Source organism: Myotis yumanensis, unplaced genomic scaffold, assembly GCF_028538775.1.
Source record: "Myotis yumanensis isolate MYYU_CA2020_CCGP unplaced genomic scaffold, mMyoYum1.0.hap1 SCAF_19, whole genome shotgun sequence".
Taxonomy (NCBI): Eukaryota; Metazoa; Chordata; class Mammalia; order Chiroptera; family Vespertilionidae; genus Myotis; species Myotis yumanensis.
Genome location: NW_027223770.1, coordinates 21,229,913 through 21,289,638, shown reverse-complemented (window position 1 = coordinate 21,289,638; position 59,726 = coordinate 21,229,913). Strand labels below are relative to the sequence as shown.

The following is a 59,726-nucleotide window of genomic DNA, read 5'->3' as shown; positions in this document are numbered from 1 at the left end:
TCCACGGATGTACTCCCGAGACTCCTAAGGAGCAAAGGAAAGTTTCACTCAAAGTTTATCCCTGCCGCAGCAGGCTCTGGGCTAAGGGTGAGGCCCGTTATCAGGGCTCAGCCTGGCACAGCAGCCTCAGGCCTCGCTCGCACAGGGCTCCAGGCCGGTTAGGAAATGAGACAAGGACCCGCTGTCCCTCTTGAAACTGGGGCTCCCCTGAGCCCACCCCACTCCTCTGACAAGCCAGCCACTTCCTGGGTGATTTGGGCTGGGTCCTGGGCCTGAGCCCCACTGCCGTGCCCTGGAAACACCCTGCACGTATTGTGTCACCGAAGGTCTCACTCCACTCCCTATGTAACACGTGTCTGAGAAAGACAAGAACGTACCCCCCACAAGCCAAGTAAACATGCTGGACACACAAGCACACATCTCAGTGCAAAAAGAAAGCAGCATTAAGCTCCCTGCCAGAAACTTCCCTGCAACTGGCACTCACCTCTGTAGTGGGTAAGACTTCCAAAGTGTCCCCTTTCCGTTAGTGCTGCAGTTTTCAAAAATATTCTTATTGATCTCAGAGAGGAAGGGAGAGGGAGATAGAAACGTCAGTGATGAGAGAGGATCATTGATCGGCTGCCTCCTGCACACCCCCTACGGGGGATCGAGCCCGCCACCTAGGCACGTGCCCTTGACCGTGCCCTTGACCGGAATCGAACCTGGGACCCTTCAGTCCCCAGGCTGATGCTCTATCCACTGAGCCAAACCAGGTAGGAAAGCGTCAGTCAACACCAGAGGAGAGGAATGTGACCATATCTAACACACCCGCATGGACATGAACCCCTTACACGACCATCCAAATCTTTCCATCTATCCCACACAGAGAAGGGCCCAAAATACAAAAAGACTCCTTCACCAAGCCATTGACTGCAGTGGTAGGAAACTTAGAACATACTTGTAAACTCAAATGTCTATAAAATCATAATTAAAACCAGACCATGGTAATAAGTGATGTTAGTAATTGTGCACAATTGTGTTTTTTTCCATGCGTGAAGCAAACGAAGTCAGTTCACAGATATTATAAATAAACAGCCAATTCAACAGTGAGTTGGGAAGAAAGGATATTTTGTGCATTTTAATATGTTTTTTATTTTTATTTTTTAAAATATATTTTATTGATTTTTTACAGAGAGGAAGGGAGAGGGATAGAGAGTTAGAAACATCGATGAGAGAGAAACATTGATCAGCTGCCTCCTGCAAACTCCCCACTGGGGACGTGCCCAAAACCAAGATACATGCCCTTGACCGGAATCGAACCTGGGACCCTTCAGTCCGCAGGCCGACGCTCTATCCACTGAGCCAAACCAGTTAGGGCTTAATATGTTTTTTAAATGCCCTTGACCAGAATTGAACTAGGACCCTTCAGTCCCAGGGCCAATGCTCTATCCACTGAGCCAACCCTGGTAGGGCTGCATTTTAACATTAAGGAACCCCCACAGGAAGAAAGAATTGATTACATGATGGGGAGCAGCAAAAACCTAATAGAGGCTCCTGAAGTCTAGGGAGAATGACTTATTGATCTTTCAAAACCCAAGTTATTTTGTTCCTTTTGTGTGGAGAATAAAAAAAAAAAATTACTAAACTGCCAACAAAAGGCCAGCAGTGCTCTGTGCTCACCTGAGACAGAGGTGGGGGCTGGGAGAAGAGAAAGGCAGATATGTGGGCAGGAGACTGAAGCTCAATGACCCCATTAAAGCTGTACCAACCTCCTGAAGCCTCTTAATAACTGAACGTGAGAAACCCTGGGAATCTGAGCACAGCCCCTAGAACAGGGGTGGGCAACCCCTGGCACGCGTGCCAAACATGGCACGCCAGTAACTTTTGCTGGCACGCGAAACCCTCTCTTATAATCTTCCATTTATAATTTTTTTCTTAATATCAACTTTTTTATTTTTCAGATAAATTCAGTGTAGGTGCATCTTAGATAAATAAATAATTTTACATCACAAGTTATCTTAAAGACCATAGACATGGATTGATGAGAGAGGGGAAGAGCAATTTCTATGCCTCTGCCTTAACTCTCCCTGCCTTCCTAGATCCGACCAGTGTTTTGGTTTCATCCACATACGCTTGTGAATCTTTGTTCTCAGCGATGAATTTTGTTAAGTCTCGTAATAGGAGTAGCCTGACGGATGAAAGTAGTAGCTCGTGCATATCTCTGAAGGTCACGAAATATAAACCTGATGTAAAATCTCTGTCATCAGTGATGCAGCAGCAAAAGTCCCGCTGATAATATCAAACGGAGTCATAAAGTTTCCTGTCGGACTATCAGTGTACATGTATACATTAAAAAATAAATGTATTTTTCATCATCATATACTGTGTTTTTGTCACTCGAATGAATTTTATTATTTCTTCAAGGTTCTTCACATACGTACACCTTAAGAGATATCAAGTAGGCATAACATGTTCTCAAAAAATTAGGGTTGGCACGCAGAAGAATTTTGAGTCAGAGATTTTGCTGGTTTTGGCACGCACTCACAAAAAGGTTGCCCACCCCTGCCCTAGAACACAGGGAGGAGTCAATGAACACTACCTCCTGTTCATAAACGTTATGGCATCAGACGTCAGACCCCGGGACTCCCTAGCCCGCTCGCGGCAGTTCTTGATTGTCACGTGCAGAATAAAATCTAGAGTCCTGTGGGGGCCGAAACGGGCCTGCATGACCTCCCCTCCCACTACCTTTACGACCTCGTGTCCTACCACTGCCCCACTTGCTGCACAGGGGCCACCCTCCCCTCTTGCTGTCCTCACACACCCACGGGTGACTGTGGAGGACCAGCACTTACTGCTCCTCCCACCGAGTCCTGGGGCTCCCTCCACACTTCCTCAGGGCTCTGCTCAGATGCCATCTCTTCAAGGAGGACTCTGTGAGGACCTGTGCTCCTGAGCCGCCATCCTGCTCTCCCTTCATTTCCATCCGAGTGTAAGGAATCACCTGGGCTGTGGTTGGCCACCAGCATTGCTGTAATCAGTTGTCTATCTTACGCACAAAGACGTACATAAGATGAAGTGGGGAAGAGAAGACATCCCATAACAGAGGGAGAGAAAAGGGAAGGGCCATTGAGTTATCACTGACACTGACAGGTTTTGTGCCGACCCTCAGATATCTATGAAGGAGACCGCTGCAGCGGAGGCCTCCTGAACCCCAGGCCAGCCCTTCTCCAGCACAGACCCTGAGGGCTCACTGTTCCCACTCTTATAGCTTCTGTCCGCCGTCCCGATCTGGGCAAGGGGAGACCTTGGAATCTCCCAACCACAAGGGTTTGATTTCCTAAAAGGATCATCACGGTCACTCCCAAATCACAATCTTACAGACAGGCGGTCAGTGTGCCCGGACCATCTTTCACCGAACACCCAGCAGTGCCCGAGGAAGAGTGGTCTTTACAAGCACTGCCCTGAGGGGTCCTACCTGGGTGCCCCGCTGACCCCACTCAGTGAGAGCCCCAAGGAGAACAGGAGGTTCCGGGGTAAGAGGAGAGCAGCAGGACTCCTGTTTGCTTTCCGCCCGTGTTAAAGGATCATCATGTGTTGCCCTAGCTGGTTTGGCTCAGTGGATAGAGCATCAGCCTGTGGACTGAACGGTCCCAGGTTCGATTCCGGTCAAGGGCATGTACCTTGGTTGCGGGCACATCCCCAGTAGGAGGTGTGCAGGAAGCAGCTGATCAATGTTTCTCTCTCATCGATGTTTCTAACTCTCTATCCCTCTCCCTTCCTCTCTGTAAAAAAATCAATAAAATATATATTTTTTTAAAAATCATCACTTGTTAATTTGATAAAGACCATCCAGAACACTACACTTATTATTCTCTAAAGATTCTTTTCTCATCCACTTATTATTCTCTAAAGATTCTTTTCTCATCCTTTCCCACAGACCACGGTTGAGAAAAGCTTTGGAAGAACTGCATTCTCTGGGGTGCAGTTTTCCATTAAAGTGTAGACACTCATTTCTATAGTCGTTTCCTGTTGGGTGACCATCTGCACATTCTTTCCTTCGGCAAGTGACGCTGCAACAATATTTTCCCGCTTAAAGCGCCCAGTTGAGAAACACCTCGTGTGGACTCAGTGGGACCTAATGAGTTTCTCCCGAAATAATCAGCAGCAGCGATGAGCTAATTAAGCTTCGACTTCCTTCATTCTTCATCATAAAGAACCAGGATGATTTTTTAAGAACAGTTTCAACACCAGAGCTTCCTCTCAGCTGATGCCCAAGTTAATGTACTTGAAGCAACATGACTTGAAGGCAGTGACATTTGTTGCGATTTTATTTTATTTTTAGAATATATTTTATTGATTTTTTACAGAGAGGAAGGGAGAAGAGAGGAATAGAGAGCTAGAAACATCGATCAGCTGCTTCCTGCACACTCCCTACTGGGGATGTGCCCGCAACGAAGGTACATGTCCTCAACTGGAATGGAACCTGGGACTCTTCAGTCCGCAGGCTGGCGCTCTATCCACTGAGCCAAACCGGTCAGGGCATGTTGCGATTTTAAACATGCCTCGGAGTGACAAGGCAGTGACAGTGTACCTCAGAAGACCGCCTCGGTCCATGACGTCACCAAACTGCCACCCCAGTTCACTTCACTCCTATTTGCCCAGTTTGGGTTCATCCTCTAAAGTCCTCTTGTTGATTCTCAGATTTTCTTAAATCCAAACCCTCAGCAAAACAGGACACACACAGACCCAAACATCTGCAGGCGACATGCAGGGGCATAAAAGTTCTAAGTGAACAGAGCACCAGATGGGCCAGAATTCCTGCCTCTGAACCTCTGTGTGACCTGCTCCTTCCCCCCTGAAGTTCTGTTTCCATGTTCATAAGCAATGAGTTCCGCCCTGGCTGGTTTGGCTCAGCGGACTGAGCATCAGCCTGTGGACCCAAGGGTCCCGAGTTCGATTCCGGTCAAGGGCACATGTCCGGGTTGCGGAGGTATGCAGGAGGCAGCTTATCAATGATTGTCTCTCATCATTGATGTTTCTATCTTTCCCTCTCCCCCTCCCTTTCTCTTTGAAATCAATAAAAAAAAACATTAAAAGGAATGAGTTCCTAACTCATAAAGGTTTCACCACCTGTTACAAATACTCCCCAGAATGTAAACATGAAGGAGGGAGCTACAGGAATCAGACTTGCCTGTGTAAGGACGCAGCTCAGCATCTCCGAGAGGAACACGGGCAGCAGCTCAGGTGACCACACACAAGGCAGGAGGCCTTCACCTGCAACGTGTCCTGGCCCGAGAGGCAGCTCCGCACAGTAACCTACCAGGAAACACAACACAGCATGAGACAACCAGAGGGCGATTTCAGAGAAAGCAACCCTCTCCTTGTCGAGTCTCTCCTCGGCGAGTTCTATGTTACATAAATGTTGTTATGGACCCTGAGCATATGTAATGTCATTGCTCATTACTCACACGCACAGCAGGAACAGGTTTAGTGACCTTGAAACATCCCAGGACATCCAGGAGAGACATCGAGATGTGATGCTGGCAAAGTACAGGTAGCTCATGCCATAGAGGCCCCCAGGACAGTCCCTGGCAGCCCCAGAGTCCCCTGCTTCATAGATGAGCTCTGGCATCATGTGAATGAGGCCAACCACAGCCCAATAATTGCACCCTGAGCACCATCCCCTGCAAAAGAAAAAAATAAAAGCACAGTTTTAGAAATTGGGAGAAATTTATTCCGTTAAAGTCATAGCTGTCACTGCCACACTATCAAAGTGGGTGGGTTTCTAAGACCTGTCTGTCAAGAGAGGGAGGGTGTGTGAAGGGTCTGCTCCCTACGGGCCTGACGTCACTTCACTGTTGATTTCCAGTTCCAGGACACTACGAGGTTCCCCGACCCAGGCTGACCATTTCCGTTATTATTATTAATTATTATTATTATTTGTATCTATATTTCTAAATATGTTACTTAATTTTGTGGGGTAAACAGAGCTGAACTTTGGTCATTTGGACTCTCCCATTAAGTTTCTGAAAAAATATGAAAGCAGCTAGTGTCTCTGAGAAGTCAATAGACGTGGACATGTGTGCCCTGTATTTCCTGCTCAAGATATTCCCTTTAAGGACAACAATAGGGCAGAGAGATCAACACGGGCTTCCAATGGAGGGAGACCGGAGTCTGAATCCCTGTGACCTCGTTACGAATATCAAGTACCATGTGCGAGGGTCAGACATATGCAACTCACCACACATGTTCCGTGGCTAGAAATCATAACAATAGGGACTGCTCAAGAACAATGAAAAATTAAATGCACATGGTCCACAGTAATCCTTGTACTATGCATTAATCACAATGTAATGAGCATATTTGGAATACTTGTGTGCTAGGTCTTCTTCAAAGCACTTCACTGCCGAAACCGGTTTGGCTCAGTGGATAGAGCGTCGGCCTGCAGACTGAAAGGTCCCAGGTTTGATTCCGGTCAAGGGCATGTACTTGGGTTGTGGGCACATCCCCGGTGGGAGATGTGCAGGAGGCGGCTGATCGATGTTTCTCTCTCATCAATGTTTCTAACTCTCTATCTCTCTCCCTTCCTCGCTGTAAAAAATCAATAAAATATATTTTAAAAAAAAAAAGCACTTCACTTATTTTATGTGATTTAACCTTAAAGTCCTATATAATAAAAGCCTAATATGCTAAGTGCCTAACCATTCGTTCGACCTTTTGACCAGTTGCTATGATGCGCACTGACCACCAGGGGGAAGATGCTCCCACTGGTAGGTTAGCTTGCAGCTGATTGGGACTGGGCCAGATGGGCCATACACGCCCTGGAGCACTCCCGTGGGCCCTCCCTGGCCCCGATCGTACACAGATGAGTCCCTCGGCCTGGCCTGCGCCTTCTCACAATCCAGTACCCCTCAGGGGATGTCGGAGAGCCGATTTTGGCCCGATCCCCACAGGCCAGGCCAAGGGACCCCACCAGTGCACGAATTTGTGCACTGGGCCTCTAGTAACCTCATAAAACAGGTACACATTTCATCCTCATTTTATAGATCGTCAAGAAATAAGCTTATGGTCACAATGCGATTAAGTCACAGAACCAGGATTGGATCCCGGCAGCCTGACCCAAACCCTGTGTTCTTCAGCATCGTCCATGTGTAAACATCACAAATACAGACACCCCACCAGTGCCCACTATATCTCTGCCCACTTCAGACAGGAGCAGGAACTGAGGCTGACCGTGACTAGAATTGGGATGGACTGCTTGTTCTTTGAGTAAACAAGGATGCGGCGGCTCTTCCAGGAAAATCAACATTGACATCGTCCTCACTCGGGCAGGGAAACGCTTGCTAATCCGCACTGACCTCCTCAATGCCTCCTCACAAAAAGGTGGGGTGGGGAGAAGCACCCGCAAGTTGACCAGAGACGACGTTTCTGTCTTGCCTTTAGGATGATGACGGCCTCCTCGGTGGAGAGATAGTTCGGAGGAGGATGAATTGCCTGTGAGGAAAACATAACCCTGTAAGTATATGTATTTTAAATTAGACTCCATTTTAGGGTAGTTATTCCATTCATTTCCGGGGCCACTCATTGGTTTCCCCAAACAAAATCCACCGTTTTGGCCTTACCTGTGCCAATGCTTAATGACTACCAGTCATTAAGTTAAGAAAATACCCATAAATCAACTCCTTTGTCTATCATCTACCAGAACATGTTATCTATGTGATAAAATATAACTTTTTAAAGATAATTCCAGTGTAAGCGGTTTAACTGTTATTTGATGCAATATACATTAAATATGAATTAGAAATCAGTGTCACACTCTTTGTTTTAATTTGTATCACACAGAAAGCCTTACATTACTGTACTTTGCCAGTTACTATTCTTACTATTAAAACAGCCTTGTACTAGAATGCTGAGGGGATGCGCAGACAATACTGATTTGCACATATGGTTACGGCGGGTTCTGGCAGGTAGACATAGAAAAAACACTTGAAGGGTGAGAATGGAAACAGCCAGGCATTATTTTAAGATATCTTTAAGGGAGACCCCTTTTTTCTTAAAGCTAAAAATGTATATAATGCAGTAGATCATTTTCTGTTTATATAAAGTTTTGTTTCTCTCACCTGTGGACGTTACCTACTTTTCTCTATATGTGTCTAACCCTCTATTTACTGGATTATCTGTCCCCATCATTTCATGAGCCTATTTCTCCACCTACCATTGCTTGTTTAAAACACGGGCTATTGGTTGGTAATTAAGTAAAAACAAACACTACATTCTCACAATTCACCTCTGTTGAGGTGAATAAGTTGAATGATAAGATTAGAAAGTATCTCTGTTAAAGAAGAATTTTTGACAACATGGAAGGTAGAAAAGGAAATGTGTGTTCCATGTCACCAACTGACACCTACACACACATTCTAATGACATGAATGGGTAACTATCACAGAAATGGAAGCAACATGCCCCAATTATCCTGAAAACAACAAACATTTCAGCATTAAAGGGAGATCAGACGGCTCAAAATCAATGTTAATTTCCCTCTATTGTTGCGAAATGCTTACCTACACATCTCTGCAGTTCTGGGTTCAATGTGGATTTCTGTAATTAATAATTTTAATAAGTTTTTGGCAAAATACAATTATACGTTTCATATTTTCCCCATGAGTATTTTTCTAAGAGCTGAGGGTGCCAAACATCGCAGGACACTAGATATGTACAACTCTACATGACAACTGTAAAGAAAGGAATGAACATGCTGAGAAGGCATGGAGAGAAGTGTCGCCTCGCCCGTTAGAAGGGACAGCATTCCCTGGGCCCCCATGGACATACCTCCGCGACACGAGGCGAGGTTCCCCATCCCAAGATTTGTGGCCACACAACTAGCACCTTCTCCTGCTAAACCCTCAGCACAGAGACTGGCAGTCAGGACCGGGCACCAGCTGGATGTCACCCAGGACCATTGTGACAGAGCGTCCCAGGGCCTCCAGCGTGATGTCACAGTGCACCTGTGGGCACGGCCACTGCGGTTCAGAGCCAGAGTTTCACGTTCTGAAGGCCAGAGGCACCCATCCTTCCTCGCTGTCTTTGAGGACAAAATGGATTAAAAAAATGACCTGCCCCCCAAAATCATGAGAATTTCAAGTTGAGACAAATAAAGCAGACACCTTCATTCTCCCATGCGAGTCTCAGACACTTCTTTTTCTCAAGGTATCTAAAGATTCCACTCCCAGCAGCCACTGGGGCAAAGCCCCCCCCCCCCCCCAACTTCGTCTTCGTCTGATAACAGTAGTTTCACAAAGACCAACGACTTTTAATCTTTTCATCTCAAAGAACGGCCAGTTCTGTCTCCTGTTTCCTGTCGCCCAAACTGATTTCCCAAGACTCCAGAGGCCTCCCTGACCCTGTGCTGCCCATCTCAGGCTGTCACTCTGTTGTGTAAGAAGGACCCCACTCTCCCCTGTGGCTGCCTAAACCACTCACATGGTGAACAGGCCCTTGTTGAGGGCTTGCTATATGCCAGGCGGGTTTTCAGGTGCCAGAATAATTACAGGTGGGAGATAAAAAGCCCAATTACGTTTAATGGACTTTGAAAATTATTTGACCAGTGTGTTACTTTACTTGCAACATTTTAAGTGACCTTCAAGCTTGCATCTCATTTCAAGGGGCACAGCAAACCAGCCCTGGTCTGTGGCTGACTCCCAGGGTCCTCTCTAGGACCCCATGGGAACCAAATGCTCTCCTTTCTCCCTACGTTGAGAGTTCTGCTCTCCAACAGAGATCTGAAGCCCAAGTAGCTTTCCTCCTATTTTAATGAACTGATGAATTAATTTAGCAAACATTTATTGAGGAGCCAGTGAGTCACTTAGCTAAGGGTTATGGAGAATAAAAAATGAATCAGATGGAGGTATTTATGTCATTAACTAGAAAACACATTCACAAGAAAATTATAGTTAAAACATAAAGTGAGTTCAATGAGAGAGGGTAATTTGATCTGGGAATATCAAGGTGAGCCTGAAGGGGAAGATAACATAGGAACTGAGTTTAATTGACTGATAGGATTTGAAAATTTGGGAATGAAGGTGGAATTAGAGGGAAAATCGAGGAGAGGTTAAAGTATCGAAAAGCAAGAATATAAGAAATAGCAAGAATATAAGAAAAATGGCATTCATTTTTTTATTAACCAAAGAACTTATATGCACCTATGCCTTGCCCATGGACACAGGCAATACGTTGGTGAAGGCCTAGGGTGGGGCAGGACCTGGGTGGAGGGGGGTCAATGGGGAAAAAGAGGGGGGACAACTATGATACTCTCAACAATAAAGATAAAAATTCAGGCCCCGGTACTGAACCTCTGCAGGGAAAAGCGAGATGGGGTTAGTACTAGAACATATCTGCACACACAGCGCCGGTTCTCAGGGCATTTGCCATCTGTGAGGTGGATAAGACAAGTACCAAGATAATTCTAGAACCTTATTCTCACGCAGAAAAGAGCAACAGAACATTTAAGTTCTACATCAGACACCAACCCATTATTGTTTGTTGTTGTTGATCTTTTATTTTTATTAACTGTATTGAGGTTGACCTTGGTTAATAAGATTATATAGGTTTGAAGTGTACAAATCTATGATACATAATCATATATTGGATTGGGTGCCCAATCTTCAAAATCAAATTATCTTCCATGACCATATATTCGGCCCCCTTTACACTTGACTGATATCTCGTACCTCACTTTGTTCTTGCTTGTTTTATATTATTGTGTGTATGCTGTTTGGCCTCTCTGGGTGTCATTGCTTCGTCATATATAAAAATCTCTTTAACGTTATTTAAGGTCTCATTCATCTCTATTTTCTTATTCTAAAAGAAAATAAGAATTTATGTCTTTATTCTGATTTTTTTTATTCTATCAGTGTGTTATCAAAACGATTGCTCTTCCATTGATTAGACTGTGTGTGTGTGTTCCTTTGTGTGTGTTTAAGGATTAAATATTTCTTGGTGTCCCCCAAATAACGAAGAATGTAAAAGCACTTCTAAATTTTGGATTTCAAATTTGGGGACATGTAACGTGAGATATAAATCTCCACAGAGTGCCCTGACGGAAAGGACCAGCAAGATTCGGATTCACTTAAGACCTGAGAGCTGTCCGTAGTTGGTGAATTGAGCTGCCTCTCGAAATTGACTGCGTCTCAAATTGCTTACCCTGTTCCTGCCGCTCAGTCTAACGGCCTTATTCTAATTCTGCTGGACAAAGCCAGCTCTGTGCGCCGAAGAATGGGAGACGGATTCCACAGACGCTCCTCTGAGAGTGAGAAGATCCCACACCCAGAATATGGAGCCACTGAAGCCGTGACATGAACAACTCCGTGTTCTCGCTGCCAGGAGTATTTACTTTCATCACAACCGACGAGTGACATTTTTATCACTGGTCCTCATAAGAAAGGTAATGTTATAGGATCTCTCTCCTTGCCGTGATTTAGGAAAAATAAAACTGATGTGGATGAAATTGCTCATAAGTGTGTGTGTGTGTGTGTGTGTGTGTGTGTGTACAGGAGGCCGAATGTCAGTATGTGTGTGTGTATGCATGCCCACATACATGTGTGTGACAGTCACCCTTAATTTTCCCTTGGAATAATAGTTGCAGAGAGAACCCCAAACCATAAACACTTTAACAAGCCTTCTTGCACTTCCTAAGCCAATTCCCAGCCTTATTAATCCACTTTGCCCCATTACACAACTCACAAGTGGCGACCGAGTGTTACAGGGCAACAGAAGCCAGAGTCATAATGAGCATGAGAAGCATCTCTTAGAAATGAGTGCCTTTGAGATTAATTAACGAAAAAGTTTTCTTCTCAATGATTTCCTTGGAGGAATCTTATAGGTTGATGTAAGTGGCAAGAAAAGTTATGTAGCCCTGGTCGGTGTGGCTCAGTGAGTTGGAGCATCATCCCATACACATGGTCAGGGCATATACCTGGGTTGTGGGTTCGATCCTCAGTGAGGGTGGATGTGTGAGGAGGGTGGATGTGTCAGGCAACTAATTGATGTTTCTCTCTCTCTCTCTCTCTCTCTCTCTCAAAACAATTAATTTTTTTAAGTTATGTAAACGCATTATTTTTTTAAGTTATGTATCTGGAGCTTTCTAATGTCTACTTTGAGAAGCAAGGTGTTCATAGGAAAGCACATAGAAAGTGCATGCTGTTACCAGTAGCACAGACCATGCATTGCACGTGAGAGGCGTCAGAGCAGACCTGGGCGTGGCAGTGTGTTAGTGAGAACACACAGGACAACCGTAACACCACCAACTGGGTGTCTTGAACCACAGGCATCTATTTTCTCACAGTTCTGGAGGCCATAAGGCTGAGGTCAAGGTGTCGGAAAGGTTGGTTTGCGCTAAAGGGACAAGGGAAGGACCTGTTTCAGCCTCTTGGCTTGTACGTGGCCACCTCTTGCTACCTCCTCATATGGCTGTTCCCCGGCAGGCGTGTCTCTGGCATCACTTCGTGTGCCCAGATTTCGTCTGCTTTAAGGACACTGGTCACATTGGATTAGGGCTCATCCTAAGAGCCTCCAGTAATATAGTTGCCTCCATCAAGACCCAATTTCCAAACACAGTCACATTCTGAGGCCTTGGGGGGGAGGGCTTAACATATAAATTGTGGGGATGCTGTTCAGCCCATAACAGAGAGTAAGACACACTCAGGACTAAATGCTAGCGAGAGCACGCATGACAGCTATGATTTTGAGCAAGTTATCCAAGCTCTCACTCACATTTTTCTAAACTTCGAAATAAGGAAACAATAGTAAGCATTTACCTCACAGGGTTATCATGACAATCAAATGAGGTAGGAAGGCAAAGGACCTAGCACGGTGATTAACACGTGGCAAATGCTCTGTGAAATCTCAGCAAATCACAACATAATTGTAGATTTTTGTACCATTTCCTGATAGTAGTGTTAGTGTGTCCTTTTTCACCTACCGTTATCTATACTAATACTAGGTGAATCGGTTAATAATGTGGATTTTTTTCAATAGATGGAGTTACACATATGTTGACATATATGCGATTTGATATGTATGCTATTTTGTTGTATTGACAACAAGCTTCAAAACTTCATATGTCAAATTTTCTGAAGGTGTTAACATCATAGATATTTTTATGCTTAAAAATGTCGAATTTCATGCCAAAAAAAAGAGCATTTGTGGGAAATTTTAATTCCTTACTTTATTTTGAAGAAAAGTACTGCTGAAAGTTTTCGGATACTTCGGGAAGCTTATGGTGAACATGTTCCATCTCAAGATACTTGTGAACGCTGGTTTAAATGCTTTAAAAGTGATGGTTTCGATGTGAAAGACAAAGAACGTCCAGGTCAACTGAAAAAGTTTGAAGACCAACAATGACAAGCATTATTGGATGAAGAGGCATGTCAAACTCAAAAACAACTTGCAGAAAGATTAAACGTTGCTCAGCAAACAATTTCCGATTGTTTACAAGCAATGGGAAAGATTTTAAAGGAAGGGAAATGGGTGTCACATCAACTGAACGAAAGACAAATGGAAAACCGAAAAGTCATCAGTAAAGTGTTGCTTCAATGGCACAAAAGAAAGTCTTTTTTTGCATCGAATTGGGACTGGCGATGAGAGGTGGATTTATTTTGAGAATCCCAAACGCACAAAATCATGGGTTGATCCAGGTAAACCATCAACATCAACTGCAAGGCCAAATCGCTTGGGAAAGAAGACAATGCTCTCTGCGTTTGGTGGGATGAGGAAGGTGTGGTGTATTATGAGCTTCTAAAACCAGGTGAAACCCAACAAATAATCAATTTAAATCATGCTTTGATTGTAAAATGACCAGAATGGGCCAGAAGACACGGCAAAGTAATTTTGCTTCATGATGACGCACCATCACACACTTCAAAACCAGTTAAAGACACATTAAAAGATCTTGCCTGGGAAGTATTAACCCACCCACTGTATTCACCAGACCTTGCTCCTTTAGATGACTACTTGTTCCGATCAATGGCACACGCACTTTCTGAGCAGCACTTCAAAACGTTCGAAGAAGTGAAAAACTGAGTCTCTGAATGGTCTGCCTCACAACAAGAAAAGTTCTAATGGGAGGGTATCCACAAGTTACCTGAAAGGTGGGGTAAATGCGTAGCTAGCGATGGACATGACTTTGAAAAAAGCACTTTTGATGTTTCTCTTGAAATCATCATGTTTTCTTTGATTAAAAAAATCCCAATTTTTAACTGTTTAATAGTTAATCCGAATACCAGTTAAAAATGCTGCAGTGAACATAGGGGTGCATTTAACTTTGTGAAGAAATGTTTTCAGATAGATACTCAGAAGAGGGGTTGCTGAGTCATTCTTTGGCTTTGAATAATTATTTTTTGGGGAACGGCCAAGTCCATATTCTCGAACAAAAAATTGCAAACCAAGCAACTAAAAACATTAATGCTGACTAGTGTGTCCATTCATTTCAATTAATTTGATTTAGAACAAATCAGCAGTGTGCCAGGGAGCGCAAGGAATAAACAGAAATGGCGTCTACGGTGAACACTCCTTTGAAAACTCCCCATTCACACTCCCTCAATGCCGTGTGGGGGGCCTTTATCTCAGCTACACTCCCTGTGTCCAGGCCACAGATTTCCACTTGAGATGCCCACATCACACTTTCTCTCTCTGGGGGCTGTAGGTAAAACAAAATGCAGAGGTGACATTCAGAACAGGCATTGGTTATGTAACAAACACAGGGAGGGGCAGAAAGACAGGGATCAGAGACTACAAGGGTATGTTGCAGAAGGCGTTGGAGTGAACAGGGAAGCCTTTTAAGGAACCTAGACTCCGCCCGGGGTCAGGTGTCCTATGCAGATGCACTCTGAGACCAAGTTTGAATCCAGTGTCTCAGGAAATGCTGCCACTCTAGCCCACTCTGCTCAGAACATACTCTGAATGTCGGCTTCAATATGTTTGTATGTCTCTGTCACCTCCCAACCCAGGCTTGGGCCTTGAGCCCCTGTCTATGTTAAGGCCTGTGGATTAAACATGCTGCTAGATGATCTACCTGGTTGGGGATTATGCCTATTGATTTTTCTCCCCCGAAATTTTTCTGATATTGTCCCTTTATGTCCACAACAAAGAAAAGTTTCCTTCCACCATTAAACCCCACGGAGGCGTCCAAACCCAAGGCTACGCCTGACAATCGGGGCTCCTACTTAGGCGGAAAGGGAGCGCAGACACTACCTAAAGACAGGAATGCTCCCCACATCTCTCAGAAAACCCCAAATGAGCAGAGAAGTCAATTTGCTTAAGGAGACAGAGATAGAGTCATTTTGTGCAAGGCATATCTCCAATTCAGGGACACACTGCCACGCGGAAGGAAGAATTCTGGAAACAGGTCCAATTAATTTAAAAAATACATTTTTATTGATTTCAGAGAGGAAGGGAGAAGGAGAGAGAGATAGAAACATCAATGATGAGAGAGATTCATTGATTGGTTGTCCCTGCACGCCCCCCACTGGGGTCCAGCCCATAACCCAGGCATGTGCCCTTGACCAGAATTGAAAATGGGACCCTTTAGTACGCAGGCTGACACTCTGTCCACTGAGCCAAACTGACGAGAACCAGGTCAAATTAATTTTATTTTTCTTACAAGAATGTTCACTCACAGATGGCACATAGTTGAGATACTCACTCAAGGAATTATGTCTCATTCCCACAACCCTAACAAACAAAAGATTGAGATGTTTCTCCCTATAAAACATTTCTCCCACTAAAAGCCATTCTTTATGGGTATGTGTCTGGGGGGTGACAGAATAAACAAAAGCCTTCAACCCTCAACACCTCTTTTGTGAGGTCCCTCCACAGCCCAGATGAATATACTCCATATTTCCTGCCATATTTCACATCTTTATCATGGGATGTCAGCTGCACATTTGTGTCTTTCCTCTGGCAGACTATGACTCACTCTGGTAGGATCACCTCTTCTTCATCTTTGCATCCCCCACCCATAGCACAAAGTTTTTCACCAAATGACCTCTGTCTGAGTGAAAATGAAAAGGAATTGGATCGCATCTTTTATTCTTAAAAAACTGTTCTATTTGGACCATCTGAGCAGCTCCCACCAGGAAATTAAGGAATGGGAAGAGATCTCCAAGTGGACTTAGGCTCCAGCAGGCACCCACGACATGTGAAATAAGTGGAGATGCATTGCCACCTCCTTCTTCAATCTCTTGTTTCTTGAGAAACAAGGAGAATCAGGCTGAGAAGGCTGGAGGCATGTAGGCCAAAGGGCAGGAGGGAGTCTGTCTCCCCTGCAGGAGCATGTGCTGGCTCACCACACTGGCTGGAGGCACAGACACAGCAGTGCTGGTAGGCGTGGCAGGCTCCTGGGTTGCTCTCTGATTCTGAGAAGGACAGACAAACCCCTGTCCCTTCCTTTCCCATCATCCTCTTCTCAGTTTCCTTCCCTCTGGACTTCACTATAAGAATAAACTGCAATAGTTTATTCCACATGCCTCAAGTGTGCTAGGATTCTCAATGAATTCCAGTCATAAACACAATAGCGCACTGCATTGAAACAGCCCATTATTGTTCTTCTTAGCGTATTTCAGCCGAGAGAGAGAGAGAGAGAGAGAGAGAGAGAGAGAGGGAGAGAGAGAGAGAGACATGTGAAGGAATGGGGAACAATGTCACACCTTTTCACTGAAACTGAAACCAAAGACACAAACAATGACAGCTTGAACCCAGAATGGCCCCCTGGTTGTACTGAGAAACGCAAAGCCAAGTCCAGATTTTCTAACGTGGCATCAGATCACAGCCACCATCCCATGGATTTCCCCACCTGCCCTTCCCACATTCTCATTGCCATGCTGCACCTCTACATGTAAATAAACTTGATACAGCCAGGGCCTGCTTCCAGGTCAAAACCCAACAGATAGAGTTTCTGGGTGACAGCAGTGCACCAGTACCTTTGTGTCACTCAGAAGAAACTTGCCTCAGGTCCCTGCTACAAGTCATTCTCTTTCCACAACTCCATATTTTTTCCCAACAATATGTAGACCAATAAAAGGAGGGTTTATTCAGTTCAGGCATTTGAGGAGACAATAATGCAGCCAAGATGTCAGGGTGAGGAGGACAAAGAAGAGGACAAAAGGGTGCAGGTGGACAAAGAAAATAAAGATTGAGAAGCAGAAGGTGCAGGTTATTCTGCCTCCTGTGGCAGGCTCCTTTCCACCAAGCTCATCAGCAATATGATGTCCTCAAGATAGCACAGGCCCCAGACTCAGAAAACCAGCCCTTGGAGCTTCATTCTGCCATCACTCCTTACATATGCTTCACGGTCAACCCACTTGAACTCTTTGTTTTTTTGTTTTGTTTTGTTTTGTTTTTGTGTTTTTAAAAAAGATATATTTTATTGATTTTTAACAGAGAAGAAGTGAGAAGGATAGAGAGGTAGAAACCATCTATAAGAGAGAAACATCAGATCAGCTGCCTCCTGCACACTCCCTACTGGGTATGTGCCCGCAACCAAGGTACATGCCCTTGACTGGAATTGAACCTGGGACCGTTGAGTACACAGGCCGGCACTCTATCCACTGGGCCAAACCAGTTAGGGCCCACTGGAACTCTTTGAATCCTAGTCCACACGTTGGAAAATGGAGGCAAATCCTAATATCTGGACTCTCCTATTTAAAAAGATATTTGTGAGAAGCATGTAAAAATAGTTTATAAGTTGCAAGTACACTTCACTTGTTGGCTAGTGTTCTTTCACTACAAGTGCTCAGGTAGAAAGCCCAGTTGATGCAAGACTTTCCTCAGAGATGATTTTACCTCCTTGTTCCTGAGGCTGTAGATCAAGGGGTTCAGCATGGGGGTGACCAGGTTATTCAGGACTTGAACCATTGCATCCAGCCACGGGCTTGGCGTTGGCCTTAAGTAGATGAGGACCACTGGCATGTAGAAAAGTAGGATGGCAGTGAGGTGGGCACTGCAGGTGGAGAAGGCATGGCGTTGGCCCTCAGCGGAGCGGATCTGCAGGATGGAGTAGACAATGCGGCTATAGGAGGCGAGGATGAGAAGAAAGCAGCTGAGGGGCATGAGGCCCACACTGATGAACCCCACCATCTCCAGGGCTGCGGTGTCCGCACAAGCCAGCTTCAGCATCACGGGGATGTCACAGAAGAAGTAGTCCACCTCATTGGGGCCACAGTAGGGCAACTGGAAGGTGAGAGTGGTTAGAAAAGTGGCCTGAACACAGCCAAAAAACGAGGTCCCCGAGGCCAGGATGGCACACACCCTGGGGCTCATGATCACCTGGTAGCGTAGAGGGTGACAGATGGCCACAAAGCGGTCATAGGCCATCACCGTGTACAGGAAGCACTCGGTGCAGCCCAGGAAATGGTAAAAGAAGAGCTGGGACACGCAGCCTGCATAGGAGATGGCTCGGCTGTACCCCGAGAGGTAGAAGAGCATCTTGGGGGAGCTCACAGAAGGGAAAAATATGTCGCACACCGACAGCTCACACAAGAAGAAATACATGGGAGTGTGCAGTCGAGCGGAGGAGGCAATGGCCAGCAGGATGAGCAGGTTTCCCACAAGAGTGAAGACGTAGAAGGTCAAGAACAGGACAAAGAGCACCGTCTCCAGATCCTGTGTGTGTGGGATGCCCAGCAGGATGAACTCGGTCACCACTGAGGCATTCCTCATGGCTGGGCTCAGGTCAGGCCTTGGAAAGGGATTTGAGACACCAATGTGTGAACACCAATAGCATATTATCAAGCTGTTTGCTGAGGAGAGCGTTGGCTGTGTTTTTAACAAGCAGAACCCAGCCCCCTTAGGAATGGCAACGTCTCTATAAAACTTTGAGTTAGTAAGAGATGCTTAGGTTAGAGCCACAGTCTATTCAACCCCTGGAAGGAATGTGTATGTGGAGGCAGGTGGCTGTCTTGGATGACAAGGCCAGGAGTTAAAGTATATTCAGAACATTCTCCTGTGAAGTGGGAAACCTTTTTACAGTTCTTTAATTCATGGATTTACTCACTTTAGGCATATTTCTATTTGGAACTGTCACAACATCTCTGAGCAACAAACTTGTACTCTTTAATACCTGCTGAAAAATATCAGGAAAAGAAATGGCATTAGAAATCAGAACACTTCATTTAAACCCTGGTTTTGTCACTTATTAGCTGTACTCCTTTAAATAATTCATACAATATTTTTAGAGACATAGTTCTATTACCTATAAAATAAAAATCATAATGATCATAAAACAACAAAAATACCCTAGCACAATAATAAAGTTTTAAAATGTCTGTGAAAATATTTGGCAAAAAAAACCCAAACATTTCCTTTCTTTTATCTTAAAAGTTATTCCTTTACGTGCTTTTCTTTAATGTTGGTAGTGTATAATTATTTGCAAATAGGTGCCTTATTAAACAACACTATTGAATAGTCTTAGATCATATCATTTCCAGATTATATCCTCCCGGAACTGGGAGATTTAATATTTGCAAATCTATCAGGAGATGCTGCTCTGGTTTTTCTGGTCCTTTTAACATTTTCTAAGAGCATTTGAAGCAAATTTGAAATGCTACGTAAAAGAAATAGTAGCAGCAAGGAAGGCACTGAATTCTTGATCCTGTGATGAAGAAAGAAATACTGGGACCCATAGGCAGAAGGTCAAAGAATAGCTCTACTGAGGAAGATTCAGCAAGTCAAGAGCAGGACATAGGGTCTGGCAGCACGGAGATCTTCTCCTCTGACAACACATACTAATACCAATACTGACACTGATACCAATACCAATACCAAAACTAATACTAATACTAATACTAATACTAATACTAATACTAATACTAATGCTACATAGGTGCATGCATTGATATGTATGTCATTTAATGACTATTTACTATGTACCAAGGACTGGGCTTAAAACTTTAAAAATATGACACGTTTTAAAAATAAACCTGTGAGAAGAAACTATTACTACTATTGCCATCTACCAATCAGGAAGCAAAACTTACAAAAAGTAAGCAAGTTGCCTACATTGACAAAGCAAGCCCATGGCACAGCTAAGAGAAATCTTTTTCATGCTATTGTCCACGCCCTTCACCACCAGGAACACTGTCTTTTTAAGGACAGCCTGTCCCATCGTTAGGCAAGGATACCCTTCTAGTTGGGTTGGCATCGTCATTTCATACTAAGGTAGGAGAGGGATCCCATTTGACTTCTTCCTGGTCATTTTGAGGCTTGACATTAGAGCACATCCAGTTAACATCTAATTTAGTTTTTAAGATCACACAACGGGCTTATGTCTTACCTTTGACACTATACCTGAATATCAAACCCAATGTGGGAACTTGGAAGTTAAAGAGACACATTCACCATGCGGATTCCAATCATAACCGGTGGCAGGTGCCACTTCAACACATATCTAAATAGAATGGCCACGCCAAAATGAGTAACTCACCTATTGCCGTAAAACTGAGCAAAAGCCAAGATGGCAAAGAGAGAAACAGTGGCATTATGGAGGGGAAATGCTGCTGACCACGGCCTTCTTGCTACTAATTCTAGCCACATGAGCACTACCTCTGAGCCGTGCAAATTTCTCTTCAATGTGGAGCATCTGTCCCAGGTCAGCAAAGGCTGTCCGAGGCCTATGATCAGACATGTGGACACTGGATGATGCTATAAGAAGGCCATTCTAGGAAAAAGAAGTCGGCAAGGACCATGAAGGACCCTGTGTGTGGAGCTGGAGCTCATAGTCATGTAAGAGCTGCAGTGTGGACACTCTCACCATCTACCTGAGAGCACAGTCAAGTTTTCCATAGTGTGGTCATGAGACCTGACAGTTACGGCTTCTCGGCAGAGCACAGAGTGCTCCAGCTAACGGCGTGTCAGGTCTCCTACTTATAAAGAATCGAGTCTCCTAGCGCTTGCACCATCAAGACCTGCACATACTCTCCCTGGATTGCTTCCTTGGAAGTTTTTTCAGACCCCACTTAAGCCCTATTTTGGACTCACTGATGGCTCTGAGGGAGCAATTAGTTTGTGAAACTAGTGCATCATCTAGTTATAAGATAACAGTAATGAGATCATCAGAAAGGGTGCAGTCAAGTGGGCAATATCTCTCTCTCTCCAAGATAGTTTGCATGGGAGGAGGAGCTCCAATGCTAACCTTTGATCACCTGTAGTGCTACCCCCTTTTTTGTGTGTTTTCTTTCAAACCTTCAAGTCTTTGCCTGTGATGTCATGTGTCTCATCGGTCTGGGAATTATGTATATATCCAGGTGACGCTACACTTACCTCTCCTAAGTATCACTATTCAAGACAGAAATCTAATTAGTGAATAGCTACTCATCATGCGTCAACTATTATGTGTGCTTTAAGGCATTTTTAAAGAGAAATAGTCACATACTAGGCACATCCATAGGCGAAGGGGGGTGTAAATTATCTCAAAAGGAAAATTATGGACAAAATAGCCCATATTCAGTTATTTATTCTCAGCACTTATCATGTGCTAAGTATTATGCTAAATTTTAAAAGTAGATGTTACATTGAATCTCCAAAATAAACTTTATAAAGTAGGTGGAATTATTCCACAAAGAAACTGAAAAACAGAATAAATAACTTCATTATGACATAACTAGAAAGTGACTGACGCTTGATTTTCAAAGTCATATTGCTTTTAGGCAATGCCTTATCAATTCCCAAATATTTGGGTTCACAGTCAAAGAGCAGCGGAGATAGATTATGGTCGTCAAATGCCTGAGGAGCTGGTGGAAACTGGAAAAGCACTATTCTATGTGGAAACTTGGGAACTGTGGGAAGACCTGGTAGTAACACATTGATTTTCAATGTAGATAGAAAGTGTTTAATTATTAGATGCACATCTACATGTACATCAGTGAAATAAGCAACCTTGTGAGGTAGCTAGCCCTTGGCCACTGGGAGGTGTAAAGAGAATCATCCTTCAGGTATGTAATTAAGGATATTCTCACTTTAAATAAATATATTTAAAGTTCTTACTAATTCTGAAATTTTATAATTTCATCTATACTGTAAAAGTTTTCAATGACACTGACCTAACATAACAAGAGAATAATTTAATTTCATGATGATAATTTAATTTCATGATGATAACCTTATTAAAAATAGATCCTGTACCAGTATTTGACCATAGTGGTTACAATGGTAGCCATTAAAATCCAAAAACTTTATGAACACATTAAAAAAATTTTTAAATTTATTTTCATTGATTTCAGAGAGGAAGGGAGAAGAGAGAGATAGAAACATCAGTGATGAGAGAGATTCATTGATTGGTTGCCTCCTGCACTGCCCCTCCCCAAACCCCCCGCTGGGATCGAGAACACAAACCAGACCTGTGTCCTTGACCAGAATCAAACCTAGGACCCTTCAGTCCACAGGCCGATACTCTATCCACCGAGGCAAACCAGCCAGAGCCAGGTGAAATTAACTTTATTATTCTTACAAGAATGTTCACTCACAGATGGCACATAGTTGAGATACCCACTCAAGGAATTATGTCTCATTCCCACCAACACAACAAACAAAAGTTTGAGATGCTTCTCCCTATAAAACATTTCTCCCTCTAAAAGCCATTCTTTATGGGGTATGTATTTGGGGGGAAGACAGAACAAACAAAAGCATTTAACCCCCAACACCTCTTTTGTGAGGTCCCTCCACAGCCCCAGAAAAATATACTCCATATTTCCTGCCATATTTCACATCTTTATCATGGGATGTCAGCCGCACACTTGTGCCTTTCCTCTGGCAGACTATGACTCACTCTGGTAGGATCACCTCTTCTTCATCTTTGCATCCCCCACCCATAGCACAAAGTTTTTCACCAAATGACCTCTGTCTGAGTGAAAATGAAAAGGAATTGGATAGCATCTTTTATTCTTAAAAACTGTTCTAATTGGACCATCTGAGCAGCTCCCACCACGAAATTAAGGAATGGGAAGAGATCTTCAAGTGGACTTAGGCTCCAGCAGGGATCCATGACATGTGAAATCATTGGAGATGCATTGCCACCTCCTTCTTCAAGCTCTTGTTTCCTGAGAAACAAGGAGAATCAGGCTGAGAAGGCTTGGAGGCATGTAGGCCAAAGGGCAGGAGGGAGTCTGTCTCCCCTGCAGGAGCATGTGCTGGCTCACCACACTGGCTGGAGGCACAGACACAGCAGTGCTGGTAGGCCTGGCAGGCTCCTGGGTTGCTCTCTGATTCTGAGAAGGACAGACAAACTGGTCTCCACCCCTGTCCCTTCCTTTCCCATCATCCTCTTCTCAGTTTCCTTCCTTCTGGACTTCACTATTAGATAAATTGCAATAGTTTATTCCACATGCCTCAAGTGTGCTAGGATTCTCAATGAATTCCAGTCATAAACACAGTAGCGCACTGCATTGAAACAGCCCATTATTGTTCTTCTTAGCGTATTTCAGCCGAGAGAGAGAGAGAGAGAGAGAGAGAGAGAGAGAGAGAAGGGAATGGGGAACAATGTCACACCTTTTCAATGAAACTGAAACCAAAGACACAAACAATGACAGCTTGAACCCAGAATGCCCCCCTGGTTGTACTGAGAAACGCAAAGCCAAGTCCAGATTTTCTAACGTGGCATCAGATCACAGTCACCATCCCACGAATTTCCCCACCTGCCCTTCCCACATTCTCATTGCCATGCTGCACCTCTACATGTAAATAAACTTGATACAGCAGGGCCTGCTTCCAGGTCAAAACCCAACAGATAGAGGTTCTGGATGCCAGCAGGCCACCAGTACCTTTGTGTCACTCAGAAGAAACTTGCCTCAGGTCCCTGCTACAAGTCATTGTCTTTACAAAACTCCATTTTTTTCCGACAATGTTATACCAATAAAATGAGGGTTCATTTAGTTCAGGCATTTGAGGAGACAATAATGCAGCCAAGATAGAGTGTCAGGATGAGGGGGAAAAAAAGGTGCAGGTGGATGAGGAAATAAAGATTGAGAAGCAGAAGGTGCAGGTTATTCTGCCTCCTGTGGCAGGCTTCTTTCTACCTCATCAGCAATGTGATGTCCTCGAGAAAGCACAGGCCCCAGACTTAGAAAACCAGCCCTCCAGGCTTCATTCTGCCATCACTCCTTACCTATGCTTCACGGTCAACCCACTTGAACTCTTTGAATCCGATCCCCATATTGTACAATGGAGGCAAATCCTAACATCTGGACTCTCCCATTTAAAAAGATATTTGTGAGAAGCATATAAAAATAGCTTATAAGGTGCAAGTGCACTTCACTTGTTGGCTACTGTTCTTTCACTACAAGTGCTCAGGTAGAAAGCCCAGTTGATGCAAGACTTTCCTCAGAGATGATTTTACCTCCTTGTTCCTGAGGCTGTAGATCAAGGGGTTCAGCATGGGGGTGACCAGGTTATTCAGGACCTGAACCATTGCATCCAGCCAGGGATCTGGCGTTGGCCTTAAGTAGATGAGGACCACTGGCATGAAGGAAAGTAGGATGGCAGTGAGGTGGGCGCTGCAGGTGGAGAAGGCTCGCCGTTGGCCCTCGGCGGAGCGGATCTGCAGGATGGAGTAGACAATGAGGCTGTAAGAGGCGAGGATGAGAAGAAAGCAGCTGAGGGGCATGAGGCCCACACTGATGAACCCCACCATCTCCAGGGCTGCGGTGTCCGCACAAGCCAGCTTCAGCATCACGGGGATGTCACAGAAGAAGTAGTCCACCTCATTGGGGCCACAGTAGGGCAACTGGAAGGTGAGAGTGGTTAGAAAGGTGGCCTGAACACAGCCAAAAAACGAGGTCCCCGAGGCCAGGATGGCACACACCCTGGGGCTCATGATCACCTGGTAGCGTAGAGGGTGACAGATGGCCACAAAGCGGTCATAGGCCATCACCGTGTACAGGAAGCACTCGGTGCAGCCCAGGAAATGGTAAAAGAAGAGCTGGGACACGCAGCCCGCATAGGAGATGGCTCGGCTGTACCCCGAGAGGTAGAAGAGCATCTTGGGGGAGCTCACAGAAGGGAAAAATATGTCGCACACAGACAGCTCACACAAGAAGAAATACATGGGAGTGTGCAGTCGAGCGGAGGAGGCAATGGCCAGCAGGATGAGCAGGTTTCCCACAAGAGTGAAGACGTAGAAGGTCAAGAACAGGACAAAGAGCACCGTCTCCAGATCCTGTGTGTGTGGGATGCCCAGCAGGATGAACTCGGTCACCACCGAGGCATTCCTCATGGCTGGGCTCAGGTCAGGCCTTGGAAAGGGACTCGAGACACCAAAGTCTGAACACCAATAGCATATTATCAAGCTGTTTGCTGAGGAGAGCATTGGCTGTGTTTTTAACAAGCAGAACCCAGCCCCCCTAAGAATGGCAATGTCTGTATAAAACTTTGAGTTAGTAAGAGATGCTTAGGTTAGAGCCTCAGTCTATCCAACCCCTGGAAGGAATGTGTATGTGGAGGCAGGTGGCTGTCTTGGATGACAAGGCCAGGAGTTAAAGTATATTCAGAACATTCTCCTGTGAAGTGGGAAACCTTTTTACAGTTCTTTAATTCACGGATTTACTCACTTTAGGCATATTTCTATTTCGAACTGTCACAACATCTCTGAGCACCAAACTCGTACTCTTTAATACCTGCTGAAAAATATCAGGATAAGAACTGGCATTAGAAATCAGAACACTTCATTTAAACCCTGGTTTTGTCACTTTGTAGCTGTACTCCTTTAAATAATTCATACAATATTTTTAGAGACATAGTTCTATTACCTATAAAATAAAAATCATAATGATCATAAAACAACAAAAGTACCATAGCACAATAATAAAGTTTTAAAATGTCTGTGAAAATATTTGGCAAAAAAACCCAAACATTTCCTTTCTTTTATCTTAAAAGTTATTCCTTTACGTGCTTTTCTTTAATGTTGGTAGTGTATAATTATTTGCAAATAGGTGCCTTATTAAACAACACTATTGAATAGTCTTAGATCATATCATTTCCAGATTATATCCTCCCAGAACTGGGAGATTTAATATTTGCAAATCTATCAGGAGATGCTGCTCTGGTTTTTCTGGTCCTTTTAACATTTTCTAAGAGCATTTGAAGCAAATTTGAAATGCTACGTAAAAGAAATAGTAGCAGCAAGGAAGGCACTGAATTCTTGATCCTGTGATGAAGAAAGAAATACTGGGACCCATAGGCAGAAGGTCAAAGAATAGCTCTACTGAGGAAGATTCAGCAAGTCAAGAGCAGGACACAGGGTCTGGCAGCACAGAGATCTTCTCCTCTGACAACACATACTAATACCAATACTGACACTGATACCAATACCAATACCAATACCAATACCAATACCAATACCAATACCAAAACTAATACTAATACTAATACTAATACTAATACTAATACTAATGCTACATAGGTGCATGCATTGATATGTATGTCATTTAATGACTATTTACTATGTACCAAGGACTGGGCTTAAAACTTTAAAAATATGACACGTTTTAAAAATAAACCTGTGAGAAGAAACTATTACTACTATTGCCATCTACCAATCAGGAAGCAAAACTTACAAAAAGTAAGCAAGTTGCCTACATTGACAAAGCAAGCCCATGGCACAGATAAGACAAATCTTGTTCATGCTATTGTCCACGCCCTTCACCACCAGGAACACTGTCTTCTGTTTGCCTGTCTTTTAAAGTACAGCCTGTCCCGTTGTTCGGTAAGGATACCCTTCTAGATGGGTTGGCATCGTCATTTCATACTTAGGTAGGAAAGGGATCCCCTTTGACTTCTTCCTGGTCATTTCCAGGCTTGACATTAGAGCACATCCAGTTAACATCTAATTTAGTTTTTAAGATCACACAACGGGCTTATGTCTTACCTTTGACACTATACCTGAATATCAACCCCAATGTGGGAACTTGGAAGTTATAGAGACACATTCACCATGCGGATTCCAATCATAACCTGTGGCAGGTGCCACTTCAACACATATCTAAATAGAATGGCCACGCCAAAATGAGTAACTCACCTATCGCTGTAGAACTGAGCAAAAGCCAAGATGGCAAAGAGAGAAACATTGGAATTATGGAGGAGAAATGCTACTGACCACGGCCTTCTTGTTACTAGTTCTAGCCACATGAGCACTACCTCTGAGCCGTGCAAATTTCTGTTCAATCTGGATCATCAGTTCTAGATCAGCAAAGGCTGTCCAAGGCCTATGATCAGACATGTTGACACTGGATGATGCTATAAGAAGGCCATTCTAGGAAAAAGAAGTCGGCAAGGACCATCAAGGACCCTGTGTGTGGAGCTGGAGCTCATAGTCATGTAAGAGCTGCAGTGTGGACACTCTCACCATCTACCTGAGAGCACAGTCAAGTTTTCCATAGTGTGGTCATGAGACCTGACAGTTACAGCTTCTCGGCAGAGCACAGAGTGCTCCAGCTAACGGCGTGTCAGGTCTCCTACTTATAAAGAATCGAGTCTCCTAGGGCTTGCACCATCAAGACCTGCACATACTCTCCCTGGATTGCTTCCTTGGAAGTTTTTTCAGACCCCACTTAAGCCCTATTTTGGACTCACTGATGGCTCTGAGGGAGCAATTAGTTTGTGAAACTAGTGCATCATCTAGTTATAAGATAATAGTAATGAGATCATCAGAAAGGGTGCAGTCAAGTGGGCAATATCTCTCTCTCTCCAAGATAGTTTGCATGGAAGGAGGAGCTCCAATGCTAACCTTTGATCACCTGTAGTGCTACCCCCTTTTTTGTGTGTTTTCTTTCATACCTTCAAGTCTTTGCTTGTGATGTCATGTGTCTCATTGGTCTGGGAATTATGTATATATCCAGATGACTCTACACTTATCTCTCCTAAGTATCACTATTCAAGACAGAAATCTAATTAATGAATAGCTACTCATCACGCGTCAACTATTATTATGTGTGCTTTAAGTCATTTTTAAAGAGAAATAGTCACATACTAGGCACATTCATAGGCGAAAGGGGGTGTAAATTATCTGAAAAGGAAAATTATGGACAAAATAGCCCATATTCAGTTAATTATTTATTGTCAGCACTTATCATGTGCTAAGTATTATGCTAAATTTTAAAAGTAGTTGTTACATTGAATCTTCAAAATAAACTTTATAAAGTAGGTGGAATTATTCTACAAAGAAACTGAAAAACAGAATAAATAACTTCATTATGACATAACTAGAAAGTGACTGACGCTTGATTTTCAAAGTCATATTGCTTTTAGGCAATATCTTATCAATTCCCAAATATTTGGGTTCGCAGTCAAAGAGCAGCGGAGATAGATTATGGTCGTCAAATGCGGAAGGGCTGTGGTAACTGGAAAAGCACTATTCTATGTGGAGACTTGGGAATTGTGGGAAGACCTGGTAGTAACACATTGATTTTCAATGTAGATAGAAAGTGTTTAATTATTAGATGCACATCTCAATGTACATCAGTGAAATAAGCAACCTTGTGAGGTAGCTAGCCCTTGGCCACTGGAAGGTGTAAAGAGAATCATCCTTCAGGTATGTAATTAAGGATATTCTCACTTTAAATAAATATATTTAAAGTTCTTACTAATTCTGAAATTTTATAATTTCATCTATACTGTAAAAGTTTTCAATGACACTGACCTAACATAACAAGAGAATAATTTAATTTCATGATGATAATTTAATTTCATGATGATAACCTTATTAAAAATAGATCCTGTACCAGTATTTGACCATAGTGGTTACAATGGTAGCCATTAAAATCCAAAAACTTTATGAACACATTAAAAAAATTTTTAAATTTATTTTCATTGATTTCAGAGAGGAAGGGAGAAGAGAGAGATAGAAACATCAGTGATGAGAGAGATTCATTGATTGGTTGCCTCCTGCACTGCCCCTCCCCAAACCCCCCGCTGGGATCGAGAACACAAACCAGACCTGTGTCCTTGACCAGAATCAAACCTAGGACCCTTCAGTCCACAGGCCGATACTCTATCCACCGAGGCAAACCAGCCAGAGCCAGGTGAAATTAACTTTATTATTCTTACAAGAATGTTCACTCACAGATGGCACATAGTTGAGATACCCACTCAAGGAATTATGTCTCATTCCCACCAACACAACAAACAAAAGTTTGAGATGCTTCTCCCTATAAAACATTTCTCCCTCTAAAAGCCATTCTTTATGGGGTATGTATTTGGGGGGAAGACAGAACAAACAAAAGCATTTAACCCCCAACACCTCTTTTGTGAGGTCCCTCCACAGCCCAGAAAAATATACTCCATATTTCCTGCCATATTTCACATCTTTATCATGGGATGTCAGCCGCACACTTGTGCCTTTCCTCTGGCAGACTATGACTCACTCTGGTAGGATCACCTCTTCTTCATCTTTGCATCCCCCACCCATAGCACAAAGTTTTTCACCAAATGACCTCTGTCTGAGTGAAAATGAAAAGGAATTGGATCGCATCTTTTATTCTTAAAAACTGTTCTAATTGGACCATCTGAGCAGCTCCCACCAGGAAATTAAGGAATGGGAAGAGATCTCCAAGTGGACTTAGGCTCCAGCAGGGATCCATGACATGTGAAATCATTGGAGATGCATTGCCACCTCCTTCTTCAAGCTCTTGTTTCCTGAGAAACAAGGAGAATCAGGCTGAGAAGGCTTGGAGGCATGTAGGCCAAAGGGCAGGAGGGAGTCTGTCTCCCCTGCAGGAGCATTTGCTGGCTCACCACACTGGCTGGAGGCACAGACACAGCAGTGCTGGTAGGCCTGGCAGGCTCCTGGGTTGCTCTCTGATTCTGAGAAGGACAGACAAACTGGTCTCCACCCCTGTCCCTTCCTTTCCCATCATCCTCTTCTCAGTTTCCGTCCTTCTGGACTTCACTATTAGATAAATTGCAATAGTTTATTCCACATGCCTCAAGTGTGCTAGGATTCTCAATGAATTCCAGTCATAAACACAATAGCGCACTGCATTGAAACAGCCCATTATTGTTCTTCTTAGCGTATTTCAGCCGAGAGAGAGAGAGAGAGAGAGAGAGAGAGAGAGAGAAGGGAATGGGGAACAATGTCACACCTTTTCAATGAAACTGAAACCAAAGACACAAACAATGACAGCTTGAACCCAGAATGGCCCCCTGGTTGTACTGAGAAACGCAAAGCCAAGTCCAGATTTTCTAACGTGGCATCAGGTCACAGTCACCATCCCACGAATTTCCCCACCTGCCCTTCCCACATTCTCATTGCCATGCTGCACCTCTACATGTAAATAAACTTGATACAGCCAGGGCCTGCTTCCAGGTCAAAACCCAACAGATAGAGTTTCTGGGTGCCAGCAGGCCACCAGTACCTTTGTGTCACTCAGAAGAAACTTGCCTCAGGTCCCTGCTACAAGTCATTGTCTTTACAAAACTCCATTTTTTCCGACAATGTTATACCAATAAAATGAGGGTTCATTTAGTTCAGGCATTTGAGGAGACAATAATGTAGCCAAGATAGAGTGTCAGGGTGAGGAGGACAAAAAGGTGCAGGTGGATAAGGAAATAAAGATTGAGAAGCAGAAGGTGCAGGTTATTCTGCCTCCTGTGGCAGGCTTCTTTCTACCTCATCAGCAATATGATGTCCTCGAGAAAGCACAGGCCCCGGACTCAGAAAACCAGCCCTCCAGGCTTCATTCTGCCATCGCTCCTTACATATGCTTCACGGTCAACCCACTTGAACTCTTTGAATCCTGGTCCCCACATTGTACAATGGAGGCAAATCCTAATATCTGGACTCTCCCATTTAAAAAGGTATTTGTGAGAAGCATATAAAAATAGTTTATAAGTTGCAAGTACACTTCACTTGTTGGCTACTGTTCTTTCACTACAAGTGCTCAGGTAGAAAGCCCAGTTGATGCAAGACTTTCCTCAGAGATGATTTTACCTCCTTGTTCCTGAGGCTGTAGATCAAGGGGTTCAGCATGGGGGTGACCAGGTTATTCAGGACCTGAACTGTTGCATCCAGCCACGGGCTTGGTGTTGGCCTTAAGTAGATGAAGATCACAGGCATGTAGAAAAGTAGGATGGCAGTGAGGTGGGCACTGCAGGTGGAGAAGGCATGGCGTTGGCCCTCAGCGGAGCGGATCTGCAGGATGGAGTAGACGATGCGGCTGTAGGAGGCGAGGATGAGAAGAAAGCAGCTGAGGGGCATGAGGCCCACACTGATGAACCCCACCATCTCCAGGGCTGCGGTATCCGCACAAGCCAGCTTCAGCATCACGGGGATGTCACAGAAGAAGTAGTCCACCTCATTGGGGCCACAGTAGGGCAACTGGAAGGTGAGAGTGCTTAGTAGGGTGGCATGAACACAGCCAAAAAACGAGGTCCCCGAAGCCAGGATGGCACACACCCTGGGGCTCATGATCACCTGGTAGCGTAGAGGGTGACAGATGGCCACAAAGCGGTCATAGGCCATCACCGTGTACAGGAAGCACTCGGTGCCACCCAGGAAATGGTAAAAGAAGAGCTGGGACACACAGCCCGCATAGGAGATGGCTCGGCTGTACCCTGAGAGGTAGAAGAGCATCTTGGGGGAGCTCACAGAAGGGAAAAATATGTCGCACACAGACAGCTCACACAAGAAGAAATACATGGGAGTGTGCAGTCGAGCGGAGGAGGCAATGGCCAACAGGATGAGCAGGTTTCCCACAAGAGTGAAGATGTAGAAGGTCAAGAACAGGACAAAGAGCACGGTCTCCAGATCCTCTGTGTGTGGGATGCCCAGCAGGATGAACTCGGTCACCACTGAGGCATTCCTCATGGCTGGGCTCAGGTCAGGCCTTGGAAAGGGATTTGAGACACCAAAGTCTGAACACCAATAGCATATTATCAAGCTGTTTGCTGAGGAGAGCGTTGGCTGTGTTTTTAACAAGCAGAACCCAGCCCCCTTAGGAATGGCAATGTCTGTATAAAACTTTGAGTTAGTAAGAGATGCTTAGGTTAGAGCCACAGTCTATGCAACCCCTGGAAGGAATGTGTATGTGGAGGCAGGTATTGTGTTCGATGAGAAGGCCAGGAGTTTAAAGTATATTCAAAACATTCTCCTGTGAAATGGGAAACCTTTTTATAGTTTTTTAATTCACAGATTTACTCTCTTTAGGCATATTTCTATTTGGAACTGTCACAATATATCTGAACAACAAACTCGTACTCGTTAATACCTGCTGAAAAATATCAGGAAAAGAACTGGCATTAGAAATCAGAACACTTCATTTAAACCCTGGCTTCACTGTACTCATTTATGTAATTTATACATTTTTCATTGGCATAGTTGCATTACCTATGAAATAAAAATCATAATTATCATAACTAGAACATGAACAACAAAAACACCCTTGTACAATAGTAAAGTTTCTGAAATGCCTATAAAAATATTTGGCAAATAAAATCCAAATGAAAAGATTTTCTTTCTTTTATGTATCTTAAAAGTTATGCCTCTAAATGCTTTTCTTTAATGTTGGTAGTGTATAATGATTTTCAAAAAGATGCCTTATTTAACAACACTATTGAATAGACTTGGAACATATCGTTTCAAGATTATATCCTCCCAGAAGTGGGAGGTTTAATATTTCCAACTTTATCAGGAAATGCTGCTCTGGTTTTTCTGGTCCTTTGAACATTTTCCAAGAGCATTTGAGGCAAATCTGAAATGCTATGTAAAAGAAATAGTAGCAGCAAGAAAGGCACCAAATTCATGTTCCTGCGATGAAGAAATAAATACTGGGACCCATAGGCAGAAGGTCAAAGAACAGCTCTACTGAGGAAGATGCAGCAAGTCAAAAGCAGGACACAGGGTCTGGCAGCACAGAGATCTCCTCCTCTGATAACACATACTAATACCAATACTAACAACACTAATACTAATGCTACATAGGTGCATGCATTGATATGTATGTCATTCAATGACTATTTGCTGTGTACCACGGATTGGGCTTAACACTTTAAAAAATATGACACGTTTTTAAAAATTAATTTGTAAGAAGAAACTATTACTACTATTGCCATCTACCAATCAGGAAACAAAAATTAGAAAAAGTAAGCAAGTTGCCTACATTTACAAAGCAAGCCCATGACACAGCTTTTTCATGCTATTGTCCATGCCCTTCACCACCAGGAACACTGTCTTCTGTTTGCCTGTCTTTTAAAGGACAGCCTGTCCCATCGTTAGGCAAGGATACCCTTCTAGATGGGTTGGCATCGTCATTTCATACTAAGGTAGAAAAAGGATCCCATTTGACTTCTTCCTGGCCATTTCCAGGCTTGACTTAGAGCACATCCAGTTAACATCTAATTTAGTTTTTAAAATCACACAATTGGCTTATGTCTTACCTTTGACACTATACCTGAATATCAATCCCAATGTGGGAACTTGGAAGTTACAGAGACACATTCACCATGGGATTCCAATCATAACCTGTGGCAGGTGCCACTTCAACACATATCTAAATAGAAAGGCCACGCCAAAATGAGTAACTCACCTATCGCCATAGAACTGAGCAAAAGCCAAGATGGCAAAGGGAGAAACAGTGGCATTATGGAGAAGAAATGCTGCTGACCACGGCCTTCTTGCTACTAATTCTAGGCACACATGAGCACTACCTCTGAGCCGTGCAAATTTCTGTTCAATGTGGAGCATCTGTCCCAGGTCAGGGAAGGCTGTCAGAGGTCTTTGATCCTTGCCTATGATCAGACACCTTGATACTGGATGATTCTATAAGAAGGCCATTCTAGGAAAAAGAAGTTGACAACGACCAGGAAGGACCCTGTGTGGGGGGCTGGAGATTATATATATATATATATATATATATATATATATATATATATATATATATATATGCCTAAGCAACTGTTATGACCGAACAACCGGAATGACCAGAACAACTGGCCGACCTACCCATAGCTATGATGTGCACTGACCCAGACTTTGTTGCTGGGCCCTGACAGTCCTGAATCTGGTTCACCTGCACCCTGGACCCATATAGGAGGGAGGAGGGCGCCCAGTTACTCATGGAACCGGCCGTTTGTTAGCTTGCTGCTGGGGCCATCCTTCCACGGTCCCACCCCAAAACTGCTGGCTCCTCTCCCCATCGGCCCCAATCACCAGCCAGGCTGAGGGACCCCACCTGTACACGGATTCGTGTACTGGGCCTCTAGTAGTCATACAAGAGCAGCAGTGTGGACATTCTCACAGTCTACCTGAGAGTACAGTCAAATTTTCCAAAGTGTGGTTATGAGACCTGTCAGTTACTGCTTCTCGGCAGAGCACAGAGTGCTCCAGCTAAAGGCGTGTCAGGTCTCCTACTTATAAAGAATCGAGTCTCCTAGGGTTTGCACCATCGAGACCTGCCCATACCCACTTTCCCTGAATTGCTTCCTTGGAAGTTTTTCTCAAACCCCCTTAAGCCCTACTGTGGACTCACTGATGGCTCTGAGGGAGCAATTAGTTTGTGAAACTAATGCATCATCTAGTTATAAGATAATAGTAATGAGATCATCAGAAAGGGTGCAGTCAAGTGGGAACTATCTATATCTCTCCACAGTCAGCTAGCCTGAGGGTCAAACCCATCCATAGGTAAATCAGCAGCCATCAAGACTTACTAACAACAAGAGTACTCATATAACCCACACAAAGGACATCTCTGGAGCACCTGGTTCACATACAAAGACTGTATCACTGAGTTTCACAAGACATCTACTACATAAGGACATTTTACCTAGAACAGAAGCCAAAAAGGGGATATATTGAGAGATCTCCAAATAAAGACCTTCCCAGATTAAAAAAAAAAAAAAGGCTAAAGGAGTTTATTATTACCAAACTAGCTCTGCAAGAAATGCTAAAGGGACTGTTGTGAGAAGAAGAATAGAGAGAAAGAGAGGAACACAGGCATAAAGAACAAAAAATCAATAAAAATATATTTTTTTAAGAGTTGGGAGGGAAAACAAGGGATGAGAAAACCCATGCAGATCCAATGAATAAATCTATATCACATACAACCGAGTGTCATTTTAATATTGATACAGCAGTATGTTAGGGAACAACACATCCAGTAGGGTCCCTTCCACTAGGATAGAGTGTGTGGGACTGAAAGGTCAGGCATGATCACGGGGAGCTCCTTTCTTCCTCTTGGGATGAATGGCCCAGGTTTTGGGACTCAGGTGAAGCTGCCTTTAGCACTGATTTTATAAAAGTATACTAGATCAGAGCCCGATTCAGAGGCCTCACGGGTCAGGCCAGGACAAAGGATCCCATGATGGCCCTCTTACTAAGATGCGTCCTGATTAAGAAGAAACATCTGTCTCCCACAGGTATGACTCAACCCTTGGGCAGTATGAGGGGAGGCGGGCAGTAGAGGCTAACAAGACCCAGGCAGAATTGACCAAGAATGTCCCCAACAGTGCCAACCCTCATGTGGAGGTTATGTGGATCCCAATGTTGGCTGTCAACTGCCCTTCCACCTCTTTATTCTACCCAAGAATAGAAAACTGGATAGCTTACCAGTCTTATCCTCATAAGTCCCCAAAAGCAATACTGAATAGACAAAAAATAATGCAGAGAACTTTCCAGTCCAGGCAATCCCTAACATCAACCCAGCAACCTGTAGCCTAGAGTCCACGCCCCTCGTTTCTCATGTCGTCACTCTGAAAAACCCGGGAGGGACCTCACTGCCTCTGAACTCCTTTTAGAAAGAGAACAGGTCTGGGGCCATGATGCCTGGCTGAGAGCACATGCTGGGGAAAGGATGTCATATCCTGAGGGAACCTGGAACCTGGAGGAAAGGCGGGTATTGTTGACTTTTAATACAGGAAGCCGACAGGAGAGGCATACAAGACAAGATCACGTTCTGGAAGATTGAGGGTTCAGGCGGGGACAGGAGCATGAAGGAGTCACGTGTGTTTCTGGCCGGGATCCTCAGGGGGCAAAGACGGCAGGATCCACCGATGACTTCAGAAAGCCCACAGCGGCTTTCACCAGCCCATCCGTGGCGGAGCCTGTGAGGAGAAAACAAAAATGAGGGCTGAGGGACAACAGTAAGAGGAAGTGCCTTTCTCCCAGTCTCCCCTCAACCTCCTCGGTCATCTCCCCTGAGTCCTGCTTGTATCTTTGCTTAGCACCCCCCACTTTCTCGTCACATCCCCCAGATTCCCTTTCCTGCCCTCTGGCCCCAGAGATATCCAGCAGCAGTCAGATAATAAACACTCAAAAGAGAAATGCCCCAAGTTCAGTCTCACACTCAGGATAGTACAGACAGAGTGAGAAGAATAAATGCCACTTCATGTCCCTTTTCCAACTCACACTCCCCATCGATGCTCCTTTTCCCTCTTCACACACCTCCCACTGCCCCCACTGGAGGACGGCACCCTCATCCTGCCCAGGAGAGAACTAGCTGGGAGACCCGAAAAGGTCTAGACCAAGACAGCCTGGGGGCTCAATGTCCAGGAAGATGCAGAGCTTCCTAAGGAGGGAAGGAGCTGAGGGCTCAGGCTGGTGCTCCTACCTGCATGGCTGTGAATCCAGGCCACAGCTTTCCGTTCCAGAAGCTCCCACTCGCACTTCATGTCCTTATACTTGTCATGCAGCCAGATCACCGCCAGGACAGTGGCCCAGCCTGAGGAATCCACACTCTACAACAGAGAGACGCCCCTGAAGCCTGCACTCCCTCCTCACCTACCAGGTCCCTCCCCCCACTCATTGCTACTAAGTGAGGTTACCTGGTCTCCCTTAACCTGCTCTATGGCTTGTAAGGCACAATGCCAGGCCCTAAACCTCAGGGCAACCGTCCAGTGAGTCTTAAGGTAGAAACGTCTTCAATTTTTAATGCAGTGTAACCACCAGGACATTGTTTGAAACTCCTAAGACACCCCCAAGGAGGATTAACCAGCTGTGACAAAACAACAAAACACACAGGCACAGTGGCTTTCTATTTTTTCCAAAGCATCTTCATGTGTGTGCTTTTATTTGAACCCTCACCAACACAAAAACATATTGAGGAATTACCAATAGCCACATGGTTTAAGAGATAAAACTGATTCATATAAAAGTGAAATGATTTGCCCAAAGTGAGTCTTCTAGCACATGATGGAGCTGGGACTGGAGACCAAATGTTCTGGTTCAAGGTCACAGTGCTCATCCAGCTCAACAGAAAGTCGTCCACAGACCAGAAAAAGGTGAGTTTTCACCGGTGGCTCCCAATTCCCATTTTTAGAGACAACAGATTAAAATAAATTATTTTGTATCATGAGCGTTAAAATTTGGAAACAGCGATCATGTTCTCTGAGTAGACTTGTTTCAGATCAAAATTCCCAGTTCCTTCCATTCTCTCTTAAGAGGACTTCTGTCAAAGCAGTAAGAATCCCGTGTTTGTTCTCCTAGTCTAGAAACAAACACAGTGATTTCTAAAATATATCTCTTTAAATGGTCACATCTGGAGGTAAATGTACTTATAAAATTACATGACTCCAGCCCCAGATTATATAATACATAAAGGTTTCCTGACAATCCTTTTGCCCTCAACTAATCATATTTCAAATTTGCTGATGAATAATAAGTTTGTGGTCCTCTAAAATCTCTAATTTTCATGTGCAACCGCTGTCATTTGGCTTCTAGTCTCTACCTGTATAATTGAGAATTTAGAACGAAAAAAAGTGTTGATGCCAGCTTTTTTTTTTTTTTAATTCAGGTCATTGTTCAGGTCTTTTGGGATCCTGGTTTTCTTGTCTACTATGCCATCTCCCTGTTTTGTCACATACAAATAGGAACGTATTGGTCTACATCTTCACGTAAATACTCATTGAAAATATGGGCCTCCCCCCCTCCCAGAGAATCAAAGATTGGGGGATCTGCATATCTGTTTCATTTGAATAAATTCATTATTCAGTACCATGGGTTTCCAACTAGTTTGTAACCAGTCCATATACTAATCATTAAGAAAAGTTCAAATTCCTTAATGAAATTCAGATACACCAGGTCTTCATTCCCTTGATTTATTGACTAAGTTACCATGTCCAAGAAGAAAGTGTTAGTCTAACATGTCTTGTTCTCAATGAAACCGAGCTAGATCTTTATGATCCTTAATATCTTCTTTGAATTGTCTATAAATTCATTATATTTGTTAATCAAATTAATAAATTATTTATAAATTACTCTTGTAATTATCTGTTTTAAAAGTCTTTTCAATAGAAATATAGTTTTTTTATATATATATTTTTATTGATTTTTAACAGAGAGAAAGCGGGAGAGATAGAGAATCAGAAACATCGATGAGAGAGAAACATCGACCAGCTGCCTCCTGCACACCTCCCACTGGGGATGTGCCTGCAACCAAGGTACATGCCCTTGACCGGAATAGAACCTGGGACCTTTCAGTCCGCAGGCCGACGCTCTATCCACTGAGCCAAACCGGTCTTGGCAGAAATATAGTTTTAAGTATCCTAACAGCCACATGTAAAAATGCAAAAATAAAAAAGTTAAATTATGTTATTAATAATATATTTTATTTAACCTAGTAGGTTTAAAAGTATTTTTAAAATATAGTTTTATTAAAAAATATATATTTTTGTTGATTTTAGAGAGGAAGGGAGAGGGAGAAAGAGACAGAAACATCAATGATGATTGGCTGCCTCCTGCACGCCCCCTACTGGGGATCTAGCCTGCAACCAGGGCATGTGACCTAACTGGGAATCAAACTATGATCTTCTGGTACATAGGTACACACTCAACCACTGAGCAACATCAACCAGTCTAATCTAATATATTTAAAATAACATGTTAACATATAACCAATATAAAAATAATAAATAATATTTTACATTCCTTTTTATATGAAGTTTTTAAAATCAGAATGCATTTCACAATTATAGCACATCTCAAGGCAATTAAAAATGTACTTCCTCATTTGCATTGGCCATATTTGAAGAGCTTGATAGTTACATCTAACTAGTAGATACTGTATTGTTGTTGTAATTACAGGGTATCTGAAATTTATTGAATCATCTTCCAGATTTTGTAAATTCAAAATGACACTGCCTTTCAGGCTTTTGGCATTTGTTTTATATTTCACAATATCTCGGTTAGTAGGCTACCTTGAAATTGTGTGACGTAATTTGTACTCATCAGCAGACTTGAACGCATTTGCAATAATTACATCATCCCTGTTTATACTTCACATTCCTAACATAGATTTTGCTAATTTCTGGACAACTTCCTCATCAAGAAGAGTAGCAATAATGTGGGTTCGAAAGATAGTCAGTCCTAGAATTGAACCCCACTCTGCCACTAACTAGTTAGGTAAACTTAGACTCATGATTATACTTCTCTGGGTTTCAGCTTCTTCATCTATAAACAGCAACATAAATAGGACTTACCTTTCTTCATTGTTGTGATGAAAAAATAAGATCATGAAAGTTAAGTGTTTGGCGCAGTGTGTAACTGCTCAGTGAACAGCTGTTATTATCACTAAGATGGATGGCAGGGAATCAGTCAAAGAAAAAGAGAATTTTTGCGTTCCCTTTGTCATCCATCATCTCCTACTGGCTGGACCATGAGTTCCTTGTTCCTTCTGTTCTAACCTACCCTATTTATTAGAGATTTACTTAGTGTATGATCTCCTATATTCCGCTTCCTCAGGTGAGTCATGATCCATCCAATTCTCTTTACTGATCCCAACTTCTCAAAAATAGACAAACTCCTTTTTTTCCCCCCAAGTCTCACCTTGACAGGGAGTGCAGCCTGCATATCTCCCAAGCTCACACCCAGGACCACGGCCAGACCTTCATTCAGATCCCAGGAACCATCTGCCTTTTGGAGGGAAATCAGCTGTACAAGGGGATCATCTTCAAAGATTTTGGGGGAGAAAAAAAAAGAAAGAAGATGAGAAACTAGGAAGTTTCATTTGGCCCCTTGGCATACGTCAGGGAGGGTGTCTGAATCCAGAGAAAGGCTATAGGAAGAGTGCAGATCCCACCAAGTTCCCCATCTCAGTCCCCACCCAGGAGACATGTATTTTCTCTGTGACAATGGAGGCCACCCCAGTGTTGTGCTGCCACTAGGAGAGATGCATTTAAAAATTCAGAAAGGAGAGGAAGATATAGGGTACTAAAGAACTCACATGATAGTGCTACTTAAAGTCCTATCCTGTCCTGTGGCAACGACCCTTAAAAGGTTAGGTATATTAAAAAATTTATAGACAGCTCTAACCGGTTTGGCTCAGTGGATAGAGCATCATCCTGCAGACCGAAAGGTCCCAGGTTCGTTTCTGATCAAGGGCATGTACCTCGGTTGCAGGCTCCTCCCCGGCCTGGGCCCTGGTCCGGGGCATGTGCAAGAGGCAACCAATCGATGTGTTTCACTCATATTGATATTTTCTCTGTCTTTCCCTTTCTCTTCCACTCTCTCTCTAAAATCCATTGGAAAATATCCTTGGATAAGGATTAAAAAACAAAAACAAAAACCATCTAGATAAATATAGCTTGAATTTTAATGATCAAAAATGTCAAAAGAGAGCAGACATAAATAAAGGAAGCAGTTAGCAGTCTACCTCAAAGAGAAGTCTAGCCGTGGCCAGTGTGTCTCAATTGGATGAGCATCGTCCCATGCACTGGGAGATCGTGGGTTCGATTCCCAGTCAGGGCACATGATCAATGTTTCTCTCTCTCCCTCTCCCTTCCTCTCTCTCTAAGATTCGGTAAAAACATGTTTAAAAACATGGTCTAGTGTCTAATCCTGATGGTATAAAAGCTGCCTGAAGACCACAGAATTTTCATAGAAAGCATCTCACATCTGGATAGCTATCCTATGGGATGATATACTCCGTGCAACTTAGAAATTAGTAGGCAAGAAAAACAGTTCTACTCTAATGAGAAAAAAATCTAAGGTTCTGAATATCAAAATCTGCATTTGAATCTCAGGTCTGCCTGCACTCAAAATCTAATAGTTACTTAACCCACAGAAATCGCAGCCTTCTCTAAATGGGAGACAGTAATGCCTGATGTGTGAGAAAAAACATCCAGGACGCAGAAGGCACTTAAATGGCTCCCAGCAAATAGTAGTTGCTGGAAACTTCTTCTCTCTACATTAGTAAGAGGTTCCATGAGAGAGGGAGCTCATTATTGTGAGGATATTGCTAAACAGCTAATTACCAGGTTTTAGGACAACGCAGGAAACCAACACTATGGTACACTGAGAACCTACTCCGTGGATAACATGAAGGAAGTTCTCATGAGGAGGTGTATGATAGTGCAGCGGAGGAAGCTAAGGCTCTAAAAAGTTACCTTGCCCGGCCGGTGTGGCTCAGTGGTTGACCATTGACCTATGAACCAGTAGGTCACAGTTCAATTCCCAGTCAGGGCAAAGGCCTGGGGTTGAGAGCTCCATCCCCAGTAGTGGGTGTGCGGGAGGCAGCCGATCCATGATCCTCTCTCATCATGGATGTTTCTATCTCTCCCTCTCCCTTCCTCTCTGAAAACAATTAAAGTAGTTCTAAAAAGTAAAACAAATAAAAAGTTAACTAATTTTCTTACAACCCCACAGTAACTGGTAGTACAAGAGATCTGAATCTACCTTAGACCTCGAAGCCCTTTCTGTCTTAGCAGCCTAAGAAGAATGCATAGAGAGAGAGCAAGTGGAAAAGATGTCTGAACGATGAAACGATTGTACACCATAAACCCCTGCTGCAAAACGGGAAGAGACTAGACCAGCCGTGGGCAAACTATGGCGCGGGGGCCGGATCCGGCCCGTTTGAAATGAATAAAACTAAAAAAAAAAAAAGACCGTACCCTTTTATGTAATGATGTTTACTTTGAATTTATATTAGTTCACACAAACACTCCATCCATGCTTTTGTTCCGGCCCTCCGGTCCAGTTTAAGAACCCATTGTGGCCCTCGAGTCAAAAAGTTTGCCCACCCCTGGACTAGACAGAAGTTGCTTTTAAGCCTATTTTAAGTAACATGTACTTTGACTACTCATTGTCATGCAAATGAGAAACCCAACTGTTTGGAACACAAGGCAATGAAATGACCAAGGAACAGCTTGTAGTGACAGAAAGTCATCAGAAAGCATGACAAAGGTCGGTCTTCAAACCCAACATGTAAGTGAATGATTCATGCAGCTGGGGCCCAAACAGGCTGGCAGGTGGGTTCTGCAAGAGGAGGGCCCCTGTCAGTAGGCAAGGCCTGCGAGCTGATGAGATGGCAGAGGGGCTCATCCTGAACTCCACTGGGGCAGGCTTCAGTGTCCTGCGTTGTAGACTATGGAAGCGGGGCTGGCCCTGACAAAAAGACTGGGAAATTTTACCCTCTGCCCCGACACTTCTCCAACCAATCACGTCCTGAGTAGAGAAAGCCATAAGACAGCAGAACACTGAGGATGAGTTCTTCAGTTCCCATAGATTAGGAAAGAGAGCTGAGGGTCGTCTCACCTGTATGGTTAGTTTCCAAGTCGGTCATGTCGATGGAAGAACCTTCCCGTGACATTTCAACGGAAGCATCATACTCGTCCTTGAGAGGCTGGCGTTTCTTTGATCTAAAACTACCAACCAGTCGTCTGAATATTCCTGGTCCTATATGCATGCCATACAAACCCTGGTGAGAAAATATCCCTGGGAAGATGCTGACCTAGAGAATGCAGGCTCTTGTTAATTGTGGACCTATGGGGATTGTAACCGTTCTTCGGGTAGGACATGCTCTGGTATGAGTTGGGTAGAGATCCGGGAGGATGGTAGGAGAATAGGGCTTTGTATGAGCTCAAAAAACACAATATAGCCACTGACTCTGAAGCATCCTATGCTGTCTGCTGTAGGCAAAGGGCCCTGATGATTTGAGACATATGCTCCTATCCATGTCAGCCTCAGTCATCATCTTTACTGTGCATTTTTTTCTTCTCCCAGGAGCCCAAATCCTGCAGCTCCGTGCCCTTCCAAGGGTGTCCTCCTGACACATGACAATGATCTTTTCTGCATCTTTAGTTTCATTATCGGAGGCTTCCCTCAACCACTCATCTCAACTTAAAACTAATGTTTCCTCCTAGAAATCTTTTCTCCCTCTATCCTTCTCAAATGGTGGTTGTTCCAAGTACCAGAACCCAAGCATCCAGGTTTGAGAGGTGAGGTAGGTGGGGTTGGCAACCTCTTCGGTCCCAATGGCCACATCCATAGCATGACTCTTCACCTTCACCTGAATTACCTTCCTCGTAGCCTCACAGCTGTCAACCTCCAACTTCTTTGTCCCTTTTCAACACCCACTGAAGTACCTGAAAACTAGATCGAAGACTTTCCCTTCCTTGCAAAGCCTGCCATCATCTTTAGAGAGAAGCAACCATGTACATAACCCATCCAACCCCCCAAATCAAAGCTTCCTGGCTTCCTCAAATCAAATGGCTTCAACCTCCACCCTACGCTAGCCACTCCCTCCCAAGTCAGAATCTGGTTATCAACCAGAATTATTCCACCTGTAAAAAACTAATTGAAAAAAAGATATACTTTAAAAACACAATATCCAGAAATTCCAAACAAGATGGTGGTACAAATAAATGCAGTATCCTTGCCTCCTCCCACAACCACATCAAAATTACAACTCAACTACAGAACAACCGGCATTCAGAACTGCCTGAAATCAAGCTCAGTGGGAGTCCTAGAACTATGGAATTAAAGAAGACACATCAAGACTGGTAGGAGGGACTGGTGCCACACCCATGTGGGGCAGGTAAAAACTAGGGGGGATGTCTCCGCTACACAGGTACCTCCTGAGGAGCAAGGGGTCCCAGCCCCACACCAAGTCCCCAGCCCAGGGTTCCAGTGCTGAGAAGAAAAGTCCCCATAACTTCTGCTTATAAAACAACAGTGAGGCCCTAACCGGTTTGGCTCAGTGGATAGAGCATCGGCCTGTGGACTGAAGGGTCCCAGGTTCGATTCCAGTCAAGGGCATGTACCTTGGTTGCGGGCACATCCCCAGTGGGGAGTGTGCAGGAGGCAGCTGATTGATGTTTCTCTCTCATCGATGTTTCTAACTCTCTATTCCTCTCCCTTCCTCTCTGTAAGAAATCAATAAAATACATTTAAAAAACAACAACAACCACCCCCCCCCCCCAAAAAAAAAACAGTGAGGGACGAGGCTGAGGGAGACAGAGGCTGCAGGAGTCCCAAGCAGTTCCTCATAAAGAGTCCACATATGGACTAACTCGGACTTACTCCTCAGAGCTCCAGCATGGGGCAGCTACTTGAAAGGCACCTGAGACATACAGGGAAGAACTGAATGGTCTGACATCATAGCAAGAGCTGTATGGGAAGCTTTCTTCCAGACAGAAGTACTGGTAGAGGCCATTGTTCCTTTGCTGAACCTTTCCCTAAAGAGCCAGCAGGTGGCCACCATATCTGAGTCTCCATCAACCTGGATTAACACTGTTAGCCCCACCCTGGTGATTCCTGGAGGCCCTGTCCACACCAGCTGTTTCTAGTGGCTTTACCATCAGAATGGCCTTGGCCTGTCTTGGCTCATGCTTCATATTTTCCTAAAATCTCTCAAATAAGCAGCATCTGGCCTGGTACCTGTTGCTAAGTGACCCTAGGCCCGGCACTAGCCACAGCCAGCCTTGGTTTGTAGCTTGGCTTCTCCTAGGCACCTCCAAGCTCAACACAAGTAGCAGCCATCTGCAGATCATGTTGTAGCTCATGCTGGGTGGCCCTGGGGCAGAACAAAGGCAGTGGCTGACCTTGGCCTGAATCTCCCAGGAGTACCCAGAGCCAGTGCACTCAGTGGACAGCTTCAGACCATGTCAAAGCATCACCACCCCACCACCTCCACAAGCGTCGTACTCATGGGGTGGACTCAGCAGGTACCAGAGCCCCGTTGAAGCAAGTTCTGTTCTGTGGGGTGGGTCGCTGCCTAGCTGATCCTCCATGGTGATCTCCGTCAGACCTTGCAGCTGGTCTGCCCTCAACATTCCTTGACAAAAGCGCTATCTCCCTGAGCATTTCTCTCTCCAGTTCTGGTTTACGTCTGAGACAGCCCAGCAATCAGCACCCATTTCCTAACACTACCAGGTTGTTTGCCCGCCATTTGTGTAATCATTAACCAGTATCAATAGGATACCTCAGCGTCAGATTTAGGCAGTGTAACTACTCAATGCTCATATGCACTTTCTCTTTCATTTCCCTCATTTTTTCCCCCTTGGAGAACTTTACATTTTCTTGCTAATGGTGTAATGTCTAGTTTTCAAGGACATAAATGTTTTACAACAGCCAGAGATTCTAGATGTGGAGAGACGAGGGGGGTAGGGAGGGAAGGACTTTTCATAAATATTTGCTTTAAATGATGTATCCAGGTATACAGGGCTTCTTATTTTGTGTGAGTTTGGTTAGAATAAAACTCACCACCTCCACATTTCCATAATTTCGAAACAGAAGCATCAGCCATCAAAGCAGATTTACAAGACATCCCAGCCAAATCATAATCCTCTGTAGAAAATAGCATTGGACTTGGAACATCACTGCGAGTCAGGGGTCCCTGAACCGGCTTGTTGAGATCCTTGTTGATGGCAATGAAAGCCGTGTGGGAGCTTATGACGCCGCACTCCATGCTTATTTTCAGCACCTCTTTTTTATCATTTGCTGGAGTCTCCTCGAAGCCCATGTCCTTGGTCTGGATGAAGGACTTGGCAGCAAGGCGATGAATGGTGAGGCTGACAGAAAAAAGATTCCTGTGACTCAGGGAGAAGCTCATCTGTGCCGCTACTCAGAACCCTGACAGGCTAGGGATGGCGCAGGGAGGAACATAAAGATAGGGGCGAGATGAAATCTGAGTGGCCGGAAAAGGAAAAGTGATTTTAGGGAAATCATTGAGCCCAAAATGAAGAGCAGGAAACTGACCCCTAAGGATAGCAGAGACAAGAAGAAAGGGAAGGGGAGGGAAGGAGAAGGAAGGGAAGGGGAGGGAAGGGAAGGAGAGGAACCAAAGGAGAGGAGAGGGGAGGGAAAGGAGAAAGAAAAGGAAGGAACTAGGAAAGAAAAATGGAAATCTTACTTGGCATCCGACTTGGGCTGTAGAGAAAACGCCACTTGATTCTCAAACTGCTTGCCCTGGAGGGTGTACTTGAGGCAAACTTTCCCTGTTGCCTCTGCTGGCTGAAAAGTAGAGAAGAGGAGACAGGATGGGAGGGAGAGATCACCCAGGGAGAGATGGCAGAATCGGGGCAGCTCTCTAACCCCACACATTTAAAGTTTCTGGCTAGAAACCAGGTAGTTCAGAAAACCAGAGGCTTGACATGATGGGGAGGGGAGGGAGGCCGACCCTGTCGGGCAAGCGTCAGGAGCAGAGCCTGGGGCAGCAGCGACTCTGGCTGGAGGAACAAGCAAGAATGGAATCTCACCGGCATCGTCCCAGTCAACTGGGCATAGACGATCAACCTCTGACCCCGGAAGATGACAGTTGGTTCTGGGGAAAGCATTTTAGCAGACAGGCCCACAGGCAAATCCCAGCTCAGAGAAACATCCTCTACCACAGGCTGCAGAGAGCCTTTCAGGGCCCTGAGAGCCTGGAGGAAGGAAGAGAACAGAATAAACACCAAAAATACATAATGGCAACCATATCTACTACTACCTGAATGTTCATCATGCCCCAGGAGCTTGCAGCCCAACCCATGGTAGACCTACTCCCTAGCACTCCACTAGGAGATGGGTGTTCTTTTGCTTTACACACGAGGAAGCTAAGGCAGATACACGTAATAAATGTGTTTAAAGTAACAGAGAAGGAGGCATTCGATAAGAAATGGCACCAGCTGGGGAAGAGGAACACAGCACTATAGCCAGAGGTGGAGGATGCCTCCTTGTGCTGACTCATCAAACGGAGTAGCAGTTTACCGCCTCTTCCCCCTACAGACATACTACAGCTGTCTGTTTCTGTGTGGGGTTTTTTTGTTTGTTTTTTGTTGTTGTTAATCCTCACCCGAGGATATTTTTCCATTGATTTTTAGGGAGAGTGAAAGAAAGAGGGAAAGACAGAGAGAAACATGGATGTAAGAGAAACACATTGATTGGTTGCCTCCTGCATGCGCCCTGACCAGGGCCCAGGCCGGGGAGGAGCCTGCAACCAAGGTACATGCCCTTGATCGGAATGGGACCCGGGACTCTTTGGTCTGCAGGCCAAAGCTCTATCCACTGAGCCAAACCGGCTAGGGCCATCCTGCTTGTGTTCTTTGTGTCATTTGCATGGAGGAGACACACCAGAACCCGCCGGGTCCTAAAGCACACACCTGGATGCCAAGCTCAGCAGGCAAAATTCTTAAGTTTCTCTCTTTCTTGTTTTCAACACAAAGCCCTGACCTCTTCCACATTTTGTTGCTGGGCTTCCAACTGCTGGGACTAGATGCCATTTCCCCAGAAACTACAGGGGGCCCATTCACATAAAGACAGAAGTAGTCCCATTGAGTCTGTAGCCCAAAGCCCTGGGAATATAAAGAAATGAATCCCAGAGGCACTAGGTTGTCTCAGCTCTTGCAGCAGGGTGCCCCCTGTCCTCACTCTCTCTGGACCGCCCCCCCTGGACACAGGCCTGCCCCTCACCTTCGACTGCATCCTCTCATTGCCTGTGATAAATTCTGCCGCGCCCCCTGATGCCCGGGCAATGCCTTTTATGAGGCTGGTGGAGGCTCCTTCGCCAATACCAAATGAGAAACACCTGCAATTGTAAAACAGCCTGACGTTAGAGACAGGGACGAAAGGGTGACTTGACAAAATCATTTTCAAAAAAACACATAAAAATACATGAAGAGATAGTGTATTTCAGTGTATTTCCTTGACCAAAGGCATACCAGCGACCATTTATGGAGTGTATTCTATATTTTAGACCAAATGCCTTCAACGAATAATGTGACCTCATCATCCCAGGACAACTAAGAGGAAGGCCCATGTTTCTTTTTGCGCGAGAAATGGAGGCCCCAAGGATGTTAGAACTCTGTCCGTGGTCGCACACCGACTAACTGGTAAAGACGGAATCTGAGAACTGCCCTTCTTGACTCCATGATCCCCTGGCAAGACACTACATATGATACTGATTCTAGGAGCAGAAAAAACAAAATAATAGGACCACATCCTCATCAATTGTGTCCATAATCAATCCAAAGAATGGGTTCATCAGAAAGTGAGATTTAGGAAAACACAGACACTCCCGTCATTGTGAGGCTAACATTGTTCTGGAACCATATCTGTCCTGGCAAGGCTAGTCTTAGGATGGGAAACAGTGCGTCCTGCTCTTCTTCTTCTTTTTTTTTTTTTTAAAATAGATTTTTATTGATTTTATTTTATTATTTTTTATTGTTGTTAATCCTCACCAAAGGATACTTTCCCACTAATTTTTTTTTAAAAATATATTTTATTGATTTTTTACAGAGAGGAAGGGAGAGAGATAGAGAGTTAGAAACATCGATGAGAGAGACATCGATCAGCTGCCTCCTGCACATCCCCTACTGGGGATGTGCCCGCCACCCAGACACATGCCCTTGACCGGAATCGAACCTGGGACCCTTCAGTCCGCAGGCCGACGCTCTATCCACTGAGCCAAACCGGTTTCGGCACCCCCACTAATTTTTTTAAGAGAGAAGGTGGACAGCAGAGGGAGAGAGAGAAACATCAGTGTGAGAGACACATTGATTGGTTGCCTCCCGCATGCGCCCTGACCAGGGCCAGGGATTGAGCCTGCCACCGAGGTACGTGCCCTTGAGCAGAATCGAACCCGGGAGCCTTCAGTCCACAGGCCGGCGCTCTATCCATTGAGCTAAACTGGCTAGGGCCCTCCTGCTCTTCTAACTGGAGAGTTCTCTCTTTGCCTTGGTCCACAAGCACAAAATAGTGTTCTAATCACAATGTGGCTTCCCCAATAGAACTGTCTAGAAACAGAGAATGTGTGGGTAATACTAATACCAGCAATTTTAGAAGGCGTGACAAGGATAGTTCTCCTAGTACATTAATACCCTGCTCTTTTGGCTTATATATCAGTCTCTTATTGATTTTTAGAGAGAGAGGAAGGGAGAGAGAGAGATAGAAACATCGATGAGAGAGAAACATCATTGATCGGCTGCCTACTGCATGCCCCTCATCGTGGATCAGGCCCACAACCAGGGCACGTGCCCTGACTGGGAATCGATCTGGTAGCCTCTTAGCTCATGGGTAGAAGCTGGGCTGTCTGAGTCTCTGTAGTGTGAATCATCGTCCCCATATCTAGGGACATCAGCTACGGGATTAATGTTCTAACCTTGTGAGGCTAGAACCAGACTTCTAATTAATGTGACTTCACTGTGACAATGCTCCCTAGAGATCACAGCCTACCAGCATATGGATATGATCACATTTAAATTTCCAACGACCTTTCGAACTACAGCCTAGTTTCTTTATGCTTACAAAGCACTTTGATGCCTACCTATATTTAAGTGCTTTTAACGTGTAAAATTAAAGCTAAATAGTATTGATCAGTGGCTAACTATATGCCTAGAATTTATGTAACTGCCTCTTGTGGATGATAATAATGGCGAAACTTTATCTATCACTTCCTTTGTGTCCAGCACGGTGCCTAATGCTTCCTTTCAGCATAACTCTTTCAACCCTCAGGGTAAACCTATAAGGTAAGTACAATGACTATCTCCACTTTCAAAGTGAGGAAACTGAGGCTTAGAGAATTTAGGTGATTTGTCCAAGCAACTGAGAAGCAGGAAAACTGGAACTTACATACATGGCCCCCGACTTAAAGTAGAACACCCTAGCAGAGTTCTGCTCACAGCAATGACGGAGGAAGTTGTCCCAAGCCAGTAGACAACTAGAAAAGCTGTACACAATGTTTTTAATAATCTACTCGAAAACAGCAAAAGGCTCCCGAGGTGACGATAACCTATGGGCCAAGAACTGGGAGAGGAGAGAGGCCGAGAGAGATGGTATCTGGCATCTCTTTACACCTTGAAGCAAGCGCCAAGTTCAAACTGATAACTGAATGGTGAACAAAGCTAAGCAGTTTCAGATCTGGGCTTTCCAAAGAGAAAGTGCCCTGGTAGACACTCAGGTTTTTAAATACAGGCCTGCAGCACTCTCCCCTACAGGCAGAGGTGAATCTGAAATAAACCAGCCACCTAATGATGGATGCTCATTGGATTCTAATTGGACTAAGATTATCTGCTTCTTCTCCAGCAACCAAGAGTAAATCTTCTCAGGGGCAAGATAGCATCACCTAGAGAGGCTCAAAACATTTCCAGGATTTTTTATATAAAATGTCTGACAATTAACAAAGGAATAGAAAACCCTCAAATATTGAGAAATTATACACTCTACTTGTGAATAACATCCTATATGATAAAAGCCTAATAAGCAAATTGTCCCATTGACTGGGAGTTCAATCAGGAGTTTGACTAGTGGGCGGGGCTGGCCGGCCAACAGCCCGCAGCCCCTCTCCCTGGCCGGCAAGGCCCCATCAGCCCCAATCGGGGCAGGCCGGCCAGAACCCACCCATGCACAAATTCATGCACCGGGCCTCTAGGAGGTTTTATAAAGAAGTCATAATGATAATTAGAAAGTACAGAACACCAATAGAAAATGACATCCAAATTTAGGATTTAGTTACAGATATGTTTGCAATTGTAGTTCTAAATACACATGTCGGAAAAAGAAGTCTAAAAGTCAACCACCTGAACCCATCTTCAGGTCTTAGGAAAAAAAGCAGCAACAAACCCAAAAATTTTAAAGAAAGGGCAAATGTTATTGATACAGAAGACAATCATAAAATAGAGAGGCTACACAAAAAGTGCTGTTTTTTGGAAAAGATTATTAAAATTGACAAACATGCCCGGCTGGTGTGGCTCAGTGGTTGAGCATCAACCATGAACCAAGAGGTCACTGGTTCAATTCCTAGTCAGGGTACATGCCAGGGTTGTGGACTTGATCCCCAGTAGGGGGCGTGCAGGGGGAAGCTGACAAAAGATTTTCACTCAATATATCTCTATCCTTTTCCCGTCCTCTCTCTCTAAAAATCAATAAAAGCATATTTAAAAAACCGACAAACATTTAGGGCAAGAAAAAAAGGCACAAATAATCAGTGTCAGGAATAAAAAGGGAATACTACCACCGATTCTACAAAACTTAATGACATCATCTGGCGACATTGTTGATAACTTCATGCAAAGAAATTTGAAAACTTAGATAAATATACAAACTCCCATAATAATCAAGAACATATAAAAATATGAATAGTTCTATTTCAATAAAGGGATTTAAAAATCTTCCCACAGAAAAAAATCTCCTTGTAACATCTAGTAAACACATAAGAAAATATTTCCCATAATAGGAAAACAGGCAACTCTTCTCAGCTCATTATATGACACCACTGTAACATAGGTATTAAAACCCAACAAGAATATTATTTAAAAAGGACATGCCAATATTTCTCATGAAAAAATATTTTTCAATCCTAAACAATTATTAATCAACGGAATAAAAAATATATGAAAAAGTTAATAGATCACAACTAACTTGGGTTTATTTCAGAAATGCAAGGTTGGTCTGATATTTAACAACAGTCATCATAATGAACACATTGAAAGAATAAAGAATAAAACCATATACTCATCTCACCAGATATTAAATGCATTTGATGAAGTTCAACCATTCATTATTATTTTTTTAAATGTAAACAAAAAGAAAATAACTCTCAAAACAGAAAAATCCTTAGTCAGATGTAGGATATCTACAAAAAGACCTAGAGCAAACAACCACACTATTAATGCAATGCGAACCATGTTCATTCTGAAAACGGGCATTCCCAATAAATTCACTACCATGTCAATTCAAAGAAATAGGTGTGTGTACACATGTGAAAATGAATATGTATATATAGGTACACACACAAGTGTGTGTAGGCAAAAAATACATGTACCAGAATGCAAGGATATTCACAAAAGCATTATTTTAAACAGCTAAATGGAAGTCCATCAGCAGTAGAGTCAATCAATAAATTATGGTTTAGCCATCCCGTGGAACACTATACACCACTGAAAATTAACTATGGTTCCATGCAAAATATGGGTAACTATATACTGCTGAGGGAAAGAAGCAAAATGCATAGAATAAAAACTGTGCAACATTAATTTTTATTCAAAAAGAAGCAAAAATAACCCCATAGTATTCCTGTCCATCCTTATTTGTCAGCACTGGAACCACAAGTCCCTAGATTACATGTGGTCAGTCACCCAGAAACACACACATTGTCTGCATACCTGTGCCTCTGCCCATTGCTTTTCACTTCTCTAATGACACTGAATGTGTCGTTCACTTCTCCATCTGTGAAGACAAAAAGCTGAGCATAGAAGACATTGGTCAAGTCTCTATGAAGTTCACGTTTTTCTTTTTTTAAGTTCATTTTTAAAATACCGCAATTTGCCCTTGAAAAACTCGACTATTTCATGCCAGAGACACTGATGCCTCTTCGGACACGTGGGAAATCCCTAGTGGGCCACTGTCACTTGCATCAGGTTTTCACATGGTTTTGGGCATTTTCCTCACCCTCCCAGTCTCACCTCAGGCCTCTGTGGCATTCCACAAGAGAGCTCCCACCTCCACAGTTCGGAGCATGGAGCTAAGGAAGAGGGTTTCTATGAAATCCCTTTTGTGTTTTCCCCTTTACTACGCATAGCATATTGGGACAATCCTGCAATGAAACTCAGGGCTATACATTCTGGAACCGAAGTTGAGTTCTCTCTCCCCACTTTCTGTGAGCTTTGCTCCAATTCTTACCTGGAGAGGGTGGCCTGGGATGGAAGTTCTACTGTAAATGGCCTTGAGTGGTTCCAAGATTTCTGTGCCCCCGAGGTCAGCGTCCATACTCTTAACTCTCTTCAGGGCCTGCTCCATGGTATCCTGAGTGTACTTCACGCTCTCCCTGAGTAAAGCAAACACATGCAGGGACATAGCTAGCTGACACTGCCCAGTATCGCATCCCCGCATTGAGATTCGCCCCACTGTAAACCACTTCACCCGAACTCCCCAATGCCAAGGTCAACTCTACCATAACCCCTTTAACAATACAGTCCTTTCTTTAGAGGATCTTTTTTTTTGAATTCTCTGTAGCCTTTCTAGAAACTTACGGAAAGAAGGACTCAAAGAACGTTCCAAATCCAAAGATGTTGAAATAACAGCCTATAGGCAAACTCTTCAGCAGCCAAATCAGTGTTTCCTGCAGCAAGAGTGTATAGGGAGCGAGTGAGAGAGGATCCTTGAAGACACACAGACCCTCCCCATCTAACTCCTGCCAGTGTGGGCCTTTACCCAGAGCGCGCCTCCCAGTCTTATAGTCCTTGGAGTGGTCACGTGAGCTGCAGTACAGCTGGAAACACTGATCCAGATGACCCAGATGGACTCTAATTTCACCCCCGAGACTCATCCTTACTTGAGCACATGACCAGAAAAAGAACTAGTCTTACCTTGGCCGCCTGTATGCGCATCTGAGATGGATCCTGATTATTCATGGGACAATGCATACTTTCTGAGCGGTCCATGAGGAAGACAAATTCTCCACATGCAGTTGGTGACTGAGCCTCTGGGATATTTGGGTAGAAACTCACCATCGCAGATGGATCTCCCATCAAAGAACCTACTCAGAAAGAATAAGGACACCATGAGATGAAAAGGAACTAAAAACATACGTAGGGAAGACACCACGAATCAGTTGTAGTGAATCAACAGGAAGCTGAGAACATCCACATCAGAAACACAGTTTGATTTTTATACTCTATCTGCTGGCAAAGCGCTTGAAGTGAGCTATAAACCTCTACAAGAGCTATAGAAGCAAAGCAGATAGTAAGGAGATGAAAGAGGGTAGAGGTTACCAGGAACAAGCAATAAGTAAGATGCCATCATTGACCCTAGTATCCTAGCAGCTAGGCCAACTAGTGAAATACATTAAATACAGTGTTCCAGCATTTACCAGAAGAATCGACATAACCTACTTGGCAGAGTCGCATTAACTTCAAATCAAATCAATGGGAAATTTATCACATGGGTCCTTGTTTAAGTCTGTCATCACCGCTTTACAAAAACGACGCTCATGTGGGCAATTCTTTCATTGACAAGTTACAAGAGCTGAGAGTGTCAGTGTCACACACGCCAGGGAAAGTCCGTCAGCTGTGGGCACGAAGCTCTTACCTATGCTCTCCCGAACAAGGAGAGGCACTGGGATGTTGTGTTGAGAACAGTATCACCCACACAATAGTATGGAGGCAACCAGGGAGTTGGCCTATGTCACCAAGTTGTCAAAGCCATAGCCAAGATTTTATCTTTTCAGGGGCAAGTGAAAACTGAGGCTGGAATTAAAATACTAGTATTAAGATAGAGATGTAGTGAGAATGGCTGGTTTATATCCACTCTAACAGTCCAGACACTATAAGGAGACACAGAATCTAATTCCAATATCCTACCTATATTACAGTCCTTCTGGGATTAGAGCTTTAAATTCTCAGAATGCCAGCTGGCATTCTCTTCTGTGTATAGCTGTGAACAGCAAGCCACCTTGACCAAACGTACGATCTGGGAGCAAGATTTGAGCAGCCCTGCTGGAGGGATTTACAAGACTCATTAAGGCTGCCCCTGCTGTCCCCTGGGTCTGCACAGCTGGGCATAGGGAACAGACGAGGAAATCTGCAAAGAGGCCGACAGAACTTCTTGGAATCTCAACCTTTACCTTGTAAGACGCAACATTTCAAAACTTCCTCTGGTGGATTAAAAGAACCCTGACTAAAAATCAGGTCGCTGTTGTGGTAGTACTTTTGGGCACACAAGGGGGAGTTCGCCCAAAGGGAAGGACAAAATCAGACAACTAATGAACAAAGACAGAGCCTGGAGCTTCAGGGAACAGGAGCTGGAGCAAACCTGGTCAAGGCTGGGACCCCCTCTAACAGGTTTAGCCTGGACGGCCTGCCCTGGGGGGGCAGGGGTGGGGTGGGGTGGGGGGATGGTTAAACGAGTGAAGGCAAATTAAGGCGTTCCAATTTGTGAGCTGGAGTGTGAAGTTACCTTGGCCAAATGTCAACAATGAGATAAGAAAAATGGCCGATGGAAGATCAATGATAGCTACTTATCTTTAAAGCAGTGGTAGCTATGGAAGTAAGAGCCTAAACCAAGACACTGTGTTTTGACTATGATTGTCCCCAAGGATGCGTCATTCCACCAAAGTGGGAAATGCTTCAGAAGTGTCAATATCTTTCCAGTGACGCTTCATGGTCTCTGTAGTCCAGGGCCATGGCAGCTCAGGGAGGCCCGAGACAGCGGGCCCTGACATGTGTTACACCAGTACATTTAAAAGAAGAAGTACCCAGCCCAGCCCATGAGGCCTGGTGTTTCAGCAGCGACCCAGGAACCAGGAGGTCATGGTTCACTTCCTGGTCAGGGCACATGCCTGGGTTGTGGACTCGATCTCCAGGAGGAGGTGTGTAGGAGGCAGTGGATTGATGATTATTCTCATCATTGATGTTTTCCTCTCTCTCCCCCTCTCCCTTCCTCTCTCTGAAATCAATAAAAACAAACAAAATAAAAGGAAAATTAGATATATACTAAGGTAAATTGGGAAAATAAGATAAATTAAAGAAATTTAAAAATTAAACCTAGTAAGAAACTAAACTTAGGCTTAGAAATTAAGAAACTAGGTTAAGAGTTAAAAAACTCTGAAGATGGATAAGGGTGATATTTACAACATGGTGAATGTACTTAAGGCAAGAGAGCTATATCGTTAAAAATAATTATAATGGTAAAATTTCCGTTATGTAAATTTTATACCAAATTATTAGTTTTCTTTTTACTTAAAATTTATGTCAGATAAATTTTACCAAATTAAAAAAAGAACAAAGAAAGAACTCTAGGTGAGATTACAGGAAGGAATGATAAATCAATAAAAGTTATTTATTAGATAAAACAAAAAATTTAGTCTTAATCTAATCATAATTACTAGGTGCATATTTCCTGTGGTTTTAAACATTTTTCTTAATTGCCAGGTTATTTTTTATAATAATCTGTTTGTATAACTTACTTTTCTTTTACTCAATCCTCTTTGGAAGCCTTATTTCCCATATTATTTCAATCTATCAACATATATTATTTTAGTAGTTGAATAATAACTCAAGTAATCCCAGCATAGTGAAGTTAGCTATTGTGAGACATTTTGATTATTTACTAATCTTTGATATTATGAAAATGGCCACTTCAGTGTATATTTTTACTTACATTTAAATTTATTTCCTTAGGTAAGATTCCTAAAATTGGAATCACTAAAATGAACATTTCTTTTGACACGTATTGCCAAATCTCTTCTCCAAAGTTCGATTCCAAATTATTTTTGCTTAAAGCAATCTGCGAGAGTGCCAAATTCACCTCACCTTTTAAAGCATGAGGTGTTCCCAGATTTGGAAATCTTTGATCATTTGAAAAGTGAAAAAATCACATCATTTACTTTAATTTATACTTGTAGAGGCTGATCATTGTCCCATATTTATAAACTAGCTGCATTTCCCTTGTAAACTTTTTTCATGTCCTTTGTCTAAGTTTCTACTAATTCACCTAAATTTACATATAAGACATAGTCCCATGATATTCAATATGGAATCATTTTTGCATGCCATAGTGGAAACTAGTCCCTTTTTTTTTAACCCATTACTAAATAGGGGAAAAAAAGTGAGGGTCATTTGAGGGTAATTCAACGACCTTAGGCGGTAACTACACAGGGAGACGAAACATACCGGGCTTTGTGGCGGGCGCCCCCATCTCCACAGCCACGCTGGGGGTATGCACCTCACTGTAGTAAACCAGGAGCTCCACATCTCGATCAAATTTGTGTCCGTCAGCCAAGGAGATCTGAGTTGGGAGCAAGCAAAGAAGCCACATTAGAACCATCATGCCTCTGCCTGGGGCTGAGGTCAGAGCTGAGGTCAGAGCTGAGGGCTACCGGCTCCTTCCATGCATAAACAGAGCCAGGAGCAAGGGCGAGAACAGGCAGGAGGCTCTGGAGATGAAATAAGGATAAAAAAGGGGCCCAGGCCTAGCCAGTTTGGCTGAGTGGATAGAGCGTTGGCCTGGGGACTAAAAGGTCCTGGGTTTGATTCCCAGTCAGGGTACATGCCTGGGTTGTGGGCTCGTTCCCCAATAGGGGGCGTGCAGGAGGCAGCTGATCAATGATTCTCTCTCATCATTGATGTTTCTATCTCTCTCTTCCTCTCCTCTCTGAAATCGATAAAAATATATTTAAAAAAAGGGGGTGGGGGGCATTGCAATTTTCCCGGGGTCAATAGGGGAAAGTTAGCAATATTTAGGAGATGGAGTGCGGAGGAAGATCAGGACCCAAAAACAGGGTGCTGGCAACCACAGCGTGTGCTCACTAATTACCTGAGCAGAAGTCTTATCGTCAAGGTACTCAATAGGATTCACAGGGGAGCTGCACTGGACACTCTTGATGGCATGCTGGGAGCTGACGGTGGCAGCCAGGCTGAGTGTGTAGGGCACGTCCTTCGAAGGGACTGCAGGAGTCTTCATTTGAAGGCCACCGCCCTCAGACCCTCCTATGGAAAGTGACCTCAGTGGTGTGTCCCCTCCCCACAATGTTTAGCCCCCTGACAACCCTGAGGGGGGTTTTCCCTGTGAGTATTTGAAGAAAGAGTCTACTCACCAGATAGTTGGTAGCGAGGGTTCAGGATAGCGGGGAGCACATAGCGCAGGGCCCCGTCTGCCTCCAGAGGCAGCTCCTGCACGTACTTCAGGGTGAGTGCCGCCTTCGACCCGGGGGGCAGGTTCCCCACGTTACAAGAGAAGATGTCGCCAGCCTGATCGTCCTCCTCCAACAAGAAGGCTTGGTGGCCCTGGCTGATGGCATTCTCGTAATTGGTGCGGGCCTAAGGAGGACAAGGGAAGACGATGACATGACATGAGAGGTGACATGCTTGAGGAGGAGACGAGTGGCACAGGAAGCAAAGACTGGTGGGGTGAGCCTGTGATGGGTCTTGCCAAGTTCACAGCCAAACCCTGAGAGCCTTCGATGGGTGTTTCCCTCCAATAGTTTTAGGAAAGTTATCGGTTAAAGGGGAGTAGAGGACAAAGCATTCGACATCAACATTTCTGGGAAGTTGCATTTGATAGAGACCCTAAAGAGCATGCATTATGGGAAGGTAGGGGAGAGAGTGGGTAAGGGGGAAAGATCAACCAAAGGTCTCATATGCTAGCATATAGTCCTAACCAATGGACTCAGACAATAGGGAGTTGAGGGCATGAGTGGAGAGGATGAGGGGTAATGTGGGGATAAGGACACGTATGTAATAACTTAATCAATAAAAAAATTTTAAAAAAGACTATGCATTATGGGCATAAAAAGGGAAGAAGGAATATACTCATTCCCAGTACCTCAGACTTCTCCTGCAATTCTGCCACAATTTTCTTCCCATCCACCATGGCCTCGAAGCTGTGGACAGCTGAGTCTTCGTCCATGGGGAAAACAAAGAAGGCCTCCAACGGATCTTTGCCCTCATTCTCATAGTTCAAAGTTGCAGACACACCGGCCACAAACTCTCGAATGGTCAAGGTCACCGAGATGCTCTTCAGTGGCACTAGAGATAGACCAGAGTTCAGGAGGTCACCACCTTTCACAGAATGCCTCCCGCCGTGCGAGGTGCCAAAGGTCCAATGGCAAATCAGAGTCACGAGTCAGGCTTACCCGGCTCCTTTTGGTGGGTTAGGAGGCCACAGGGAGGGGACACCATGGTGACACAGGGTTACTGTGGAAAAGACACATCATGAACAGAGCGCCATGGTGGGGATTACCTATCCAAACACCAATACCGATGGGCTTCTCTCTGGCATCAACATCTATTCAGAGGGTTAATGAGGGACCCAGGAAGGAGGAAAAAGTGGAACAGAAGGGGATAAAGGTGTCAATAGCAAGACTCCTTCTAAATGCAGACCCTGGTGGAGAGCTAGACAGGAAACCTCACCGAAGGCTGGTTCAAACGTCAGGTCCACTTTTTTCGGAAGTGTTTTTATGATACCACTTTTAGGTATATTCAGTGAATGTAATGAACGCCTCTGAACCTCAGTATTTCTAAAATGAAAATCATATGTCTATGCACAGATGAATGAAGATAGATGAAGTCCTAGGAATGGGGCCTGGCCCATATGATGATAGACATGAGTGCTGTTCTTGTCACTGTTGTTAAATAGACCCGGGCTGTTACTCTTGTAGGTGGCTGTTAGACAGACATGAGCAGAGCTAGGACGATGGGCCAGGTGCAGAAGGTCACCAGGGCGAAAGGCCCCAGTCCTAGCCATGGACATGTGTCGGGTAGGACCTCGTCCTCGGAATGACCTTTCCTCCCCTCGCATACCCTGCTCATTAGGGTTTAGACCCCTGACCTTTCCTCCCTGGAGAGAACATGTAGGCTTCAGGTGTATTTCATTCAGCTCCAGGTCCAGAAAAGCAGCCAAACCCGGCAAGCAGCGCCATGGCTGACCTCGGCACCAGCTGCACTGAATTATAACCCCCCTGCCCTGACACTGATCAATCAATCAGTGGAGACCACAACCCTGAAAGGACACACCTGGAAAGCTGCAGAATATTCTATTCAGATCCGCCCCTGGGATCGCCCCTAAAACCCTTATGACTGAGGACCCAGCAGACGCT

At 44.1% G+C, this 59,726-nt stretch overlaps 4 protein-coding genes across 4 annotated transcripts; all 4 read right to left on the bottom strand.

The window, feature by feature from the left end:
• Nucleotides 1-17,754: 17,754 nt before the first annotated feature.
• Nucleotides 17,755-18,690, bottom strand: LOC138997832 (olfactory receptor 10D1B-like). Its single transcript, XM_070399728.1, has one exon. It carries the CDS (start codon nucleotides 18,688-18,690, stop codon nucleotides 17,755-17,757), a length of 936 nt encoding a protein of 311 aa, XP_070255829.1.
• Nucleotides 18,691-24,298: 5,608 nt separating this feature from the next.
• LOC138997824 (olfactory receptor 10D1B-like) lies at nucleotides 24,299-25,234 on the bottom strand. Its single transcript, XM_070399719.1, has one exon. The coding sequence runs from the start codon at nucleotides 25,232-25,234 to the stop codon at nucleotides 24,299-24,301; it is 936 nt and encodes a 311-aa protein (XP_070255820.1).
• Nucleotides 25,235-30,386: 5,152 nt separating this feature from the next.
• On the bottom strand, nucleotides 30,387-32,049 carry LOC138997756 (olfactory receptor 10D1B). Its single transcript, XM_070399588.1, has one exon. It carries the CDS (start codon nucleotides 31,817-31,819, stop codon nucleotides 30,884-30,886), a length of 936 nt encoding a protein of 311 aa, XP_070255689.1. The 5' UTR covers nucleotides 31,820-32,049; the 3' UTR covers nucleotides 30,387-30,883.
• Nucleotides 32,050-35,047: 2,998 nt separating this feature from the next.
• VWA5A (von Willebrand factor A domain containing 5A) lies at nucleotides 35,048-58,824 on the bottom strand. The gene is made up of 17 exons (XM_070399718.1): nucleotides 58,764-58,824; nucleotides 58,454-58,656; nucleotides 57,726-57,948; nucleotides 57,446-57,618; nucleotides 56,803-56,917; nucleotides 53,500-53,669; nucleotides 53,164-53,252; nucleotides 52,814-52,958; nucleotides 52,297-52,376; nucleotides 47,609-47,723; nucleotides 46,417-46,581; nucleotides 46,071-46,171; nucleotides 45,422-45,729; nucleotides 42,473-42,613; nucleotides 39,767-39,888; nucleotides 36,555-36,681; nucleotides 35,048-36,048 (listed from the first exon to the last, which is right to left on the bottom strand). Exons 1-17 carry the CDS (start codon nucleotides 58,807-58,809, stop codon nucleotides 35,969-35,971), a joined length of 2,403 nt encoding a protein of 800 aa, XP_070255819.1. The 5' UTR covers nucleotides 58,810-58,824; the 3' UTR covers nucleotides 35,048-35,968.
• Between the last annotated feature and the right edge of the window lie 902 nt (nucleotides 58,825-59,726).

What these genes read in the sequence shown, in the direction of transcription:
- LOC138997832 (XM_070399728.1), bottom strand. Translation starts at nt 18,690, where the DNA reads ATGAGGAATGCCTCAGTGGTGACCGAGTTCATCCTGCTGGGCATCCCA.
- VWA5A (XM_070399718.1), bottom strand. Translation starts at nt 58,809, where the DNA reads ATGGTGTCCCCTCCCTGTGGCCTCCTAACCCACCAAAAGGAGCCGG. An exon ending in TTCTTTGAGTCCTTCTTTCC is followed by an intron (nt 52,959 to 53,163) that starts GTAAGTTTCTAG and finishes TGCTTTACTCAG; the next exon opens with GGAGAGCGTGAAGTACACTC. An exon ending in CTGGATTCACAGCCATGCAG is followed by an intron (nt 36,049 to 36,554) that starts GTAGGAGCACCA and finishes TTCTCCTCACAG; the next exon opens with GCTCCGCCACGGATGGGCTG.
- LOC138997756 (XM_070399588.1), bottom strand. Translation starts at nt 31,819, where the DNA reads ATGAGGAATGCCTCAGTGGTGACCGAGTTCATCCTGCTGGGCATCCCA.
- LOC138997824 (XM_070399719.1), bottom strand. Translation starts at nt 25,234, where the DNA reads ATGAGGAATGCCTCGGTGGTGACCGAGTTCATCCTGCTGGGCATCCCA.